This window comes from Kogia breviceps, chromosome 7, assembly GCF_026419965.1.
Source record: "Kogia breviceps isolate mKogBre1 chromosome 7, mKogBre1 haplotype 1, whole genome shotgun sequence".
In the NCBI taxonomy this organism is placed as follows: Eukaryota; Metazoa; Chordata; class Mammalia; order Artiodactyla; family Physeteridae; genus Kogia; species Kogia breviceps.
The window spans coordinates 68,547,256-68,619,344 of record NC_081316.1 but is presented as its reverse complement, the minus strand read 5'-3'; the positions used below and the strand labels follow the sequence as shown (position 1 = coordinate 68,619,344).

The 72,089-nt window shown below is 35.4% G+C and overlaps 1 pseudogene; it reads right to left on the bottom strand.

Moving 5' to 3' along the window:
* Nucleotides 1–15,739: 15,739 nt before the first annotated feature.
* On the bottom strand, nucleotides 15,740–51,541 carry LOC131760314 (caspase-13-like; annotated as a pseudogene).
* Between the last annotated feature and the right edge of the window lie 20,548 nt (nucleotides 51,542–72,089).

Genomic DNA, 72,089 nt, shown 5'->3' with positions numbered 1-72,089 from the left:
AGCATATATATGAGTCTTGTTTTTGTATCCATTCAACAAGCCTGTGTCTTTTTGTTGGAGCATTTAATCCATTCACTTAAGATAATTATTGATATGTATGTCCCTATTACCATTTTCTTAATTGTTTTGGGTTTGTTTTTGTAGGTCCTTTTCTTCTCTTGTGTTTCCCACTTAGAGAAGTTCCTTTAACGTTTGCTGTAGATCTGGTTTGGTGGTGCTGAATTCTCTTAGCTGAATGAGATCCTTGCCGGGTAGAGTAATCTTGGTTGCAGGTTCTTCCCTTTCATCAGTTTAAATATGTCATGCCACTCCCTTCTGGCTTGTAGAGTTTCTGCTGTGAAATCAACTGTTAACCTTATGGTAGTTCCCTTGTATGTTATTTGTCATTTTTCCCTTGTGCTTTCAATAATTTTTCTTTGTTTTTAATTTTTGCCAATTTGATTACTATGTGTCTTGGCATGTTTCCCATTGGGCTTATCCTGTATGGGACTCTCTGTGCTTCCTGGACTTGATTGGCTATTTCCTTTCCCATGTTAGGGAAGTGAAATTTTCGACTATATTCACTTCAAATATTTTCTCCAGTCCTTTATCTCTCTCTTCTCCTTCTGGGATGGCTGTGATGTGAACGTTGGTGCATTTAATGTTGTCCCAGAGGTCTCTTAGGCTGTCTTCATTTCTTTTCATTCTTTTTTCCTAATTCTGTTTCACAGCAGTGAATTCCACCATTCTGTTTTCCAGGTCATTTATCCGTTCTTCTGCCTTAGTTATTCTGCTATTGACTACTTCTAGTGTAATTTTCATTTCAGTTATTGTATTGTTCATCTCTGTTTGTTTGTTCTTTAATTCTTCTAGGTCTTTGTTAAACATTTCTTGCATCTTCTCAATCTTTGCCTCCATTATTTTTCCACGGTCCTGGATCATCTTCACTATCTTTATTCTGAATCCTTTTTCTGGAAGGTTGCCTATCTCCTCTTCATTTAGTTGTTTTTCTGGGGGTTTATCTTGTTCCTTCATCTGGTACATAGCCTTCTGCCTTTTCATCTTGTCTCTCTTTCTGTGAATGTGCTTTTTTTCCCACAGGCTGCAAGATTGTATTTCTTCTTGCTTCTGTTCTCTACCCTCTGGTGGATGAGGTTATCTATGAGGCTTGTACAAGTTTCCTAATGGGACAGACTGGTGGTGGGTAAAGCTGGTTGTTACTCTGGTGAGCAGAGCTCAGTAAAAATTTAATCCACTTGTCTGCTGATAGGTGGGGCTGGGTTCACTCCCTGTTGATTGTTTGACCTGAGGTGACCCAACACTGGAGCCAACCTGGCATCTTTGGTGGGGCTAGTGGCAGAGTATGGGAGGGCTCACTCCAAGGAGTACTTCCCAAAACATCTGCTGCCAGTGTTCTTGTCCTCACAGTGAGACACAGTCACCCCCCACCTCTGCAAGACACCCTCCAACACTAGCATATAGGTCTGGTTCAGTCTCCTATGGGATCACTGCTTCTTCCCCTGGGTCCTGATGTACACACTACTTTGTGTGTGCTCTCCAAGAGTGGAGTCTCTGTTTCCTGCAGTCCTGCAATCAAATACCACTAGCCTTCAAAATCTGATTCTTAAGAATTCCTCCTCCCATTGCAGAACCCCTAGGTTGGGAAACCTGACATGGAGCTCAGAACCTTCACTCCGGTGGGTGGACTTATGTGGTATAAGTGTTCTCCAGTTTGTGAGTCATCCACCCAGCAGTTATGGTATTTGATTTTATTGTGATTGTGCCCCTCCTACCATCTCATTGAGACTTCTCCTTTGTCTTTGGATGTGGGTTGTCTTTTTTGGTGAGTTCTGTGTCTTACTGTCGATGATTATTCAGCAGTTATTTGTGATTCTGGTGTTCTCGCAAGAGGGAATGAGAGCATGTCCTTCTCTTAGCCATTCTTAATAATAGGTACATTTCACATTGGTGTAATTATTGGTGTGATAATTACTCAAGTCTCAATTTCCCTGCCTGTGAAATGTCTGTCTTGGAGAAGTTGTTGGATTAAATTTAATGCTTGAAACCCAATATCACTTGTTGAATAGTGGACATCTATTAGTGTAATTATTGCCTTTACATAATTCTTCAAATATCTGTAATGCTAGTAGAAAATGAGAAGGACCATAAGACAAAGCTTTTCATAAGAGAAAAACAGTATATTTCTTCAAGGAGTTCAAAAGTGTGAAAAACTGCATCTGTTTCAAGGGTGGAGGAGGTTGTTATGAATAGACATGGAGATTATATTGATTAAAACAAACAAAAAATTAAGGCATAAATAATATTACATAAATTTCATAAGCAATGTGGTATGTAATACTAATTTGCACTATGAATTTGAGGAGATAATTATCACAACATGCCATAGCCCTCTAGCCCACCTGATTTGAATGCTTTTATGGTGGAGATTTCCTTGCATGTGGCTAGTTTCCCACATCAAGCCACTGTGCATCAGGTTTTTTTCTATTTTGCTGTCTGGAGATTTTCACCAAAGTACTGAGGGTTGCTCAGCTGTGAGCATGTACACCCAGAATTTGGGTGTAAGTAAAGGCATGCCCCTGGCAAACTTCAACTTATGGAGAGCAATAGTCAGTTTATATATATCTCCAATTTCCTGTGTTCTCAGAAGGTAGATTCTACAGGATCCCAGAGGATCCCCAAGGAATATTGAAATTGGTTGCTCAGAATACTTATGAATTCATTAATTCAACTTTTTCAGGTGATTTTCTCCCTTTCATCTCCCTTTCCCACTCTGCTTCCAGGGGCATCCAAACTGAAAAAATATCTTTATCACCATCATCATCATCATCATCATCATCATCATCATCATTATCATCACGCTTGTTGTTGTTAACATCATCTTAACTGAGAACTTTCTGTGTGGAAAGAACCATGCTTAATTTCCTACATATTCATCTAATGTAATTCTTACTACACTAACATTGGTAATATTATCTCTCCTCTGGGTTAAAAAGCTGTAGCTAAGGTTAATTACACATATAATCACACATCTTATAACAAGTTAGATTTGAATGCATATCTAAATTAGTTTAGCTCCCTGAAACCAATCTAAACAGAGTACTAGGTTCATTTTGTTTTAATAGCCTCTGCATCAATCTTTTTACCTTAGTTTTAAAGCCTGAAACTATGTTCCTGATGTGTCTTACCAGACTTATTCCCCATGATATGTATTCAATAACTTTAGGTAAAGCAAGCCACTAAATAATCCCTCAAGTATTCATCTTGTCAGCTTGGTCAGACTACAAGCTTTCTATTTTTTGAGTTTTGTTTTGTTTTTGTCTGAGGGATGTCTACATATCCCTCAGTTATTCTTTCACTACTCTTTGAAGGGATCATTAAATGACAGGTAAACTACATGTGGCATGAACGTGTAGACTTATTTTCCATAGATACGTGGAACTGGAGATAACACAGAGAGGAATACATAAAACAGTATGGAAAAATCACTGTAAAAATTAAGACTATTTCAGCTGTCTAAATTTCTTCACTTAGGTCTGCATATTGCATGGCCACCTACTCTTTCCATTTATTGATATATTTAAGTCTGGGAATTGGTGACTTCAACTCATAAAAGGTGTCTAGAAAACTATGTCCTTGAGATTGAGGGGTAGAAAGCAAGAAAAATCTTCCTCCCATGGACTTTGTTAGTGGAATCATCTGGGTCCAGTAAAGAAGTAATCCCAGGTATTCTAGTGATTTCTTCACCCATACTTGTTCTTTCACAGAGCGAATTGCATTTATTGCTAGTAGTCACTGAAGAAAATCAAGAAAATGTCATTCTAACATTTTTTTTTAATCTTATAGCCTCCTTTCCTCTCCATCATTATACCCCACCTCTCCTTCTCTCTCTCACACACACACACAAAACACACACATTCATTCACAACACACTGCTCCCACCCACCCACAAATAGTGAAATCTATATTTTGTTTCTTCTTAAAAAAAAAAAAAAAAAAAAAAAAAAAAAAAAAAAAAAAAAAAAAAAATTTAGCTCAAAAGGCTTTGAAAACGGATTTAAAAATAAACCTCTTTTTTCAGCAATAAAATATTGTATTAAACATTCATCTCCAAGTTGCTCAGTAATTTAATAGCAAGATAAAGGCAGTAAGAATGTAAGGTCCCAAGAGGCACTGAATACATTGTTTGACTTTTACCAAGCTGTTAAGTACCATTGAGTCAAGTGAAAAACACTGGATGACAACAAGAAATTTGAAATTCTATGTCCCTTGTGCTAACGCAACATAGCACTCACTCAACAGTAGGCCTAGATGATGATCTTCAGTTTGTCTTTAAAATTAGGAACAGTTCCAGTTGCCCCATAATTGTAAGACAGTAATGTAGCAATATTGGAGTATTCACTAGACCCCTAATAGTTAAAGTCTGTGCTTATTCCAGAAATACTAGAATTACCTGTAGATCATAAAAAATGCAAAATCTCAGTCCTATGCAGACTTGCTGAATTTGAGTTTGCATTGTAATAAGATCACCAGGCAACCACCTTAAACGTATTTAAGTATAGAATGCATTTAAGTTTGGAAATACTGCTCTAAATGTTTCTTCCCACTGAAACTCTCTGAGCTACTACAAGATATAAACACAAGAAAAGTTACCACAGCAACCCAAGGTTCTGAGTAGGCAGCAAAAATTTAAACTGAAATCATATCTTGAAAAGATATCAAAGTTACTGCATTTGGATTCAGTTGAAGTACAGCTTACTCGTTAAAGAAAATTAATAGTAAATGAATCTTAAATGAACAAATCCTTTGCTTTACTCTCAAAATAAGTTCCACTTACCTACTTTCTCATTGACAATCTAGTGTATTTCCCATTAACGAACTCAAAAAACAAAGTTAATTATTTTTAGAATTTATTGGGATACAACAAGAAATAACAAACGTGGAGGACTGTCAAATTTTGTTTTAGTCCAGAAGGCTAGACTGTCTGACATTTTCTACAGGAAAAAAAAAAAAAAAAAAGAGAGGAGAACAGTTTGGCAAATGCTACCTTAAGCCATTTCCTGAAATAATAGTAGCCTTATCATGTCCACTGTTAGTCTCCAATCACCAAGTGTGTCTTTATTTGATCAAGAACGATAAGAAACTTCAGAGACATTGGTAGTGGTGTGCAGCAACATTACTCTCAAATGACTAGGAATGGTCAAAAAATTTGACGTGAGTGATAATGCATGTTCTGCTAGACTGATAATTTCTGTGACTGAGTGACTGATGAGTAAGAGTCAAATATTAGGTGGCTTAGTAATTGTGATACTGAGTTAATTTCATGACATCAATTTTAAGAGTGTTGGTAATTCAAAGTGTACTAAAATGTATGTAAGTTTCTTAGATGTAATGGCTACTATTGATATGAATAAATGAATAATTGACTGAACTTAACATACATATTCAAAAAATGATTTTCACTACAAAGAGGTTTGGCTTAGCATAAGAAGTTGAAGAAGTGTTTGAATAGTAATTTAGTGATGAGTTAGTATTTTAAGTACCTGTGTTCTGCACTGGGAGAACATCCTTGAATAGGGAAACAATCAGACCAGTGTCAAAATTAGATATATCCTAGGATACTTCACTATGATTTTAGGTCAGAGTCACTTAAAGCTACTTGTGCACTCAGTAATCTAAGACTTGGTTTCTCTATGGTTGACCAACTCTGTTAAATCAGGGCCTGCTCATTCTCATTGATAGACAATAATGTGAGTGGGTTTGTCACATGGCTATGTATGATTAAATAACTATTTGAATATAATGTCCTTTTCATTACAAAATTATCCTGCTTTATTCTTTTAAACAGATGTCAGGAGAACACACACAGGCAAAAAGCAGAATTTAAATGCTATGACCGCCATACCACTGGTGGTCCATTAGGAACCAATTTGCCATGAATTGCATCTTGTACTCTGGTCATTTATGTAAGTTGCTAACTGCAGCTATTGAGACCAGAAAGACTTTATGACATCTCTAGAAATCAGTTAAGAAGCCATAATACTCCAGGCAAGTGCAAAGTTAAGAAGAGCTATTGTACATTGAAATGGGTAAGAATTTCAAGGAAATGTCACATACCCCAAGCTGAGACACCTCAGTAAAATAGGAAGAAAATGCGCCCCTCATAAATCAGATTCTCTCCCAGATGTGAAATAGAAGAGTGGAACATATATCTAATGTTATGCCTTTTGGGGACACTCCCAAGGGACTGTTTTCTGTCTTATTTGACTTGGAGAACTGACAGGGAAACAGCATACTTTGGATGCTTGAGGGTCTTTGAGAATAAAGGAAAGTTCAGCACTGAAGAACCTGCAGTACTGCAGACAGACACCAAAGGGAGGAAGAGATTATGACCTTGAAAAAGAAACCAGTAGTCTCCTCTAACTGGGAAATTATATACATAAGCCCAAAGAAAACCCAACCACACAAGAGGTTGTGTGGCCCCTAGAGTTTCTAGTGAGGCTTATTGGTGAAGGTCTTCTCTTATCCAAACCCAACCCAGAAAAAGTGAGAGAAATGATCGTTTTTTCAAATGCCCAAATCCTGAGGGAAAGAAAATGATGCGTACAAAGAAACAAGGAAACGTGGCCCAATCAAAGGAACAAAATAAATCTCTATAAACTGACTCTAGAAAAAAGGAAATCTATAAATTACCTGATAAATAATTCAAAATAACTGTCTTAAAGAAACTCAAACACAGATTGAAAACTAAATAACATCAGGAAAATGATGTATGAATATAATGAGAATATCAACAGATAGAAACTATTAAAAATAACCAAACAAATTCTGAAGCTAAAGAATACAATAACTGAATAAAGAAATTCATTCAAGGGGTTTAACGGTAGACTTGAAAGAGAAGAAAGAATCAGCAAACTCAAAGATAAGTTATTTGAAATTCTCCAGTAACAGGAGCACAAAGTAAAAGGAAAAAGAAAAAGAAAAAATGAAGAAAGCCTAAGGTACTTATGAAAAATCATCAAGTAAACCAATATACACATTATGGGAGTAGCAGAAATGAGAAGTGAAGAGGCAGATAATCTACTTGAAGAAATGTGGCTGAAATTTTCCATATCTGAAGAAGGAAATGGACATCCAAATTCAAAAATTTCACTGGATTCTAACTAAGATGTGTCCAAAGAGACCCACACCAAAACACATTAGAATCAGATGATCAAAAGTCAAAAACAAGTAGAAGATCTTGAAAGCAGCATGATAAAATTGACTCATCATGTACCAGGGAGCTCCCATAAAATTATCAGTGGATTTCTCATCACAAACCTTACAGGCAAGAAGGTAGTAGAATGATATATTTAAAGTGCTGAAAGAAAAATAATTGTCAGACAAAAATGTCTTTCAAAAATGAGGGAAAAATAAAAACTTTCTCAGATAAACCAAAGATGAAGGAGCTCACCATTACTAGACCTGCTTTACAAGAAATGCTAAAGGATGACCTGGGAGACTGGTGTCATGATTTTTCTGTTAGCCTCCTGAAAATCAGAGGTCATTCTTCTCTGATACACCCCAATTTATTGAACTCTGAAAGAGCTTGACAGACTGTTTCCTTTGGGAACAAGAGGGCTGATACCCATCCTGAGCCCAATTTAATTCTTGGGTGATTCATAGGTTCAAATTCAGATAAGATTAGCATCCTAATAGCAGGAGGCCAGTAGAGTCCCAGATTCTTCCTGGCCTTTACCTTTTATCTCAGAAATGCTGTGAAAGGCTCTCTGAGTTCCTTCCTTTCTTCCTCCTATTCCTGCTTTCACTTCAAGGTTGTTCACACAAATCTTCACCAAGACTAATGAGGAATGTAGCCTTTTTGAAATTATTTCTTCCCCATGACTTCTCCTTTTAAACTGAGAAAGACTCACTGGTCATGGCTCCTTACATTCACCTTTGTTGTGCAGTTGATGGGAAGCAGGGTGGCCCTATTTTTTTAGGTAGGGTGTGTTCACAAATTGAGAAATAATGATTACACCTTCCTATATATATGTTTATCATTATGATTTCCTAAGAAATTTTAAATTATTGTCATTTCCCAAGGCATTTTTGGGTCACTGATCCTTGGATTGTAGCAGGCACTGTGCCCATAAGACATTTGCTTCATCATTCCTTGGGAAGTGAGAAGTAAGAATATAGATCAAATGAGAAAGCACATACAGTTAAATGTATGCAATTAAAAATCTTCAATTCACTGAGGTTTAAATAGAAGGTAAAACCAGAATATAAGGAAGTTTTGCCACCTAAATCAGGTACTAACACTTCTTTTGCTAAATTGTGGCTAAAATACACATAACATAAAATTTACCATCTTAACCAATTTTGTGTCCAGTTCAGGGACATTAAGTACATATATTCACACTGTTGTGTAACTATCATCACCATACATCTCCAGAACTCTTTTCATATTAGAAAACTGAAACTGCACCCATTATACAATAGCTCTTCATTTTCCTTTTCTACCAGCACCTGGCAACCACCATCCTACTTTCTGTTTATATGAATTTGACTACTTTAGCTAGTTCATATTAGTGGAATCATACTGTATTTTTGCTTTTATGACTGACATTTCACTCATCATAATATCCTCAAGGTTTATCCATGTTGTAGCATGTGTCAGAGTTTCCTTCCTTTTAAGGCTGAATAATATTACATTATTATTACAATATATATGTATGTAATAATATTACAATATTTTTGCAATATATATACATGTGTAATAATACATATATATATATATATATATATATATATACACACACAATTTGCTTATTCATTTATCCATCAATGGATACTTGAGCTGCTTCTACATTTTGGCTATTGTGAATAATCCTGCTATAAACATGGGTGTACAAATATCTGTTCAAGACTCTGCTTTCATTCTTGTGGATATATATACCCAGAAGTGAAATTGCCAGATCACAGTAAAGTTCTTTTTAAATTTTTTGAGGAAGAGTTACCTTGTTTTCTAAAGTGGCTACACCATTTTACTTTCCCACCAACAGTGCATGATGGTTCCAACTTCTCCACATTCTTGCCAATACTGTTATTTTCTAGCTCTTTGTTTGTTTTGTTAGTACACACCCTAATGTGTGTGAGATCGACTGAGACTTCTTGACCTCTTTCCATCATGCTTCATCCAAGCTCGGGAAGTCTCCAGCCACAGGAATGCTGTGTGTCCCTGTGAAGCCGTTTTGGTTTTAAAATGATAGTGTTTTCTTATCCAAGGCTCTTCCTCTTAAGTTGGCTCCATTTTAAGGGACAATGTCTGGCAGAGACTGAGGAAGCAGATTCTGAAGAAGCCATAATGGTTGAATTAACATTTTAATTGCTGACCTCAGGTAAAAACTTAACTATGCCTTGGTTTCCCCATCTGTCAAACAGGTTTCATTATAATTCCTATATTGTAGTGTTATTGCATATGAGTATTTAACAAGCCATTAAAATATCAATAGTACCTAGTTTAGGTGAAGTGCTCAAAAAATACTATTATGTGTGTTCATGTAACAACCCCATTCCTCTTATTAATTCATTCAACATAGGTATTCAACATGAATATATACTGAGAATTAATTCTGTGTGCTAGATGCTATTATACATGCTAATGATACATTAAAGCAATAACTAGACAAAAAATTCTGCCTTAACAGAATATGTGTTACAATGGGAGAGACAGAAATACTTACTAATTTCATACAAAATACTTTGTGTTGAGTAATACACATAAGGAGAAGAAAATAAATAAGGGGAACCAAAAATCTTTGGGAGTATTGAATTATATATTGAGGTGCCAGAAAAGGCTGCAACAAGAAAGTCACTGACCTTTATAGCACATGTAATTTGGTATCCCATAAATAAATTCCATGTGGCCAGCTGCTTTAACATATTTGGTGAAAACTGGAGTAAAATCTAGACACTAATACAGATGTTAGTCCTTAATACTTGGTAAATGTTTTAGCAATTAAAAATAAAGAAAACAAAATTTGGGACTTCCCTGGTGGTTCAGTGGTTAAGACTTCACCTTCCAATGCAGAGGTGCAAGATAGATCACTGGTTGGGGAGCTAAGATCTCACATGTCTTGTGGCCAAGAAAACCCATAAAACAGAAGCAATATTGTAACAAATTCAATAAAGACTTTAAAAATGGTCCACATCAAAAAAAAAAAAAAAAAAAGGAAAAAAGTTCTTAGAAGGTTTGAGGAATCACATTTTTCACTAGTAGCTTATATGTGTGCCATGATTTAATATAGACATAAAATCTTGGCCAGGTGCCACAATTTAAGTACCAGTGGACCAAGGAATACACCAATTGAATGAGGCAGGTTGGAGTGGGGAGATCTGTGTCCCCCTGGTGAGGCTAGTCTTCTCTGAAGGACCAACATTCCTCAGACCTAGCTGACCTTGCCTAGGAGAATGAAGATAAAGTTTAACTTACATATGTGTATTCTGTATCTCTAATTAATTTTTTTTTCAACTGATATATTATTGCTTTAAAATACTGTGCAGATTAAACAGAGCCTGCCTTTGGTTCACATTTAACCTGCAGGCCATTTATTTGTCTTCTGTGCTCTTGGCAAAGAATTCCATTTATTTTCTTGTAAATAGGATCCTCTGTCTTAGCAATGTGTAGTAGAAATTTTGGGCCTTTTTAACCTATGGCTTTCTTAAAGTTTTTTTTTTTTTTTTCTTTCCCTTCCCACTTTCCCATCCAAGCTTGTAGGAGGCACTGTGTCCTCTTGCCATAGGGAATATTTGTGTCAAGGAAGAAATTAGAAATGACCAGAAAAACACTGGGATCTAGAGAAAGAAAAGAGACAAGACAAAAAAAGAGTGGGAATGTCACTGTGGAAAACACAGAGAGAAAAATATCGTCTTCATAAAAATAGAGTTTCCTTCTCATGGACTGGGAGTAGAGGTAGAAGTGTTTGAGTTTCCCAGCCATTCAGGACAACACACCACTCTGTGGCAGCACCCTGAGGTGGTGTCCTGAGCACAACCAATGGCCAAATCATACTTTTAAGAACAAAAATGTATGTACCAGGATTCCCAAACTCAGCCCTGGTTTTCAGTTTTCTGGAATCCCAGCAGAGAGCTACTAGATATGAGAGTCCATTACTGGCTTTAAAAAGGAAAATGTCATTGATTACAATGTTTGAATGGAAAAATAGGATTTTCTTTTCTCATTTTTCTGGAGACCACTCAAGCATATGTACATCTAACAAGACTCCAAGAAGAAGATGGGGCTCCTATAATGACTAACATTGGAAATTATCCACCACCCTATTTGGATAGGGATTTGGATTCAGAAGAGAATTCGGATTCAGATATAATGATAATAAAATAAATGAATGAGGGACAAAATAATACATAGTGTTTTTTGTTTGTTTGCTTTGCGATATGTAGGCCTCTCACTGTTGTGGCCTCTCCCATTGCGGAGCACAGGTTCAGGATGCGCAGGCTCAGCGGCCATGGCTCACGGGTCTAGCTGCTCTGCGGTATGTGGGATCTTCCTGGACTGGGGCACGAACCTGTGTCCCCTGCATTGGCAGGCAGACTCTCAACCACTGCGCCAACAGGTAGGCCAAAAGTAATGTTTTAAATGACAAGTAATGACTTGAAAATTTAAATCCAGGCCCACTACAGATTTCTATACTTTGATTTACTGCTGACAATTCAGATTTGTGATGATAATAATAGTGTGGATGTAGAGGATAGATGTGACTTAGGAGTCAAAAAGTCCCTAGATGAGATATCTACCTGTGTTATTTATAGCTCTCTGGGACACCCAAGTTTTTATCTACTGTTCCTCTGTCTATTCTTAGGTATAGACAGCCTAGAGTAGATCTAGTGAATAAATCTTAGTGGGAACACTAATCAATTCTAAGATTTCATTCTTTTTCCAGAAACTCTAACCTCTCCCAAATTTGGATCAAATCATCCTTGATTCAAGTACACTCTATAGTTGTGTGATGTTGAATGAGCTTGTTAACCTAAGCTTCAGTTGCCTAATATGTACAATTATCTTAACTGTATCATTTCTATTATCTAGATTTGTTTTGGCAATTTAGTATAATAGGTATAACATCATTGGCTGGTCGCAAATGAAAGTGATTGCTGTCATATTAGCAATAGTCTTGACAGAGAGTATCCTGGTAGCTTACATTTCTTTTTAAAGTACTTATCAATTCTTGATATCCCTTATTTAATTCTCTTTTTTAAGTTCCCCTTTTAAGACAAAACGTATCTCTGTTTTAGGAAGAAGAATAATAGGTATCAATGGTTCAGAGATTTGCCCAGTGCAAGGGACCCTCTCACTCAATACTGGCTCTGTGTGGTTTGCTGCTTGCTCCTCATCCTAGCACTGTGGTAGGAAATATGGAAAACATCAGCTGGTGAGATAAGATTCAGACCCCACCCTTTTTTTGTTGTTATATACCTTGCTTTATTTTCATTTTACCATACATGGTGAATTTCATATTATAATGAAAGCTTTTGTCCTGTCCACTTGCCTTTGGAACTTTACTTCTTCTTGCCTTCAAAGGAATTTTAGTTACAAATATTCACACCTTTTTATATGTCATATTTGTTGATTATTTTCTATTAACAATTACTTTATTTTTGCCATATATTAATTCTTAGCTTTGAATGATTTTTTTTTTTTTTTTTTGAATGAAAGATTTTTCTCTTTTTTGGCTTCACTACGTAGCTTGTGGGATCTTAGTTCCCTGACCAGGGATCGAACCTGGGTCAATCAGTTAAAGCGCTGAGTCTTAACCACTGTACCACCAGGGAATTCCCTGAATGACAAAGTCTTTAAATTCTATAGTGCTTTACAATTTTCAAAAGTTTCACAGGCATGATTTTGTATAATCCGATAATAACCCTTTTTTCCTCCTACCTCTATATTGCTCCTCTTTATTTTCTCTCCCAACTGGTAACCACTAGTTTGTTCTCTATGTCTATGAGTCTGCTTCTTTTTTTGGTTTTATTTACTAGTTTGTTGTATTTTTTAGATTCCACATTTAAGTGATACCATACAGTACTTTTCTTCCACTTTCTGACTTATTTAACCTAGTAAAATGCCCATCCATGTTGCTGCAAATGGCAAAATTTCATTCTTTTTAATGACTGAGTAGTATTCATTGTGTATGTATATATATATATATATACACATATATATATATATAAAATACCACAACTTCTTTATCCATTCATCTGTTGATGGACACACTTAGGTTGCTTCCATACTTTGGCAATAGTACATAATGTTGCTATGAACATTAGGGTGCATGTATCTTGTGGAATTAGTGTTTTAATTTCTTTCAGATATATATCCAGGAGTGGAATTTCTGGGTCATATGGTAGTTCTATTTTTAGTTTTTTGACAAAGCTCTATACTGTTTTCCACAGTGGCTTCACCAATTTACATCCCCACCAACAGTGTACAATAGTTCCTTTTTCTCCACATCCTCACCAACATTAGTTATTTGTTTTCTTTTTGATGAGCCATTCTGACAGGTGTGAGGTGATATCTCATTGTTTTATTTTATTTGCAATTCCCAGATTATTAGTGATGTTGAGCATCTTTTCATGTGCTTTTTGGCCATCTGTATTTCCTCTTTGAAAAAATGTCTATCCATTTTTTCTGCCCATTTTCTAATTTTTTCTTATGTGGTCTGTGAATTTTGGGTCCTGTGCTATGGATTTGTATTTATCTCTTTTTCTGTCCTTTGACTTTATCATACCTATATCTTTACATCTAAAGTGTGTTTATTTTAGAGAGAATCATGTTTTACTTTAAAAAAAAAACTGGTCTAACAGTCTGTGTCTTTTATTCAAAGTGCATAGCTAAATTATAATTAATTATATTTAAATTAAAAATTTAATTATATTTAAATTATATATATTTTTATATTTAAATATTTTTATATTTAAATTTAATGGTTCTGTTTAAACCTAACATTATGCTGGCTATTTTCTATTTGTTTCATCAGTTCTTTTTTTCTAACTACTTTTGGATTAGTACTGTATTTCTTTTTAACACTTATTTTCTCTCTTTTCTTATTAGTTATACCATTACCTTTTAGAAGCTGCTATAGGTTTTACAATATGCACCTTTAATTTATTATATTGTTATTCCATTTCACTCACACACCCCTTGCGTTATTGTTATCATACATTTTATTTATTAATATGGTATAAACCCCACAATACACCATATTTTTTACTTTAAACAATTATATTTTAAAGAAAGATTTTAATGAAGATAAAAAGCCTTTAATAGGGGCTTGTCATTATGCAAATCTAAATCTCCTTCTGGTCCCATTTTTTCTTGCACTTGAAGAACTTCTTTTATTTATTTTCATTTTTATTTCACTTACTCTAGTTCTGGTTTGTTAGCTCTCTTCTTTTGCTTGGTTTCATAAGTTTATTCACCTTTATTTCTGAAAGATATTTTTGCTGGAAATAGTGGTCTAGGCTGTCTTTTTTTTTTTTTTTTTAGTACTTTAAACATGCCATTTCACTGTACTCTGTGTAATAATATTTCTGACAAGAAATTTGCAGTCATTTTGCCTTTGTTCCTCTAAAACTAATTTGTTCTTTTCTGTGACTTAAAAATAATCTTATCATGGATTTTCAGCAATTTATGATGTGTTTTGCTGTTGATTTTTATGTATTTATCCTGCTAAGGATTCATTGAGTTTCTTGGTTTTGAGAGTTCATAATATTGATCAATTTTGAAAAAATACTGGCCATTTTTTAAACATATTTGTTGTACTACTGTGCCTCTCCTTCTAGGGATCCATTTACATGAATATTTGTTAGATTGCTTGTTATTGTCCCACAGATTACTGAGACTCTGTGTCTGTGTAGTTGTTGTTTATCTAAGGTATAATTTAAATACTTTCTATTGGTAAGCCTCAAGTTCACTTTTTTTCCTACAGTTTTTATTATGCAGTTAACTAAACCCATTGAATTTTTCACTTCAGATATTATTTGTATTGTCTCTTCAAATTCAATTGGTATTTTTAAAAATATATCTTAAATTTAAATATATTTATAATTATGGTCATAATTTTCTTAATATCACTAAGCCAAATTTTAATATTCTTTTGAATACTTTCTTAATTTCACCTTCTTTTGGTGTATTTATTTTGAATAATATTTAATTTTTAAATTTATAATTTTAATAATATTTTAATTTTTTGTTGTATTGAATAAAATTATGATGATTCTTTAAATTTATAGTAATTTTGGAATGTTGCCAGACAGACATTGTAAATATTATATTTTTGTATGTTTGGATTTAAATAATTTTACTTAGAGTGTTGACCCTTATTTTGGAAGGCACTTAGGTTTATTTGTGGATCACTTTTATTATTTCAAATATTGGTTTTATGCAAGAAATTTTGTCCTGTGTATAGTTGCAGGAATAATTTTAGGGTTTACCTTATTATTTTTTCTACTCTTAGAAAAAGCATTCCTGCATTTCCCACTGTTCAGTACATAAAAACAACTCTTCAAATGTTTTGCCATAGCCAAAAGACAGTTTTCTTTTTGATAAATATTACAAAAAGGCAATAATAAAACAATAAATACAAAATATTATAAATCCATTTGGGCACAACTGTCACTACTCAGTCCCCTACTCTAGTCAATTTCCTGATTTGCTAACATCTTCTGTAGGTGCTTACTAATTCTAATTGCCTGGAAAGCAGTAAAAATATCTGATTATAGTTTGTCTTTCAAGTGAGGGCATCTGAGCTTTATCACCTGATTCTTCAAATGATCTTTGTACCTGAAAATAAGAAGAACGTTTTGGGTCCTGCTCCTTGCACAGAAACAACCCTTGCACCATTGACCTATATGATGATTGGGATTGAGGATATTTGGAGAGATGTGAAGGAAGAAGAGCTGTAACCAGCTTAAAATGGAATCAAACTCTTAATTATGCTGACAGTTCCACACTGACACCAATAATTTGAAACTCTAAATCAGAGCCTACCACTCAAATATTCAATATTCAGATATGACCTTCAAATACATTTCCACTGAAACCAAGACCCCAGTGTTATGGGCTGAATTATGTTTCCCCCAAATCCATGTGTTGAAACCAATGATCCCTAGTGCCTCAGATTATGACTATATTTGGAGATAAGGCCACTAAATACATGGTAAAGTTAAATTTAAAATGAAGCTGTTAGGGTGGGCACTAATCTAACCTGACTGAAATTCTTATAGAGGTTATTTTGACACACAACTTATGTGCAGAAAGGGACATTTATGTGAGGACACAACAAGAAGGTGGCCATCTGTAAGACAAAGAGCCCCCAGAAGAAAGAAAACGTGCTGACATCTTGATCCTGGACTTCTGGCCTCCAGAACTGTGAAAAATTCATTTCTGTTGTTTAAGCCCCCAGGCTTTAGTAGTTTGTTATAGCAACCCCAACAAATTAATATGTCCATCAACCTCAACTATCCAATTAACTTTGCTTCTGATCCCCAGATTTTTAAAAAAGGGAGCTTTATTGAAGTAGGTTGACACAAAAATAAACTGCACAAATTTAAAGTGCACAGTCTCTTAAGTTTTGACATAAGTGTATACTGTTAAGCCACTGGAACTTCCCTGGCAGTCCACTGGTTAAAACTTCACCTTCCAATGCAGGGGCTGCAGGTTCAATCCCTGGTCGGGAAGCTAAGGTCCCACATGCTAAAACAGAAGCAATATTGTAACAAATTCAATAAAGACTTTAAAAATATGGTCCACATCAAAAAACTCTTAAAAAAAAAGCATCACCACAATTAATATAATAAACATTATCTATCAATCAATCACCTTCAAAAATTTTCTCATGACATTTTATAATCCCTCCCTCTCCAACTCCCTCATTCCCAAGCAAGTAATGATGTGCTTTCTGTCAGTATAAGTTAGCTTGTATTTTCTAGAAATTCATATAAGTAAAATCATACAGTAGGTATAATTCCTTTTATCTGAATTTTTCACTCAGCATAATTATTTTGAGATTCATCCATGAAGTTATATGCATCAATACTTTATTCCTTTTTATTGTTGTGTAGTCCACTATATGTATGCACTATCAAATATTTATTTGTCCTTTCAACTCCTGGTGGACATTTAACTTGTTTCCAGTTTTGAGGTATTACAAATATAGCTGTAATTAATAATCATGTTGATGTACTTGTATAACCTCGTACTTTCATCTTTCTTGGGTAAATATCTAGAGCAGGAATAATTGGCTCATGTGATGAGTGTATAAATTAACTATTTAAGAGCCTTTGACAATATTTTCTGAAGTGGATGTGTTATTTTACATTTCTGCTAACAGTGTACAAGAGTTTTAGTTCTCGTATAAACAAACCAATGTTTGGTGTGTTCAGTCTTTTAAATTTTATCCATTCTAAAATGTTTTCATTATTAATCATTTCAGTTTTAATTTGCTTTTTTCCTCATGGCATGCATATCTTTACAAGTACTAATTAGTTCTGAGGTTTTTTATTTTGTGTGTGTGAAGTGTCTGTCCAAATTTTCTGTAGTTGTTTTAGTATTTTTAATATTTGAGTATTGAAAGTTCTTTGTTTTCTATATTATTATTAATGAAAGCTTTATGTATTATAAAGCTGTATATATTATGAATAAAATTTATGTATTATGAATTACATAAAACTCAGATATTTTCTTCCAATCTATAATTGTCTCTTCAATTTTCTATGTCTTTAGAAGAGGAGACAACCTTATTTTTAATGAAGTCAAATTTATCATTTTTAATAGATCATGTTTTTGGTATCATAGATAATATTTGTACAACACATGGTCACATAATCCTCTCTGCTAATTTTCCTTCTAGAAGATTTATAATTACAGATTTTATACTTAGGTCTCAAATCCATTTAGGGTTAATTTTTGTACATTATTCTAATGTAAATAGAAATAACTTTTACATATGGATATCCAATTGTATGATTTGTTGAAAATACTCTCTTCTCCACTGAATTGCATTCATAATTTTGGCCCAAAATCAGTTGTCTATACATGTCTGAGTCTATTCCTAGACTCCAAATTGTTTCCACTGACATCAGTACTGCACCTCTGCTTATTAATTTTAAGATAATCCGGAAAATCAGGTACATTCTTCTTCATTACAATGTAGATTATTTGCATTTATATATTAGTTGTAGAAAAAAATAGCAACTTGTAAGTCTTTACTTACAATTGTTTTTTATTTTCCATTTTTTCTCCTTTGATTTATGTGTTATTTTGAAGTGCATTATTTACTTTCAAATATCTGGAGATTTTCTAGCGACCTTCCTATATTTGATTTCCAATTTTGATTAGGGAATATATTCTGTATGACTGGAATCAATTTAAATGTATTGAGACATTTTATGGTCCCAAATATGGTTTATTTTGGTAAGTATTTTATGTGCACTTGAAAAGATTGTGTATCCTACTACTGTTGGTTAGAGTGCTCTGTACTTGCCAATTGGGTTAAGTTTTTCGATTATATTTTTAATATCTTCTCTATCTTCTTTGATATCTGTGCTCTTTTCTATCAATTATTGAGAGAAGAGTAAAAAAAAAACTTTGACTCTATCTGTGGGGTTATGTATTTTTCTTTGTGATTCTTCTCATTTTTGATTCTTATATAGTAAAAATGCTACTAAGTAAATGTGTAGAATTGTTATATACTCCCCATGAATTGAATCCATCATCCTTATGGTACTACACATTTTTATTTCTGCTATGAAATATACATTATCTGAATCTAATAATACATTCTAGTTTATTGTTGATTAATGTTAGCATGGTATATTTTTCATTAATTTTACTTTTAAACTATTTGTCTTATTATAGCTAAGGTGTGTTTGACATAGGGAGCATAATTGAGTTTATTTATCATGCAGTCTAACAACATTTGTGTATTTAGACCATTTACATTTAATGTAATTATTGACAAGGTTATGTTTAAATCTATCATCCAGTTATTTTAAAAAAATGTATTACCTATTCCTTTTAATCTTTCCATTTTTCTGCTTCTCTTAGATTGTGTATTGTTAGGATTTTATTTTATGTCTTTTGTAGGTTTATTAAATATAATACTTGGTCTTGTTCATTTAGTGGTCAATTTAGCATTTATAAATATTCAACTTTAAAGTATCATAGCCTCACCACAAGTGTTATTATTTTTATTTATTTATATAACATCTTTATTGGAGGATACTTGTTCTACTTGTGTGTTAGTTTCTGTTTTACAACAAAGTGAATCAGTTATACATATACATATGTTCCCATATATTTTCCCTCTCGCCTATCCCTCCATCAAACCCTCCCTATTCCACCGCTCTAGGTGGTCACAAAACCACCTAGCTGATTTCCCTGTGTCATGCGGATGCTTCCCACTAGCTATGCACCCTACGTTTGGTAGTGTATATATGTCCATGCCACTCTCTCTTTTCTTCACAGCTTACCCTTCCCCCTCGACATATCCTCAAGTCCATGCTCTAGTAGGTCTACAGTTTATTCCTGTCCTACCCCTAGGCTATTCATAACATTTTTTTTCTTAGATTCAATATATATGTGTTAGCATACAGTATTTGATTTTCTCCTTTTGACTTACTTCACTCTGTATGACAGACTCCAGATCCAACCACCTCACTGCAAATAACTCAATTTCGTTTCTTTTTATGGCTGAGAAATATTTCATTGTATATATGTGTCACATATTCTTTATCTAGTCATCTGTTGATGGACACTTAGGTTTCTTCCATGTCCTGACTATAGTAAATAGAGATGCACTGAACATTTTGGCACAAGACTCTTTTTGAATTATGGTTTTCTCAGGGTATATGCCCAGTAGTGGGATTGCTGGGTCATACGGTAGTTATATCAGTAGATTTTAAGGACCCTCCATACTGTTCTCCATAGGGGCTGTATCAATTTACATTCCCACTAGCAGTGCAAGAGTGTTCCCTTTTCTCCACACCCTTTCCAGCATTTATTGTTTCTAGATATTTTGATGATGGCCATTCTGACGGGTGTGAGATGATATCTCATTGAAGTTTTGATTTGCATTTCTCTAATGATTAATGATGTTGAGCATTCTTTCATGTGTTTGTTGGCAGTCTGTATATCTTCTTAGGAGAAATGTCTATTTAGTTCTTATGCCCATTTTTGGATTGAGTTATTTGGTTTTTTGTTATTGAGCTGCATGTGTGGCTTATAAATTTTGGAGATTAATCCTTTGTCAGTTGCTTCATTTGCAACTCTTTTCTCCCATTCTGAGGGTTGTCTTTTGGTCTTGTTTAGGGTATCCTTTGCTGAGCAAAAGATTTTAGGTTTCATTAGGTCTCATTTGTTTAATTTTGTTTTTATTTCCATTTCTCTAGGAGGTGAGTCAAAAAGGATCTTGCTGTGATTTATGTCATAGAGTGTTCAGCCTATGTTTTCCACTAAGAGTTTGATAGTGACTGCAGTTACATATAGGTCTTTAATGCATTTTCAGTTTATTTTTGTGTATGGTGTTAGGGAGTGTTCTAATTTCATACTTTTACATGTTCCTGTCCAGTTTTTCCAGCACCACTTATTGAAGAGGTTGTCTTTTCTCCACTGTATATTCTGGCCTCCTTTATCAAAGATAAGGTGACCATATGTGTGTGGGTTTATCTCTGGGCTTTCTATCTTGTTCCATTGATCTATATTTCTGTTTTTCTTCCAGTACCATACTGTCTTGATTACTGTAGCTTTGTAGTATAGTCTGAAGTCAAGGAGCTTGATTCCTCAAGCTCCATTTTTCATTCTTAAAATTGTTTGACTATTCGGGGTCTTTTGGATTTCCATACAAATTGTGAAACTTTTTGTTCTACTTCTGTAAAAAAATGCCAGTGGTAGTTTGATAGGGATAGCATTGAATCTGTAGATTGCTTTGGGTAGTAGAGTCATTTTCACAATGTTGATTCTTCCCATCCAAGAACATGGTATATCTCTCCATCTATTTGTGTCATCTTTAATTTCTTTCATCAGTATCTTATAATTTTCTGTATACAGGTCTTTTGTCTCCATAGGTAGGGTATTCCTAGATATTTTATTCTTTTTGTTGCAAAGGTAAGTGGGAGTTTTTTTCTTAATTTCACGCTCAGATTTTTCATCAATAGAGTAGAGGAATGCCAGAGATTTCTGTGCATTAATTTTGTATCCTTCTACTTTACCAAATTTATTGATTAGCTCTAGTAGTTTTCTGGTAGTATCTTTAGTATTCTCTATGTATAGTATCATGTCATCTGCAAACAGTGACAGCTTTACTTCTTTTTTGATTTGGATTCCTTTTATTTCTTTTTCTTCCCTGATTGCTGTGGCTAGAACTTCCAAAACTATGTTGAATAAGAGTGGTGAGACTGGGCAACCTTGTTTTCTTCCTGATCTTAGTGGAAATGGTTTCAGTTTTTCAGCATTGAGGACCATGTTGGCTGTGGGTTTGTCATATATGGCCTTTATTATGTTGAGGAAAGTTCCCTCTATGACTACTTTCGGCAAGGTTTTTATCATGATGGGTGCTGAATTTTTTCAAAAGCCTTTTCTGCATCTATTGAGATGATCAAATGGTTTTTCTCATTCAGTTTGTTGATATGGTGTATCACATTGATTGATTCGCATATATTGAATGATCCTTGAATTCGTGGAGTAAACCCCACTTGATCATGGTGTATGATCCTTTTAATGTGCTGTCGGATTCTGTTTGCTAATATTTTGTTGAGGATTTTTGCATCTATGTTCATCAGTGATATTGGCCTGTAGTTTTCTTTCTTTGTGACCTCTGTCTGGTTTTGGTATCAGGGTAATGGTGGCCTCATAGAATGAGTTTGGGAATGTTCCCCCCTCTGCTATCTTTTGGAAGAGTTTGAGAATGATAGGTGTTAGGTCTTCTCTAAATATTTGATAGAATTCACCTGTGAAGCCATCTGGTCCTGTGCTTTTGTTTATTGGAAGATTTTTAATCACAGTTTCAATTTCAGTGCTTGTGATTGGTCTGTTTATATTTACTGTTTCTTCCTGGTTACTTCTCAGAAGATTGTGCATTTCTAAGAATTTATCCATTTTTTCCAGGTTGTCCATTTTATTGACATACAGTTGCTTGTAGTAATCTCTAATAATCATTTGTATTTCTGCAGTGTCAGTTGTTACATCTCCTTTTTCATTTCTAATTCTATTGATTTGCGTCTTCTCCTTTTTTTTCTTGATGAGTCTGGCTAATGGTTTATCAATTTTATTTATCTTCTCAAAAAACCGGATTTTAGTTTTATTGATCTTTGCTATCAGTTCCTTCATTTCAGTTTCATTTATTTCTGCTCTGATCTTTATGATTTATTTCATTCTGCTAAATTTGCTTTTTTTGTTGTTCCTCTTTCTCTAATTGCTTTAGGTGCAAAGTTAGGTTGTTTATTTGAGATGTTTCCTGTTTTGTAAGGTAGGATTGTATTGCTATAAACTTCCCTCTTAGAACTGCTTGTGCTGCATCCCATAGATTTTGGGTCGTCGAGTCTCCATTGTCATTTGTTTCTAGGATTTTTTTTATTTCCTCTTTGATTTCTTCAGTGATCACTTCCTTATTAAGTAGTGTATTGTTTAGCCTCCATGTGTCTGTATTTTTTACAGATCTTTTCCTGTAATTGATATCTAGTCTCATAGTGTTGTGATCAGAAAACATACTTGATATGATTTCAATTGTCTTAAATCTACCAAGGCTAGATTTTTGACCCAAGATATGATCTATCCTGGAGAATGTTCTATGAGCAGTTGAGAAAAATGTGTATTCTGTTATTTTTGGATGGAATGTCCTATTTATATCAATTAAGTGCAATTGTTTAATGTGTCATTTAAAGCTTGTGTTTCCTTATTTATTTTCATTTTGGATGATCTGTCCATTGGTGACAGTGGGGTGTTAAAGTGCTCTACTATGATTGTGTTACTGTCGATTTCTCCTTTTATGGCTGTTAGTATTTGCCTTATGTACTGAGGTGCTCCTATCTTGGGTGCATAAATATTTACAATTTTTATATCTTCCTCATGAATCAATCTCTTGATCATTATGTAGTGCCCTTCTTTGTCCCTTGTAATAGTCTTTATTTTATAGTCTATTTTGTCTGATATGAGAACTGCTAATCTGGTTTCCTTCTGATTTCCATTGGCATTGGAATATCTTTTTCCATCCCCTCACTTTCAGTCTGTATGTGTCCCTAGGTCTGAAGTGGGTCTCTTGTACACAGCATATATATGGGTCTTGTTTTTGTATCCATTCAGCCAGTCAGTGTCTTTTGGTGGGAGCATTTAATCCATTTACATTTCAGGCAATTATCGATATGTATGTTCCTATTACCATTTACTTAATTATTTTGTGTTTGTTCTTATAGATCTTTTCGTTCTCTTGGGTTTCTTGCCTAGAGAAGTTCCTTTAGCATTTGTTGTAAAACTGGTTTGGTGCTGCTGAACTCTCTCAGCTTTCACTTGTCTGTAAAGATTTTAATTTCTCCATCAAATCTGAATGAGATCCTTGCTGGGTAGAGTAATCTTGGTTGTAGGTTTTTCTCCTTCATTACTTTAAATATGTCCTGCCACTCCCTTCTGTCTTGCAGAGTTTCTGCTGAAAGATCAGCTGTTAACCTTATTGGGATTCCCTTTTATGTTATTTGTTGTTTTTCCCTTGCTGCTTTTAATATATTTTCTTTGTACTTAATATTTGATAGTTTGATTGATATGTGTCTTGGCGTGTTTCTCCTTGGATTTATGCTGTATGGGACTCTCTGTGCTTCATCAACTTGATTAGCTATTTCCTTTCCTATTTTAGGGAAACTTTCAACTATAATCTCTTCAAATATTTTCTCAGTCCCTTTCTTTTTCTCTTCTTCTGGGACCCTTATAATTCAAATGTTGGCGTGTTTAATGTGTTCCAGACGTCTCTGAGACTGTCCTCAGTTCTTTTCTTTCTTTTTTCTTTATTCTGCTTTTCATTAGTTATTTCCACTATTTTATCTTCCAGTTCACTTATCCATTCTTCTTCCTTAGTTATTCTGCTCTTGATCCCATCTAGAATATTTTTAATTTCATTTATTGTGTTATTCATCGTTGCTTGCTTCCTCTTTATTTCATCTAGGTCCTTGTTAAATGTTTCTTGCACTTTGTCTATTCTATTTCCAGGATTTTGGATCATCTTTACTATCATTATTCTGAATTCTTTTTCAGGCAAACTGCCTATTTCCTCTTCATTTATTAGGTCTGGTGGGTTTTTACCTTGCTCCTTCATCTGCTTTGTGTTTTTCTGTCTTTTCATTTTTCTTATCTTACTGTGTTTGGGACTCCTTTTTGAAAGCTGCAGGTACATAGTTCCCATTGTTTTGGTGTCTGTCCCCAGTGGCTAAGGTTGGTTCAGTGGGTTGTGTAGGCTTCCTGTTGGAGGGGACTAGTGCCTGTGTTCTGGTGGATGAGGCTCGATCTTTTCTTTCTGGTGGGCAGGCCCATGTCTGATGGTGTGTTTTGTGGTGTCTGTAGTCTTATTATGATTTTAGGCAGTCTCTCTGCTAAAGGATGGGGCTGTGTTCCTGTCTTGCTAGTTGTTTGCCATAGGGTGTCCAGCACTGTAGCTTGCTGGTTGTTGAGTGAAGCTGGGTCTTCTGTTGAGATGGAGATCTCTGGGAGATTTTTGCTGTTTGATATTACATGGAGCTGGGAGGTCTGTTGTGGACCAGTATTCTGAATTTGGTTCTCCTACCTCAGAGACACAGACCTGATGCATGGCTAGAGCACCAAGAGCTTTTAAACATACAGCTCAGAATAAAAGGGAGAAAAAATAGAAAGGAAAGAAAAAAAGGAAGAATGGAAGGAAGGAAGAAAGGAAGGAAGGAAGGAAGGAAAGAAGGAAGGAAAAAAGGAAGGAAGGAAGGAAAGAAAGGAAGAAAAAATAAAATAAAATAAAGTAGGATAAAATAAAGTTATTAAAATAAAAAATAATTATTAAGACGAAAAAAATTTTAAAGTAAAAAAAACAGATGGTCAGAACCCTAGGACAAATGGTGAAAGCAAAGCTATACAGACAAAATCTCACACAGAAGCATACACACACACACACACACCAACAAAAATAGAAAAAGGGGAAAAAATAATATATCTTGGTCCTAAAGTCAACCTCCTCTATTTGGGTTGATTTGTTGTCTATTCTGGTATTCTACAGATGCAGGGTACATCAGGTTGATTGTGGAGCTTTAATCCACTGCTTCTGAAGCTGTTGGGAGAGATTTTCCTTTCTCTTCTTTGTTCGCACAGCTCCAGGGGTTCAGCTTTGTATTTGGCCCTGCCTCTGCGTGTAGGTTGCCTGAGGGCGTCTGCTTTTTGCTCAGACAGGATGGGGTTAAAGGCACAGCTGATTTGGGGCCTCTGGCTCACTCAGGCTGTGGGGACAGAGAGGTATGGATGCTGGGCAAGCCTGTGGTGGCAGAGGCCGGCGTGACGTTGCACCTCCCTGAGGCATACCATGTGTTCTTCCAGGAAAGTTGTCCCTGGATCCTGGGACCTTGGCAGTAGAGGGCTGCACAGGCTCCCGGTAGGGGAGGTATGGAGGGTGTCCTGTGCTCTCACATAGGCTTCTTGGTGGCAGCAGCAGCAGCCTTAGCGTCTCATACCCATCTCTGTTGTCCGCACTGATAGCTGCAGCTCACACCCATTTCTGGCTCTCCTTTAAGTGGCACGCTTAATCCCCTCTCCTCGCACACCAGGAAACAAAGAGGCAAGAGAAAGTCTCTTGTCTCTTCAGCAGCTCCACTCCCATCTCTGGAGCTCCTTTAAGTGGTGCACTTAAACCCCTCTCCTCACGCACCAGGAAGCAAAGAGGGAAGAAACAGTCTCTTGCCTCTTCGGCAGCTCCAGACTTCTCCGGGACTCCCTCCCAGCTAGCTGTGGTGCACTAGCCCCTTCAGCCTGTGTTCATGCTGCCAACCCCAGTCCTCTCCCTGGGATCCAACCGAAGCCTGAGCCTCAGCTCCCAGCCCCCGCCCATCCAAGCAGGTGAGCAGAGAAGCCTCTCTGGCTGGTGAGTGATGGTCGGCACTGATCCTCTGCAGGAATCTCTCTGCTTTGCCCTCCACACCTTATTACTGTGCTCTCCTCCATAGCTCTGAAACTTCCCCCTCTGTCACCTGCGGTCTCCGCCCATGAAGGGACTTCTAGTGTGTGGAAACCTTTCCTCCTTCACAGCTCCCTTCTACTCGTGCAAGTCCCATCCCTATTCTTTTGTCTCTGTCGATTTTTTTGCCCTACCCAGGTACATGGGGAGTTTCTTGTCTTTTGGGAAGTCTGAGGTCTTCTGCCAGCATTCAGTGGGTGTTTTATAGGAGCAGTTCCACGTGTAGATATATTTCTGATGTATCTGTGGGGAGGAAGTTCACCTCCATGTCTTACTCTTCCACCATCTTCTCTCTCCATATCCATGTTATTATTTTTGATTAAACAATCAATTTTCCTTTACTGAGTATATATATATATATATATATATATATATATATATATATATATATACCTACGTATATGTAGCTAGATAAATATCTGCCCATTTAGTTACTATTGCCAGTACGTTCATTCTTTTTTATAGATCTATATTTCCATAGAGCATCATTTGCCCTGTTGGTTGACTTCCATTAACAAGAGCACCCATCTTTAAGGCAGTGAAAATGGTGGAGTAGAAATGTCCTCAGCTCACCTCCTCTCATGATCACACAAGATGACAACTTTTGGAATACAGACCATCAATACAAAAGACTGGAGCCTACCAGGAAAGATCTACAACTAAAGTCATAAAGACATAACCACAATGAGAATGGTAAGAGGGGCACACCTGTGATATAACCAAATCCCATATGCCTCAGGTGGGTGATCCACAAAGTGGAGAATCATTATGTTGCACAGGTTCTCTCACAGGAATGAGAGTCAGGCTCCCTAGTCTGGGGATCTGGCACCGGGATGATGAGCTCCCACAACATTTGGCTCTGAAGGCCAGTGGGGTTTTATTGCAGGAGTCACACAAGACAGGGGGAAGTAGACACTTCACTCTTAAAGGTGGCACACAATATCTCTCATGAACCATGACCCTGGGGAAAAACAATAATTTGGTAGGAGCCTGCAAAAGACCTACCTGCTGGTCTGGAGAAGCTGGGTGTGGCTGCAACTCACACAGGGAACATAGACACTGGTAGCAGACACATTGAGGAACATTCAACCACATGAATTTTGACATACTGGTTCATTGCTGTCAAGATCTGGCTCCACTTAACAATCTATAGGCTTCAGTGCTGGGGCACTTAAGGTCAAATAACAAACTAGGTGGGGACACAGCCTCGCCCCTCAGCAGACAGTTTCCTAAAGACTTTCTGAGCCCAAAGCCACCTCTAAACATGCCCCTGGACATGGCCCTGCCCACCTGAGGCCTGAGACCTAGCTCTACCCTCCAGTGGGCAAGCACTGACCCCTCCTACCAAGAGACATGCACAAAGCTTTAGACCAACCTCACGCATGAAGGAACAGACACCAGAGACAAGAACATTATAATCCCACAATGCAGGCTAGAACCAACCCTAGGGCCAGCTGGGCCTGGTCCCTGCCTACTTGTAAGACAACACAACCTTCAGGACACCCTGGGCTCCATACCTAAGTGTGTCAGGAATGAGCCAACCCCCCACCCTCCACAATTATCTGAAATGAGCTCTGGGATCCATGGGCCCTGCAACTGGACTCCAGAACCAGCTTTACATGCCAGGAGTCTGACACTAACCGCAGGATTTGGCTTCTCCTGCCAGTGTGTAGGCAACAGCCTCAGAGTCTTTGGGATCTTGACTCCACCCACCAGTGAGTCAGCATCAGCCTTTTGGTCCCCTAGGGTTTTGCAGCCAGCCAGCTCATGACCAAACCCCACTAAATATTAGCCAGAAGTATCTGCACAAGGTATGGCCTGACATCCAACCAGACTAGGAGCCAACCAAGCCTACAAGACTGCCCATATAGTCAGCCTGCTACAACAGAAAGACCCATGCAGCCCTTTTAGGCAGAAACCATAGAGCATTTAGCTTGGATAATGAGAGGGGAGTGCACTGCTGGGACATATAGGATGTCTCCTACCAAGGGCTGCTTCTCCAAGGTCGAGAAATACAGCTAACTACCACATACATAAAAAATACAAGTAACAACTTAGACTAAAAGTGGCAGAGGACTATATTCCAGAGAAAGGACAAGATAAAACCTCAGAAAAAGAGCTAAGTGGAGATAGGCAATCTACCCAAGAAAGAGTTCAGAGTAATGATCATAAAGATGATTGAAGAACTTAGGAGGAAAATGAAAGCATAGAGCAAAAAGTTAGAAGTTTTTAACAAAGAGAAAATATAAAGAACAGCCAAACAGAGATGAAGAATATAATAATTGAAAAGAACAATACATTAGAAAGAATCAATAGTAGACTAAATGACACAGAAGAACAGATAAGTGAGCTGGAAGAGAGAGTAGTGGAAATCACTGCTATAAACAGAAAAGAAAAAGAATAAAAAGAAAGGAGGACAGTTTAAGAGACCTCTGGGGCAACATCAAGTGTACTAATATTTGCATTATAGGAGTCCCAGAAAGAGAAAAGAGAGAGAGAGAAAGGGCCTGAGAAAATATTTTAAAAGATAACAGCTGAAAACTTCCTTAACCTGGGAAAGGAAACAAGCACCCATGTCCAGGAAGCACAGAGAGTCCCACACAGGATTAACCCAGAGAGGAACACACCAAGACACATTGTAATCAAAATGGCAAAAAAAAAAAAAAAAAAAAAAAAAAAAAAAAAAAAAAAAATTAAAGATAAAGAGAGACTACTAAAAGTAGAAATAAAAAAGCAACAAATAATATACAAGGCAACTCCCATGAGGCTATCAGCTGATTTTTCAGCAGAAACTGCAGGCCAGAAGGGAGTGGCAGGATATACTTAAAGAGATGAAAGGGAAAAACCTACAGCCAAGAATACTCTACCCAGCAGGACTCTCATTCAGATTTTATGGAGAGATTTAAATTTTACAGACAAGCAAAAATTAAAATAATTCAGCACCACCAAACCAGCTTTACAGCAAATGTAAAAGGAACTTCTCTAGATGGACAAAACACACACACACAATTAGAGAAAAGCTCTCTGGTAAATACAAATGTACGAAATCATGCACACACAAAACTAGAGGGAGGTTAAAAGAAAAAGAAGTAATAAAAACATCTGTATCCACAATAAGCAGTTAAGGGAAACACAAACAAGTTAGATGTAAAATATGATATAAAAACAGTAATCTTGAAGGGAGGAGAGTACAAATGTTGGGTATTTAAAATGTATTTGAAATTAAGAGATCAGCAACTTAAAACAATCTTGTTTATATATAGAATGCTGTACAAAAACCTCCTGGTAACTGTAAAGCAAAAATCTATAATAGATATAGAGAAATTTTAAAAAAAGGAATCCAAATATAACACTAAAGGTAGTAATCAAATCACAAGAGAACAAAAGAAGAAAGAAAGAAAACTTATAAAAACAAATCCAAACAACTAAGATGTGATATATCTATATCTACATCTATATCTATATCTATATAAATGGAATATTATTCAGACATAAAGAAGAATTAAATGTCATTTGCAATAACATGGGTGGACCTAGAGATTATCATACTAAGTGAGGTCATTCAGACATAGAAAGACAAATATCATGTAATATCACTTATATGTGGAATCTAAAACAGTGATACAAATGAACTTATTTACAAACAGAAAAAGATTCACAGAAATAGAAAGCAAATTTATGGTTACCAAAGGGGAAAGGGGAAGGAGGGATAAATTAGGAGTTTCTGATTAAAATACACACTATTATACATAAGATAGATAAGCAAAAAGGACCTACTGTATAGCACAGGGAACTATATTCAATACCTTGTAATAGCCTATAATGGAAAAGAATCTGAAAAAGTAAATATATATATATATATATATATATATATATATATATATATATATATACACACACACACACTGAATATATACATATAGTATATATATACATATATATATATATAACTGAACACTTTGCTGTACTAACACAACAGTGTAAATCAATTATACTACAATTTAAAAAAATTCTTAAGTGCAAGTCTACTGTTGTAATATTTCTGATTTTGTATGGCTGAGAAAGTTTTTATTTCACTTGTTTTTGAAAAATATTTTTCTGTTTTTCTGGACTTAGAATTTTAGGATCACTTTTTTTTTCTTTTACTCCTATTTTCTAGCATGATGAATTGTTTCTGATAACCTGTTGCCATTCTTTACTTTGTTTTTCTGTATGTAGCATGTCTCTTTTTTCTCTTTACTTTTAGGGTTATCTTTTTATCAGTGGTTTAGAGAAATTAGACTAAGATGGGACTTGCTGTATTTTTTCATCTTTTAATACTTCAGGTATTTTTTTTTTTTTTAACATCTTTATTGGAGTATAATTGTTTTACAATAGTGTGTTAGTTTTCCCTCTACAACAAACTAAATCATCAGGTATTTTTGCCTGTTTTGAATCTGGGTTCATCATTTTCATTACATTTGAAGAATTGGAGACTAGTATTTCTTCAAATATTGTTTTGTTCCTTCCTCATCAGGACACCACTTAAACACACATTAGGGTTCTTATATTTGTCTCACTGATGTTTTGTTTGTTTTTTAATGTATTATTTTCTATTATTTTTCTCTATGATTCACCTTTTATAGTTTCTTCAAGTTCACCATATTTTTCTTCTACAATACTTAATCTTCTGTTAATCCCATCCAGTGTACTTTTTAGCTCACACATTCTAGGTTTCATATCTGAAAATATAAATTAGATATTTTAATAACTTCCATGACTCTACTTAAATATTTGAAGATATAGAATACTGTCACAATACCTGTTTACTTCCTTTTCTGTTAATCCTAATATTTGTGTCAGTTATGGATCAGTTTTGAGTGACTTATTATTTGGCAAATGGTGAGTTTTACTTTCCTGATTCTTTTCATACCTGACATTTTAAAATTAGATGTCATGTATTTTGAATTATATATTTTCAAGTGCTGAATATTTTTGTATGTATTCTTGTGCTTTGTTCTCAGATTCATTAAGTTACTTGAGAACAGTTTGATCTTTTTGGGTCTTGCTTTTAAGATCTGTTAGGAAGGACAGAATTATTTATTTCAGTGCTTTTTATACTCTACAACTTAGAAAAGACAATTATGAATAGTCTCTGCAGGCAAATTATGAGATTTTAAAAATCTGGCTGGTGGCAATATGCACTATTCCTGGCTCTGTATATGCACCATAGTATTGTTCCCTCTAATTCCATAGGATAGTTTTGTCTTGACTCAACTATTTTCCTCACACATGTACTGTACATTGTTAAATACTCAATGACGACCCTCTGAAGACCTCCAGAGTTCTCTACGTAGTTCTCTTCTCTTTGATAGTTTATTCTGTGAAATCCAGCTACATTTTTTTTCTCCCTGAATTCTCAGTTCTGTCTCTTAAGGGATTCAACCAGCTTCTGCCTTACTTCTGCCTCCTTGTGCTTTCACCTGGAAACTTCCTCCAGATAGTAAGTTGAGGTAATTGTAGGACTCATCCTTGTTTATTTCACATTTCTCAGAGATCAGTATCCTTCATTACCCGATGTTCTTTTCACTGAAAACTGTTGCTCATATTATATTTTGTTTGTTTTTGTTTGTTTGTTTTAGATAGGAGTATAAATCTAGTCTCTATTAGGCCATCTTAGCTGGAAGCAGAAGTCCCTTACTCCTAGATTTTAGCAATATTTTTTTACCTCAGGGTTTATGCACTGGGGACCTTAACCCTGGAGATTTTTTCCTTCAATCCCCATTGAAACCTGATTCTCTCAGTCTTCTGAGATTCTCATCCCAAATTCTTGTCCCTTAAGTCTTTACCTCAGATTCTTTTTCACTCATTACCCATTCCCTGTCATCTCTCTTCCATTGGCCAGTAAATAAATGTTATGCCAGTCAAAAACACACAAAAATGGCCCCATGCTACCAAAATTACAACTTACAGATGACCGCATCTGACAAAGAACTTTTTTTTGTATTCTTTCTTACAGAACCCCATTATTCCTTTCCCTAGAAGTTGGAAATTACATATTTTTTTAACAATGTGATATTTACTATTTGTACCTCCTATTAGATTATTAGCAGGAACTGCATCTGTCTTTTTTACTGCTTTATCTGCATCAGATAACTCTAGTTCTTACCTATAAAGGAAATAAATACGTATCAAAAATAAATTTTTATACAAAAGGTGTCCCACAATCAAATATTTAAGTAAATGCTGTTACATACCACATGCTATCTTCATAAATTATATTTTTCTCTACAATATTCTTTATCTCTTATAAGATTTTTAATATTTTGAATAGAGAAGTTCAACATGTATCAACTTTCTTTGTCTACCAGAGCTTAGTAATTTAGAATAATGTAAAAAGCAAGGTGTGTCACAGTGAGAATAATACTCTATCATTGGTATAAAATATGAGGGTGAGTTGTTATACACATTTGTTTTGGATTGTATGAATAAATGCACAGCATATTAGGTAATATGGTACTTACCATCACAAATATTTCTGTTAGATAACACCAAGAATATTTTTGAACATAATTTGAGTTGTGATATGAAAAGGGAACAACTTACACTTCTCCAGGAGATATTATCTGTGCATAAAGGAAATTATAAATCCTGTGTTACAAAATTTATCCCTTAAATAATGTCATAGATTGTGAATATCTCTAGACAGACTTAAGCAAGTAGGAAAAATAAAGACAGATTTCTGTGCTGGCTTTATATGTAAAGTAACATAGTGTACTTTGAACCATAGAAGACATCATGCAAGGATTATAGCATAGATGAGGGAATAGAGTTATATGGTTTAAAATGTAAAACTGATAGGTTTAAATTGGTACTAAAGATCATATTTTCTAGGAAATATTCTCTCAACTAATCTTGAACATTTTCTCAATTCAGAACAGCTACAAATTGATAGACCAGTTATTGAACTTACGTCTATCTGGCTCAGAAGATGATTCAAAACAACACCATTGATGCCCTCTTTAGATAACAGGCCAGCCAGCAGGTAACCCTGAGAGTGGTCTCTCTTAATTAATACTGGTTTGTCCAATTCCTAGAACAGTCACAGAGACTGATTTTCTAATCCCGTTGCGGAGCAGAGGCTCCAGACACGCAGGCCCAGTGGCCATGGCTCACGGGCCCAGCCACTCCATGGCATGTGGGATCTTCCCGGACCGGGGCATGAGCCCGTGTCCCCTGCATCGGCAGGTGGATTCTCAACCACTAGCGCCACCAGGGAAGCCCTATTCTGTTTTTTTAGTAGCTCATTCCTGGACACAAAAGTCTACATGTTTCTGACTTTGGAATTGTCCAAGATTCTAAATAATATAGTCTCTCTATTGTTTGTGTTGGTTTAGCTAAAATGGTCTTAACTTCAGAGTTAAACTGACTTGAATTCAAATCTGGAAAAATACTACCAGTGTTTATTCAGGCAATTTATATGATTTTTGTGAACTTGAAACTTCCTTATATAAGAATTAAATAACAGAGTTTATCTGACAGAAATGTCAGATAAAGATTACATAAGAATATACCTATATCTATCTATCTATCTATCTAATACATGAATACATATAAATGTATAGGTATAAAATAATTAGATAAATAAAATAATATATATAAAGAATAAGCTTTTGCTTCAGCATTTTAGAAATTCTGCCAGTTTTTGTCCAGACCTGGGAATTCTCTTCTCTCTATTATATTATCTTCTTTTTCAAATTATATCACCTTAAATGTGATGGTTTTTGGACCCTCTAAAACTCTAAACTTTTTTATCCCTAGTTTTCAATTTCACTTTACCAGAAGCTACTAATTATGATGATCTTTTAACAATATTTTATAGCTGTATTTCTTATTTTCCAAACTAGAAAGTATACTTTCTTAAAAGGTCACGTCATTTTTCTCTTTTAAAAATCTCCTCATCAGTAAAAACAATATTATTGTGCAAATTAGATTCACTGAACCAATACTGTTGTATGTCTAGTGACTGATCACTTACTCAGAGGATATAGAAGTCTGACATGTGTAGATGTAGAGGCAGAAAGAGACTAGGACCACTAGGACCTATAAAAAAGGCTTCAGAAACTTGGATGGGCTCTCTGTTCCTTTAAAAATGCCTTACAAAGACTTTTAGCCTATGTTCCTTCCTGGGATAATGAGCCAAGTCATGTAGGCAAGCAGGCCTTATCTCCATAAATCCTTGACTACAAATAAAAGATACATACATGGGCTTAAGGAGCAGAAAGCAACAAAAACCTTCTCCACATGAGTCTTGTGGCCCCCATCATTCTTCAGCTTTCTGGAGACTGTATGGAGCTGTCTGCTAATGCTGCTGAGAATCACTAATCCACAGCTCTCCACTGTTTGCTGAGGGGACACCATCCTGTTATTCACTGACAAACCCATTTTAAAAATTCTTTGACAAGCAAATATTGATAAATAGGACATCCTTTTATGAAGGTATTCCAATTAATTGTGTGCATGTGCACACACACACAGTATATAGGCGTAACACAACTGTATCTGTACTGACATCTAACAAGATGTAGATGAATAGCAACTACCTTCTGGACCTGGAGGTACCTATGGATCAGGGGCAGTAATGGTGTTAAAAATACCATTGACTATTCTTAAGTAAAGTGAGCAGTTTTTGGTTTAGTGATAGTACAATAACAACAGTGTAAATTCAAGGAAGGTAACATCTGCTCTATTCAAAAATAGACATAAGATACTAAAACAATCTTTTCATTCCCTTTTCTTTCCTATTGCTGCTCCTCTCTTCTAGGCTATTCCCCAAGTGATACAATCATATTAAAGTCTGAAGTAAAATATTTATGAGAGAATGCAATACCATAATAATTAGTTTTAAATGATGGAGAGAGTGTGAAGAAAAGGGAACCCTCTTGCACTGTTGGTGGGAATGTAAATCAATACAGCCACTATGGAGAACAGTTTGGAGGTTCCTTAAAAACTAAAATTAGAATTACCATATGATCCAGCAATCCCACTACTGGGCATATACCCAGAGAAAATCATAATTCAAACAGACACATGCACCCCAATGTTTATTGCAGCACTATTTACAATAGCCAGGTCATGGAAGCAACCTAAATGCCCATCAACAGATGAATGGATAAAGAAGATGTGGTACATATATACAATGGAATATTACTCAGCCATAAAAAGGAATGAAATTGAGTCATTTGTTGAGACATGGATGGATTTAGAGACTGTCATACAGAGTGAAGTAAGTCAGAAAGAGAAAAACAAATACCGTATATTAACACATGTATGTGGAACCTAGAAAAATGGTACAGATGAACCAGTTTGCAGGGCAGAAGTTGAGACTCAGATGTAGAAAACAAACGTATGGATACCAAGGGGGGAAAACCACGGTGGGGTGGGAATGGTGGTGTACTGAATTGGGAGATTGGGATTGAGATGTATACACTGAAGTGTATTAAATTGATGACTAATAAGAACCTGCAGTATAAACAAACAAACAAACAAAACAACTAATACTAAACTTTCTTTGGGTTATTTGTATGGAAATATGTTAAAATTAATGTTTCAGGCATTACATGAAATCTCTAAAAATGTTATATGTTCTGGTATAATGTTATAAGTCATGATTCTAGTTATTACTTTAAGATGTATATCTCAGAAATAACTAAATTTCCCCATCATTTGCATTATTATGACTCTTCATCAAATCTTTAATCATGGTCATTTTTAGGTCTTCTGTCTGTTACAGACAGTTCTGGGTGTACTCTGATGCTTTTGTAAAAATGTTCCTATAAAAGGGTTTCATCTTCAAGGAATTCATGGAAAAGACTCTGACAAGTACAGGTTTCTGGTAACTGACTATACTGCTGAACTGAATGAATAAGCATTTTCAGAACTGTAATGGAAAACTGATGTATTCATAAAACTGCTAACAAAAGATCAAGATAAAAAAATTAATTACATGGGATTGAGTGAACTGATGAGGATGATTATAATCTTTGTGACTTTCTGTTTGAATAAAAAAAATCCCACAAGGACTCAGAGGCAAAAAATATACAAATCAATTTTCACTGCAAAGTAAAAGAGCTGTTACAGTGGAGGATTACTGGACTGAATGTCAATATTATGACATTCTATGTGTGTGTTTCATGTTTGGTAATTACAATCATGGTTGTTTTTGTTGTGGTCATCAATTTACAATATTGGTGTCAGTTTATCTCTTGTAAAAATAAAATACTGTGTGTGTGTGAAAAAAATAATTTGGTTTTGATTTATTGAGGAGTACTTTACATACAGTAAAATTATCCCTTTTCAGGTGTACAGTTACTTAGTTTTTATAAATATATTAAGTCATGTAACTAGCATTACAATCAAGATACAGAATAACCCTTCCATCTTCAGCCCTTGACAATCATTCACTTGATTTTGTCCCTATACTTTTGCCTTTTTCTTAATGCCATATAAATGTAATCATATAATATGTAGAACTTGAGGTGTGGTTTTTCCATTTACTTAGCATTGTATTAAATTTTGTTCCCTCACTATCATGTGAAACACTTCTCAGTTAAGAAGTCATCAAATTTGATTAGCAAATGTTGAAATTAAAGCCATTTTATGGCACAATTTTAATAATTCTATGTAAAGATAATTTAGAGTTAACATTAATATCATCACTTGCTGTAATTCACTGAGAGTGGATGGCATTTATATTTAAGGTGTACAACAGTTTCTATTTGTCACCCCTATGTATTCTTTCCTAAAGATATCTATTTAGTATAATGGCACTAAAGTGAGGCACAAGGTCATTTTCACTAGATATAAAACATACAGTAAAACCTTGCACACACTCCCTGACCTCTGGATCCCATCAGAACTCATCACCTCTGCAGGTCTAGATGATGATGACCTTGGGTTTATCCTTAAGATAAGAGCAGTTTTGGTTGTTGAAAATTTGGAATATGGTGTCATAAGATAGCATATCTGGCTTTTCATCTCTATGCATAGTCCCACAGATTCTATCCAGGCTGCCATGAAACATGAACACCAAGAATGTGCTGTCTGAGGACCTAAGCTCTGAGTGGGTAGCAAATGTCTTTAGGACGAACTACATCGTCTGAAAGAGATCCTTTAAACATCAGATAATAATGTTCACACTTTCTAACAGTGATGCTTTGAGCAAGAGAAAGAATAAATATAAAGTGCCTGGCACTTTGCAGTGTCTGATACATAGAAGGAGCTCAGAGTGGCCATTGCTATTGCTATTTTGTTGTTGTTGCTGTTTGAATCATATTATTATAGTAATGCTGGCAAATTTACATGATATAACATTTTCATTTTAACCATGCATAAGTGTAAAATTCTGTGGCATTAAATACGTTCACAATGTTATATGACATCACCATTATCTATATGAACACTTTTTTATCATCTCCAAGAAAATCTCTCTACCCATTGAACAATAACTCCCACTTATCCCCTTCTCCCAAATTCTGGTAACCTCTGTTCTACTTTCTTTCCCTATGAATTTGCAAATTCTAAGTACACCATATAAGTGGAATGAAATAATTGTTGTCCTTCAGTGTCTAATTTATTTTAGTAAACATAATGTTTTAAGGCCCATTCATATTGTAGCATATATCAAAATTTCATTTCTTTTTATGGCTGAATAATATTCCATTGATATTTATACCATATGTTGTTTATCCATTCATTTGTTGATGAACGTTTGGATTATCTCTACCTTTTAGCTATTTGTGAATAATGCTGCTGTGAATATTGGTGTACAAATTTATATTAAAATTCCTGATTTCAATTCTTTTGAATATATATACCCAGAAATAGAATAAAACTTCTTAATTTTGATGAAGTCTAGTTTATCTATACATTTTTTCTTTTATTGCCTGTTCTGCTGACATGAAGTTGTCTCCAAATCCAATGTGAGGAAGATTTTCTCCAATGTTTTGAGCGTTTTACAGTTTTAGCTGTTAAATTTACTTTGATTCGTTTTTGAGTTAGTTTTATATATGGTATAAAGTAAGGGTCCATCTTCATTCTTTTGCATGTGGTTTATCCAGTTTTCCCAGTACCATTTGTTGAAATACTGTCCTTTCCACTTTGAGTAGTCTTGGCAGCACTCTTCTAGAAAATATTTCTGGTTTTTCTATTCTGTTCCATTGATCTATATCTGTGTCCTTATGTCAGTGCCATATTTTTTCAATTACTATAACATTATAGTACATTTTAAAGTTGGGAAGTATTAGTCCTCCAACTTTATTCTTTTTTTTTTTTTTTTTTTCAAGATTGCTTTGGCTATTTGGGGCCCCTTGCAATTCCATATGAATTTGAGGATTGGCTTTTCTATTTCTAAGAAGAAAAAGCCAGGGCTTCCCTGGTGGCACAGTGGTTGAGAGTCTGCCTGCCGATGCAGGGCACACGGGTTTGTGCCCCAGTCCGGGAAGATCCCACATGCCGTGGAGCAGCTGGGCCCGTGAGCCATGGCCGCTAAGCCTGCGCGTCTGGAGCCTGTGCTCCACAACGGGAGAAGCCACAACAGTGAGAGGCCCGCATAACGCAAAAAAAAAAAAAAAAAAAGAAAGAAAGAAAAAGAAAAAGCCTATTGGAATTCTGATAGGAATTGTATTGCTTCTGTAGATCATTTTGGGTAGTATTCATATCTTAACAGTATTAAGTCGTGAAGATGGGCTGTGTTTCCACTTACATAGACCTTCCTTAATTTCTATTAGCACTGTTTTGTAGTTTTAAGTATACAAGTCTTCATATCCTTGGTAGATTTATTCCTATGTATCTAATTATTTTCAGTGCTATTTTATAGGAAATTGTTTTCTTGATTTTCTTTTCATATGTTTATTGCTGGTGGACAGAAACAAACTAAATTGTGTGTTGGTCTTGTACACTGCAACTTTGCTGAATTTATTAGTTCTAGTAGATTTATTGTGAATTACTTAGCATTTCCTATATTTAGGAGATGTCATCTGTGAATGAAGATAATTTTACCTCTTCATTTTCAGTTTGGGAGTCTTTTATTTATTTTTCTGTTTGATAGCTCAAGCTAGAACTTCCATTACAATGTCGAATAACAACAGTGAAAACTGTACTCTTCTATTGTTCCTGAGCTCAGTGGGAAAGCTTCCATTATTTCATCATTGAGTATGATGTTCGCTGTGGGTTTTCTATAAACATACTTTATCATGCTGAGAAATTTCCTCTTTATTTCTAGTTTTCTGAAGAGTTTTTATCATGGAAGGATGTTAGATTTTGTCATATGTCATTTTCTGTATCAACTGAGATTACCATGTTTTCCCCATTCATTCCTTTAATATGGTGTATTATACTGATTTATTACTTTTATGTTGAAACACCCTTACTTCCCCAGGACAAATTGCCACTGGTCAAGATAAAGATCCTCTTAATATGCTGTTGGATTCTATTTAATAATGTTTTGTTAGGATTTTTACATCTATACTCACAAGGGATATTATTCTATAATTTTCTTATGATGACTTTATTTGGCTTTAGTATTAGAATAATTCTGATCTCATAAAATATGTTAGGGAGTATTCTTTCCTCTTCAATTGTTTTGAGAAAGATTGGTGTTAATTCTCCTTTAAATGTTTGGTGGAATTCACCAGTGAAGACATCTGGTCTGAGACTTTTCTTTGCTGTGAGGTTTTTCATTATTAATTTAATCTCCTTACTAGTGTAGGTTTATTCTGAATTTCTTTATCTTCATGATTAGGTTTTATTAGGTTGTATGTTTCTAAGAATTTTTCCATTTCATCTAAGTTATCCCATTTGTTGGTATACAGTTGTTCATAGTACTCTTCTATAATACTTCTTTTATCTTTGTAAGGACAGAATTAACATCCCCACTTTCATTTCTGATTTTATTTGAATATTCATTCTTTCTTTTTTCTGTCAGTTTAAAGCTTTGTCAATTTTGTTGATCTTTTCAAAGAACCAAGATTTTCATTGATTTTCTCCTTGCCTTTTTATTCGATTCAGTTATCACACTTTTCAGTTCCAAAATTTCTTTTTGATTCCTTTTTGTAATTTCTATCTTCATATTGATATCCTCATTTTGTACATATATGTTATTCTTGTCTTTGCGCATATTTTCCTTTAGCTTTTTTGTGCATTTTTAAAACAGTTGTTTAAATAATTTATCTAGTAACTCTGGGCTTCCTCAGGGATTTTTTTTTTCCATTTTTATTTTTGTCCTTTTTGAATAATTTGTGTTTCATTGTTTCTTCATGTGCCTTGTGATATTTTGTTAAAAACTGCATATTTGAATTTTATAAAGCAATGACATTGGAAATAAATTATTCTCTTACCCCAGGGTTTGCTGTTGTTGTTATTTATATTGTTGTTGTTATTATTGTTACTATTATTCATTATTACTGTTTTTGTTTAAATGTATCTCTGTACCAGAGATCAGCCTGATATCTTAAGGTCTCATCCATTATTTTTGATCCTGGGCACAAGTGGTGGCTTTATTTTTGAACACTGAAGAAATTCTCCACCTATTTCAGTCTACACTAACTTTCCCTCATATTTTCAGTTGTTTTTGAGTGTCCAGAAAATAATAAGTGCAGCTCCTTTAAGTCTCCTAGAAGCCATTTCAGTCCATGTGTATTGAAATAATGGTATCCAGTTTCTGCACCCACTGCTCAGCAATCCAAAGCAGGAATGCACAGTCAGAACACAAAACCCTGATATGTGGAGGACAAGGCTATTACTGCCCATTCTGGATCCAAGAAGTGGCACCGTAAATGCCTACTATGGGACTTGGGAGAGGGGTTAACCAATACTGCGCTCAGAGTTGAAATTGACTGAAATTAGCTGAAATTTACCAGCGAGGTGTTCTCTATACACTGCAAGTTTTCAAATAAACTCCAGAGTTCCAAAATAGTAACTTCAGAATGTTTCTGTCAGGAGGAGAGAGATAGATTCTGGCCACTTCCTACTTCACTACCTCCCTGATGTCATTCAGTTAGGCTGGTTATTTTTTACTTGCCATCCCAAGATCCATTATCTGCTCTTATCTTCCCTGTTTTGTGACTATGGATCATACCTATTGGAGTACTATTGTGAACAAATTTGAATTGTCGTTGGCCAATAGGATGCACTACCTGAGAAATGAAGGAAACTGGAGAGTAGTAGAAGACAGAAGTTAAGATATTCTATACTTCCACATACCTACATGGCCCAGTGTTAGCACAATTCTGCCAGTGGCTGTGTCCTCTATGACTGCAGTGCCTTCTGGATGAACCCCTTCCTCAGCTGTTACCGCATCACCACAGTCTGGAACAAAGTGTGTGTGTGTGTATAATTCCTAAGAAGAGTGAGCAGTTTTTGGTTTAATAATAATCAAATAACTACAATAATAATGACAATATTATGGCTGAAATAGATATACACATGGGCACACAAATATGTATGTGTCTGTATGTGTGTACATATATTTGTATATGTATGTATATACACTGCTCAAAGGAGGTATAGACAATTATAGACACCAGGTTTAACTTTTTAAAGTTTAAGAAAGCAAGCCCCAGGAAAGTAAATGAATGACCTCAAATTACAAAACTATTTAGTCATTAGAGCTATATGAGCATGTAGGTTTATATTTACTGCACAGGGGAGGGACTCTTACCCTTGCTGTGAGATTCTTTTCCACACGCACAGTGTAGCCTACATCCTCAAGCAGCTCTTTCACCTAAGTGATGTTAGAAATGGACCCATTGTGCCTAGAAAGTTGGATAAACTCTGGGTTACAGATGATGAGGACTAGTCCTCCTTCTCTCATATTGGATAAGTCTGCAGAATAAAGGCAAGTTAGATGTATTGTGTTTCTTCTTACATATCCACATCATAGTCAGAGTTACACTCTAAAAGATATGACAGCTACTTGTTTGTCTGTTAGCTTTTACCAGAATTATTTCTTCATTCTTCCCTACTAATGGATAGTAGAAGGATTTTCTGAAATGAAACAGAGTCAATGGGGAAAATATTCTAATTTAGAGCATGACACAAAGAGCAAAATGTCAGAGTGGTAAGCAAAAACAGACATAAGTTTTTTACTCAATGATTTTGTACAGTTTGCTAGAATATTTTCTCTCCTTGTTTCCCTCCTCTCTTCCATTTATTCAAAGCTTATCTAATATTCAATATTCATCTCAAATTTTTTGAACATTGAAGATATTCTCCACCTGTATCAGTCTACACTAACTTTCATGCCCCTTATAGGGACATTATTTTTAATACCTATATATTAAAAATATATATTTTAACATCTATATATAATGTATTGCATCATTATTATTTCATTATTGCATAACTAATATTTTTTGGAGTAAAATTGCTTTACAATGTTGTGTTAGTTTCTGCTGTACAATGAAGTGAGCCAGCTATATGTATACCCATATCCCCTCCCTCTTGGACCTCCCTCTCCCCTGCATCCCACCCTTCTAGGTCATCACAGAGCACCGAGCTGAGCTCCCTGTGCTATACAGCAAGTTCCCACTAGCTATCTATTTTACACATGGTAGTGTATTTATGTCAAACCTAATCTCCCAATTCATCCCACTCTCCCCCTCTATGTCCACCTGTCCATTCTCTACATCTACGTCTCTATTCCTGCCTTACAAATAGGTTCATTTGTACCATTTTCCTAGATTCCACACATATGCATGAAAATATTTACCTGTAATTGTGTTTTAACTTCTATAGTGCCTTAAGACATAATTAGAAAATATAACTTTCATAACCTTTGCATATTTTGTATCTACAGAAACTTCCACTTCACTTTACCCTCCATTTCATTCATTGATCATCTTATCCTTCCAGCCTCCTTTTTGTGTAGTTCCAGGAATTTTTCATGAGGACAAAAGCTTACATTTTCCTATGAGTTTTCTGCATTCTGACTCTGTTCTTCTGGCAAGAATTTCTGCAAGAGTTTTAAAAGACTTGGCATAGAGTTGTGATATCTAGTATATTGGCTCTCTCCTTCTCCCAATACCCTATATTACCCTAGAAACCATCACAGAGAAGGGGAATTATTCTCTTGAAAGAAAGAAGAAAACTATGTAAGAAAATATCTTAGCTTTTAAGAGTTATAGTTTTGTCCAAAATCTTGTTAACAGAGATGAATTGTCAGGCAAGAGACAGCTCCTTTGTCAGGAAAGTTATCTGATTTTGAGATCTACACACAAGATTCAGAAACGCATGCATGTGACTTGGTGAAGACTAGAAGGAAATGTGTCTATTAATAACCTATTGATCTACCTCAATTCTTGGAATTCACTAAGAATCTCCTTTAAGTCTAGTCTCTGATTCATAAGTATTATCTGGCTTGTCCCTGAGAATAAAAGGGGAAGTGACTTTTGCTTTGCATAGGTCCCTCCCTCTCTTCTCCCAGATTAAAAAAAAGATCTGGGTTCTTGCTTCAATTGAACAATGGAGGAAATGTTTTGTTTGTTTTGTTGTTGTAGCTGTTGTTTTCCTTTCCTTGCTTAATGGTGGAATAGGTGAGTGACAGGACAACATGAGACCTACTGTGGTGTTGGTGGCAGGATTGGGTAGAAGAAATGTCCTTGCTGAAGATCCAGAGCTCAGAACAAAGGTCAGTCTCCTGGAGCAAGTGTGTTGGTGATGATCAGGAAGCCAGGTTCCAGCTGGAGAATATTGATAATCATTTCTTCCCTGACTAGTCTTTAGCTTACTTCTGGGGGACATGACACCCAAAAGCTCCAAATGAGCTTCCAAAGAAGGGAACAGAACTGGACAGAACAGGTCTTTTGGCTTCACTTACTGTAATCCTAGAATAGAGTAATAAAACAATGAGATTAATGGTGTACTTGAAGCTGAGTCACAAATAACAGGATTCCCATATTTTATCAGTTTAGAGTCATTTGATAGAAAGACATGTTTGTTCAAGAATCACTATAGCTTAATAGTCATAAGGATGAACTTTGGAAGCAGGCTTGAATATTCTTTCTACAGTCTATTAGCAAAGTCAACTTAGATTTTGTAATGTCTCTGTTCTTCAGTTTCCTCAGTTGAAAAGAGAGGACAAAAATAGCTTCCTCATTAAATTTTTGTGAGCATTCAGTGAGTTAATATTGCTACATGAGAAATGCTTAGAGCAGTGCGTGTATATTTAGCTTTATTTTAGTGTTAACATCATCATTATTATCTAGCTACTACAAATATAATGTGGACTCAGAAAACAATGGAATCATAATTATATATTATATACACATGTGTAGTTCATATTGAATCACAAGGAAGCAATGTTCCCTACCTGACATTGCTCCTGCAGATTGAAGTGAGTTATTTAATCTAGAGTTCAGTACTGTCTTTGATTCCAGGGATTGTGAAACTGTCCTGGTGCTTTATCATAGCTCCCTTTTTGCTTTTTATCTCATTGTGATTTCATCTATTCCCATGATGTTAAACTGAGAACTCCCAACTGTATGTCTCCAATTCTTCTGATGTCTAGATTTATGTAATCCATAATCTTTTTAACATCTGCTCTTGGATACATAATAGGCATCTTAAGTTTAATGCATAAAACCTTTTGATATCTTCAATAATACTAGCTGATTTTATCTCATGTTTCTGCTTCTTAATAAATAACACTACTCTCCACTCATTTGCCCAAGTTGAAAACCTAGAGATCTTCTTTGACTCCACTATTTCTCTCATCCTCTACCAATTCCATCCTCCTCCAATATCCATTTTATTAGCATATCCTGTTAACTCTACCACCAAAATGCATCCTATTTATCAGTTCTTATCTTCTCACTGCTACCCTCCTATTCCCATAACCCATAGTCTCCCGTACAGATCATTGAAACAGCCTAAAAACTTAACCTCTCTATATCTATTCTTATCCTACTACTTTCCACTGTCCCAATAGTGACCAGAAAAGCCTTCTGCCTTCAGTTCAATGTCTTTCAGAACAAAGATCCTACAAAAATACCATTGTAAATATCCTCGAGTAAAACTTAGATCATAATCATAGACATCCATCAGACAATTTCACAGTCCCTTCTCTAAGGAGAAACAGGGTGTCAGAGATTTCTCTGTCTTCACAATTAAATTTGCCTCCTGAGCAATTATATTGGCACTGAATGAAACACTCCAGTGGCTTCTCACCTTACTTAAAGTGATATCCTTGTGACTCTAACATGCTATTTGAAGACCTATATTATCAAGTCCCTGGCTAAACTTTGACTTTATTTCATTCTTGCCTAGCAACATATATAATTTTCTGTGTGTTTCTCAAACACCCCATGCCTGTTATTGCCTTGAGACCTTTGTACTTATTGTCCTCTATATTTATGGTTTCATTTCCCTAGATCTTTGTAAGACTGGGTTTTATTATATCATTTGCATGACCTAACTGACCACTAATCTGGGTAGCCTTTCAATCATTTTCCATCCTAACCTATCCCCTTATCATATTTTGTTTATCTTTATAACTCTTTTCAACATCTGAAATGCTTTTTTTAACTTCTAATGGCCACTCCCTCCCCATGCCAGTCTAAAATCCATATGAGTCTTATTTTTAAGTTACATATGCCCAAGATGAAAAATACTGTTTGTTCGTAGTTACTAAAAATTTTTGTTGAGAAAAATGAACCTGCACCAGGTTAAGAGCTGTGGGCTTTGGCCTCAGGAAAGTGGGAACACCATGTGTTTTAAGTTATGGAAAGACATTCTATTGAGTTCCTTATTTTGTACCTGTTAAGCTGACTATTAACATTAATATTTAGTATCTTTCATGAAGGAAAAGCATTTGGGTAACTCACAGTGAAGACTTTGAAAAACATTTCTAAGATTTCTATTTGTAAAAAAAAAGAATGTAGGGAAAAGAATAACAATTTGTTTATGCAGAAGGAGTGGCATGTTTGTCCTATCTTTTTTGAAAAACATGAGTTGTATATTTTGGTGGAGGGTGGGAATGTTGCTAAAGAAATGGCTTAAAAACATATCTAAATCAACTAAGTAGAGAGGAGGGGAGGGGGAAAGTTCTACTTTCAAGAGACTTCATGGACAACAAGGGCCTACTGTCAGTGAACAAAGTAAAGTTCTTTGTCTTTTATTTACTTAGAGAGATTAGAATAAAGTCTTCCAAATTATTTCTGTAGGACTGAATTATTATTCTCTAATATCCTCTTCAAACAGAGAGTAAGATATGGTCTAAACATGAAGCAGAGACCTGGAAGGTTTTTCAAGGACAAAACAAAGGAGAACAGAGAGAGCAGACCAGCATGTCTGTCACACATGAATGGGTGCCTGAGGGTGAGTAAATATGGGGGTAAGAGCTCATGAGTCACTTATTAACTGGCAAGTGAATAAGAAATCAGATATTAGGTACAGAGATACAAGGGTCAGTTGAGACATCCCTTGAACAGAATTGAGGAATCTTACCTGAAGAAAATCCCAACTTGTAAACAAGGGTAGAATCTTTCTTGCAGATTTGGGAATAAATATTTGTCTAGCATAGGACACTGAGAATGACAAAGTCACTCAAGTTATGAGTCTCAGCCATAGTTGTAAAATTACCCTTTTTCCCTATTTTGATCTCATCTTGGTTCAGTACCTTTTTACTTAGTACGTCATCTGAGTTATTGTGTTCTCATATACTGAGTCAACAAATATTTTTATTTTCTCTGTTAGTCTTTTATCTGTTGGAAGCACAGAAATGTTGAGGCTTATAACCATCTTAAGAAATAACACTCTGTGACCTCAATAACTGATATTCTCTCTCTTCTATATTCCTTCTTTAATGGCTAGGAGTTCCAGGGAATGGCTTATTTACCATATCCAAGATCCCTTTCATTCTTTCTAAGCCTATAGATGCCCATGCCCGTAATTCTAACCCAACTAAGTCAAAACAATTCTGTGCTTACCCAAACCATTCTTCTTCTTCTGCTTTGGTGAGTTACCAGACAGAGCAGAAGGAGCTTCACCTGTGCTACTGCTTTGATGTATATGGATATGAAAATCAGAATCACTAATGATCACATTCATGTCATTTTAATTTATTTTATTTAGGGACAACAGCCCATGGTAATCCTGTCATGCAGATTCTGAACTTCAGTCATCTATGAACATTTGAGCATTCAGGAAGACCCACAAAAGAACTTCAAAAAGTGAGGTCACAAAATTTTCTAGCTTTTTTCCCTCTGAAATTCCAGGAAAGTCCAGCTGAGTACCCAACTTCTCATAACCTGAAGAATATAGGTCAAGGAAGAAGACTCCTTCCTTTCTCCTCTAGCTAAATATTGCTCACACAAACAATAGAGTCCAGTAAAAAAAAAAAAAAAAAAAAAAAAAAAAATAGTCAATATCATCCCCCAAATATCTCTCCTAAAGACACAACTTGATAAAACAAAATAAAACCAAACGTTACCAGCCTTTGTGGCTCTCTGTTTTTTTTTTTTTTTTTTTTTTTTTTTTGGCCATGCCATGAGCCATGTAAGATCTTAGTTCCCTGACAAGGGGTGGAACCTGTGCCCCCTGCAGTGGAAGAGCAGAGTCTTAACCACTGGACTGTCAGGGAAGTCCCATGTGGCTCTCTTCTTATGACTCAGAAAAAAAGCAAAGAAGGGCACATTCACATCTTGACACATAGCTATTGCACTGCACATGTGTGTGGCTATCTATCTATCTATCTATATATATATATATATATATATATATATATATTTTTTTTTTTTTTTAAATGAGACTCTGTTTTCATCTCTCAGGATTTCTTCTTATGAAACAAGGAGGTAGCATTCCATAGGCTGCCTTTCCATTTTTGTGATTCTTTCCTTTACCATGCAGAAGCTTTTCAGTTTGATGTAGTCCTATGCTATTATTTTGCCTTTGTTGTTTGTGCTTTTGGTGTCATATTCAAAAAGTCATTCGCAATACCCATGTTGAGAACATTTCTCCCTATGTATTCTCATAGGAGTTTTAGGTCTTACATTTAAGTCTATCCATTGTGAGTTAATTTTTGTGAGTGGTATAAGATAGGAAACCAATTTCATTATTTTGTACCTGAAAATACAGTTTTTCCAACACAATTTATTGGTGAGACTATCCTAATCTTATTGAGTATTCTTGACCCCTTGTCAAATATTGGTTGGCTGTATATGTATGGGTTTATTTCTGGGCTCTTGATTCTGTTACATTGGTCTATGTCTGTTTTTATGCCAGTTCCATACAGTTTGGTTTGTTATAGATTTGTAATATAGCTTGAAATCAGAATGTGTGATCCCTACAGCTTGGTTTTTCTCAAGTTTGTTTTTGCTACTTGGAGTTTCTTATTGTTCCATATGAATTAAAGGGGTTAATATCCAAAATATATGAGGAACTCATACAGCTCAATAGCAAAAACAAATTGTCTGATTAAGCAATGGCTAGAGGACCTAAATAGATAGTTTTTCCAAAGAAGACATACAAATGGCCAACAGGTACATGAAAAAGTGCTTAAAAACACTAATCATCAGGAGAATAAAAGTCAAAACCTCAATGAGATATCATCTCACATCTGCTGCAATGCCCATTATCAATATAACAAGAGATAACAAGTGTTGGCCAACATGTTGACAAAGGGAATCCTCATGCATTGTGGATGGGAATATAAATTAGTAGAGCCACTATGGAAAATGGTATGGAGGTCCCTCAAAAAATTAAAAATCAAACTACTGTGTGATTTATCAATCCCATTTCTGGGTATACATCTGAAGGAAATGAAACCACTATCTTGAAAAGCTGTCTTCATCCCCATGTTTATTACAATATTATTCACAACAGGCTGACATGGAAACAACCTAAGTGTCTATCTACAGTTAAATGGATAAGTAAAATGTAATATATATATATATATATATATATATATAATGATCTCACTTACATGTGGAATCTAAGAAAGCTGAACTCATAGAAACAAAGAATAGATTTTCGTTTCCAGGGGCTAGGGGTGGGGGAAATGAGGAGATGTTGATCAAATAGTAAAAATTTCCTGTTATAAGAAGAATAAGTCCTGGGGATTTAATGTATAGCATGATGGCTATGGTTAAAATACTGTATCAGGTACTTGAGAATTCTGAGAGTAGACCTTAAAATGTTTTCAACAACAACAGCAACAAATAAACCTATGTGAGTTGATGGATGTGTTAACTAAATGTACTGGGGTAATCATTTTGCAATATATATCAAATCACCACGTTGTACACCTTTACACAATATTTATTATACATCAATTATATATCAATAAACCTGGGGAGGTCGGCAAGAATGGCATAGTAGAATTAAGCATTGACCTGGGAGATTGCTAAGATGAAGATTAAATCAATCAGATTTATTGCAAGCTCCCAAGCTCATGTGCACCTCCTCACAGCTCTGGTTGGCCGGTTAGCCAGGCATCACAGATAGAAAGCAGACTCCAAGCAGCACCTACACAGACCCTTTGTGCTCTCATCGTCACCAAAACTGAAGTCTCTTATCTTCCAGAGGCTCCTTTTTACCTAAAAGAAGACTGACCTAAGTGATTTTTATGGCCAGTTTTAACAGGCTGTCATATCATATGGGGCCCCATGAAACAGTTCTGCTACTCATCTCCTCCACTCATACACATGTTCTGTTTATTATTAGAGATAAATTCCATACTGTCCTTTACTCCCATTTGCAACTTTAATAGAAGAGGGCGTAAAAATACTTTAAAATAATGTTTGTCTTTGTCCTCAGTCTTTATTTAGCAGAGAAACATCAAAACAACTATGAAAGCAACTTATAAGATCTTTAGAAAAGACTGGTACCCAGCACCCCAGTTGACTAGGAAGGCCTGTTATAATTTCCTCTATAGATGCGAACTGGTTCAGTGGTTCCACTTGTAACACAAAGTCAAATACAGTAATTTTCTGTCTGTTATTAATCACTTGCTTCTTATTAATTACAGCCCATGTACTTGAATGCCAAATTTCTGAATCAATAAATTAAGGACAGTAAGAGTGTAGTAAAAAGTCATTACTAAATGAATTATAAGATTCCTGTATCCCAACCTTAGTTTTTCTGCTTTCTAGTTCAATGACCATGAACAAGTAAGTTAAACTTTCTTAGTCTCATTTTCGTAACAACAAATAGAGGTATCTCATGTACCACAAATTCACGGAGTTTTTGTGAAGTTACTGAGATACTTTGCAGCTAACAATGCTTAACAAATAAAAAGACAAGACTCCCAGTTAAATAATGCCCCAAATATGTCATGGAGCATATTTATCTAAATATATGGGACTTATTTATAGTAAAAATACTATGTTATTTAACTGAAATTTAAATTTAACTATTGTCCAGTGTTTTATCTGGAAACCTTGTCAACATTTTGAGCCAGATAATTCTTTATTGTAAAGGGCTGTCTTGTACACTGTAAGATGCTCAGGAGCATTCTTTACTTCTATCCACTGGGTGCCAATAACACTCTCTCATTTGTGACAACCAAAAATGTCTTCAGATATTTCCAAATATCTCCACACAATCCTCTCTCCACACTGAGCCTCTCTAAATTTTGAGTTAGGTGTAAGGCCTCTGTTCTCTCGCTTACAATTTATATAACCTTGGGCTTAGTTTCAGTTGCTTTAACTATATGATGGGGATAACAATAATATAAAGTTTTTTTCTATTGTTATGTGGATTAAATGACAGAGTTTATTTAATGAACCCATATATAGTGATAGGTACTTACACATTTCAATTAGGTACTAATTTAATATACATGATGATCCTGTAAACTAGTCAATATTAAGTTCATTTTACAAATTAGAAAATCAAACTGAGGCACAGAGAAGTTAGACAACTTGCTCAAGGTCATACAGCAAGTAAGTGCAGAGCCAGAATTCAAACTCAGGTGGTCGGGTAGCAGAATCTAATTCTTCATTATGCCAGACTGCCTCTCAGAAATTGGGTGTGGATTACATGGCAGGCATCTGACACATAGTAAGAGATTAATAGATTATATTGGTTGCTAGGGTTAGATTTGTGTTATTCTCTTATACAACTGTGAGTTCAGGTGTTGTGCCATATTCTTTCTTTTGTACTTTTATACATAGTGTCCTTATAACTACCTTGTAAACTAGAGAGGGCAGGCAAGTAGCAGCATCTTTTTCTGATGAATAGTGAGCCTTCATACTTGCCGGAGAGATGGGATGACCCTGAATGAGAATCCAGTTTTTCTCATCCTTGGACCAGCTTTCTTTCATATCAAAAGTCACCTCCATCTTGAGCATTGTGTCAAGTCCTCTAAGAAGACGAGAAAGGTAATATCAAGGGAGACTGTTTTCAAAAGGCTTAAGACAGGCTGGAGGACAAAAATACAAGAGAAAAATATGTGACAATAGAAGAAAACAGAAAATCCCTAAATGGTAGGACAGCCTAAAAACCTACCTGTATTTAAGGGACACCTACTAAGTGTCATGCACTGTGGTGGATGCTTTATATACAATCAGGTATTATTCAGTCACAGTCCTGTGGAGAAATGTTAGTGCTGTATCATAATTATAGAGATGGATTAAAGCTCTAGTTTACAGCTCTTGTGGGAAGTCACATTGTTAATATCTGGTACAAATCAAATTTAAATTCACTCTTCCAGTTTTAAAACCTGAGCTATTTCATGTGCAAATACAAGAGAGCGAAGGACATTATATATCCACAGAGAAACGTAAAAGTTGAAAGCACAGAAATCAGAGTGACATAGATGGAAAATATGACATAGTTGGGGAAGAAAACCTATTTCCTTTTAAACAGAGAATGCTTGTTATAGAGCAAGGTAAAAAGAAAATTATGTAGGTTAATTGTTTTCTTTACAAAGGACTTACCACTAACTGATATTTTCTGTTGTTTATGTATTGTCTGTCTTTTTCTACTACAAAATGAGTCTCCTGGAAAGAATTACCTTTTCCATCTTCTTTGTTTTCTATGTCCACATCACCTAAAATAATGGTTTTGGTCTAGAGGGTAATCAGTATATATTGTAAAATATGAATGTTTTATAGAGTGAAAGGGAGAATAAATGTCAAACATAGCAAATTTGTGAATAAAAATGTTTTGAAAAATATCTGATAATGTAGGGCAGTTGATTTAAAATGGAAAATTCAACTTGAAGATAAATGTAGGAAAGATAAATATGAATTATTGAAATTAATCATAATGCATTCTATTTATTTTGATTCATTAAATACATATTTATAGAGTACATAATAAATGCCGGGCATCTAGGGAGGCAAAACAAGAATAAGATATTGCTCTTGTCAAATATTTTTTACTGACTATTGGGGAATACCAACATGTGGTATCATTGCTTTTACAAAATTAAAATATGCACATGTGCGGGGGAAATGCATGTGATCAATTGTTCCACTGTTAGGTGAACAAATTTGGAAAAAGCTTTTGTGTAAAATAAAAGTCCTGTACTATTTTAGTCTCATAAATTTAATCAGTGCTAGGACAATTCAATAATATCTTAGGCTCTATTAATCTTAATTCACTCAAAAATATGTACTGTGATCCTACTAAATATTATACACTGTTTTCAGTGAGAATACCATAAGTTATAGAATCCTGGCTTTATAAAACTTACATTCTAGTAGGAAGAAGACAGTTAATAAGTTCATGGAATCTTCAATTTTAATAAAATATATATTTCCTTGATATGTGAAAAGGGCCTAGAAGCCATAATACTCTAGTAACAATGATCACTTCTGGTGTAAAGATATAATTTCTAAATATTATTTATTACTAAAATGGATGAGGGATGCTTGGAAAAATATTGAATAGTTGATTCCAGGTCATAGGCAGGATATATACAAAATGAATGTGGGATGTCTACTTGAACCAGAAATCAAGGAATCTCTCATGGGGTCATGGGGTCATGCTAAAGAGACATAGGGAGCCAACTCCCACTGGCCAAACACGGAGCAATTTTTCCTTCATAAACGATGTCTTCAAATGATTAAAAAACATATGATGTATTTAAAAAAACAGTGTGCACCATTTTTTTTTTTATGGAGTAGGAGAAACAAAAACTCTTCACTGAAAGTTAAAATTGGTAGAATAGTTTTAATTATTCTGAAATTTGATAATTAAAAAGAAATTAATTAACTTTTATCTTCTTTTTCCATATGAATTGTATTTTAGGATAACCAAGTTATGCCTAGTACACAAGGGGAAATTCATACTAAGAATAATTCAGAAAGAGGTGGCATCAAGATGGAGGAGTAGGAGAATGCTGAGTTCACCTCCCTTCACCAATACATAAAAACTACAACTACATATAGAGAAACTAATGAAATAAAATTATCTTTAAAGCAGCAGAAGAAAATTTTTAAACATAAAATTGTCACTCTGCCCATTTGAGCAACTACCTCCTCGCCTTTAGTGTGCACTGTGCACCTTCATTATACACTAATTAAATCCCCTTAGAAGACATAGGAATGCCTACTCACCCCAAAAAATAAAAGAAAAAAAAAAAAAGCAATTAATTTCCTCCTGGGGCCAGAAAGTTAACTCCTTAGGAGGTAACATTTCTTTCTTAATCCTGTAGGAATCATGATAAACCACTACTTACCTTATTAGATTATATAAACTGTCAATATGTTACTTGGATATATAATCTTTTGTCTCAAAAACGTATATAACTGTGCCTTGACCTCTAACAGGTGGAACAGACCTCAGAGCTTTCTGAAAGACTGTCTTCCAGGTTATAATCCTTGTGTTGGCTTGCATAAAATTCTCCATTTCTTTCTTTGATTGACTATCTCTTAATTTTTATTGACACAACTGTCATTGAAAATGACCTGATGGCTAGCAGAACAGCTTTTCTACAACCAAGGTTGTACAGACAGAACCACATGGTGTCTGTAGGAGGGGAGGAGAAGCCATCTAGTTGGGACATATGTCCCTAGCAGGTGACCCAGAAGAACAGAGGGATATCACAGGCTTGGGGATCCTCTCTGTGGAGTGAAGAGTTTGAACCACATATGAGTCACCTGAGTCCTGGAGTCTAACACTGGGAAGACAAGCCCCCTTAGCTGGTTTGAAACCCAGTGGGGCTTACTGGAGGACTGTAAGTAACCAAGACTCTGCTCTTGAAGCAGCAGACTCTAAATCACCTGGTGCTCTGGCTGGCTTTCCAGGCCACCCCAGCGTACACTCCAGACTGCAACAAGATTCTGCTCCAGTCCCTCCTGCTCAGGCACTGCTCCCTGCTAGTTTGGTGGCTGTCATTGCCAATGAAAGTATGCAAACTTGGAGGGAACAGAGCTAGCTCAGTCCCCAGCCTTGTCTCTGACCAGGGCAGAGGCAGCCATTGTCAGCACATGCATTAGTGCATACACACAGGAGGAAGTGCAACCAGCTTCAGGCAGAGGATGCCATTACTGACTTACAAGTTCAAACTTGGGAAGGGGTGGAAGAAGCTCCATTGAAGAGATTACCATTGCAGGCACACATGTCCATGTGCACATGTGGGAAATGATAGAACCAGCTCAGTAGTTTGGATCCAGATCTCTGACACCAACCTAACCTCTATCAAAGGTGTGTATACCAGGGAAACAGTGAAACCAGCTCAGAAGTGCAGCCCCAAGCCTGTAGGCCTGGTCATGGCCTGAAACAAGGCAAAAATTGCCATCACACCCTGAGGAAACCCAACTCCTTTAGAGGTCCTCTTCTAGCACCTTGGGACCCATCTCCATGCCCCAGTAAACAAGTGAGCATAGGAGAAGCCGTGGCTTGCACCTGGCTCTATCCACAGCTCTTCCAAATCCTACCCACCATCCTCCAAAGATGTTGCTAGCACAACACAGGGAAAGATGCAGCCTATGCTCACTTCAGATTCAGCTATGCCACCAAACCATGAGGCACACATATACTGCATAGGGACACTCCATCACAAAGAAAAACCTTCAAGACTGGAATAAGTAACTGTTTCACCTAATTTCATAGAGACAGAGAAAGTTAAACAAAATGAGAAGACAGAGACATATGTTTCAAAAGAAAGAGCGGAAAAAAAACCCTAAAGATACAGAGATAAATAATTTACCTGATAAAGAGTTAAAAGCAATAATAATAAGAATGCTGGGCTTCCCTGGTGGCGCAGTGGTTGAGAATCCGCCTGCCGATGCAGGAGACACGGGTTCGTGCCCCGGTCCGGGAAGATCCCACATGCCGCGGAGCAACTAAGCCCGTGAGCCATGGCCGCTGAGCCTGTGCGTCCGGAGCCTGTGCTCCGCAACGGGAGAGGCCACAACAGTGAGAGGCCCGCATACCGCAAAAAAAAAAAAAAAAAAAAAAAAAAAAAAAAAAAAAAAGAATGCTAATTGAATTAGGGAAAAGAATAGACAAGCACAGTGAAAATTTAAGAAAGAACTAGAAAATATATAGAAGAACCAGTCAGAGCTGAAGAACACAATAACTAAAATGAAAAATAAAATACAAGAAAATAACAGCAGTTTTGATGATACAGATGGACTCATAAGAGATCTGGAAGATAAAATATTGGCAGTCACCCAATAAAAATATCAAAAAGAAAAAGAAATTATTTTAAAAGATAATAGTTTATGAGACCATTGGGATAACATCAAATATATTTACATTCACATTATAGCAGCCCCAGAAGGAGAAGAGAGAGAGAAGAGGGTTGAAAATGTATTTGATAGAATTATGGCTGAAAACTTCCTGAACCTGAAGAATGAAACCACTACCACTATACAAGTACAGGAAGCACACAGATTTCCATACAAGATGAACCAAAGGAGACCAACACCAAGACATATAATAATTAAAAAGACAAAAGTAAAAGTTAAAGAGAGAAATTTTAGAGACAACAAGAGAGAAACAAAGAATACCATGCAAGTGAACCTCTATAAGTCTATAAGGTGATTTTTCAGCAGAAGCTTTGCAGGCCTGAAGGGAGTCACATGATATATTTAAAGTGCTGAAAGGAAAAAAAATCTGCAGCTTATGATACACTACCAAGATAGATTATCATTAAGATTTAAAGGAAAGATAAAGAGTTTCTTAGAACAGCAAAAAATAATGGAGTTCATCAATACTAAACCAATTATACAAGAAATGTTAAAGAATCTTCTTCATGTGAAAAAGAAATAGTTACAACAATAAATAAGAAAATATAGGAATGGAAAAAGCTCACTGGTAAAGGCAAATATGTAGTAAAGACAGGGAATCAACGAGCTAAATAAGCTAGTACTAAAATTAAAAGAAAAAAATTGTAAAAATCAACAATAACTACAATAAACATTTAAGGGATAGATATGAAAAAGGATAATATGACATCAAAAATACAAAATGCAGTGGGGGAGTAAATATGTGGATTTTAAAAAATGTGTACAAAATTAAATAACTCCCAGTTTAAAATAAGTAGAGTTACAAATCAACATTTATGAACCCAGTGTAACCACAAATCAAAAACCTACAATATATACACAATATTTGGATGTAGTAACACAAACATAATACTAAAGAAAATCATAAAAATACAAGGGAATACACTAAAAGAAGAAGAGAAATACAGAAAAGAACTACATAAACAATCAGAAAACAACTAACAAAATTTCAGTAACTACATACCTATTAAAAACTACTTTAAAATGTCATGGAATAAATGCTCCAAACAAAAGACACAGTGTGGCTGACAAGATAAAAGGAAAAAAGAAACAAAACAAACAAAAACACTTCTATATACTGCCAACAAACCACTCACTTAAGAGCAAGGGACACACAGAGACTGAAAGTGAGGGAAGACGTTGAGATAAACTTCCTCCCCCAAAATACAACAAAAATACATGTGCATGTGGAAAACTCCTACAGAACACCTAGTGAACACTGGAAGAAGACCTCAGACTTTCCAAAAGGCAAGAAACTCCCCACGTACCTGGGTAGGTCAAGAGAAAAAAGGAAAAACAGAGACAAAAGAATAGGGATGTGACCTGCACCTCTGGGAGGGAGCTGTGAAGGAAGAAAAGTTTCCACACACTAGGAAACCCCTTCACTGGCAGATATTGGAGGTGGTGGGGGGGAAACTTCAGGGCCACAGAGGAGAGTGCAGCAACAGGGATGCAGCAGGCAAAGTGGAGAGATTCCTGCACAGAGAATCAGTGCTGACAGCACTCACAAGCCTGAGAGACTTGTCTGCTCACCCATTGGGGTGGATGGGGGCTGGAAGCTGAGGCTCATGATTCAGAGGTCAGATCTCAAGGAGAGGACTGGGGTTGGCTGCATGAACACAGCTGAAAAGAGGTAGTATGCCACAGTGAGCCAGGGGGGAGTCCAGGAAAAAGTTGGGAACTGCTTAAGAGGCAAGGGAACATTGTTTTGGGGTGTATGAGGAGAGAGGATTCAGAGCAACACCTAAACGAGCTACAGAGAATGGCGTGAGCCACGGCTACAATCATAGACATCAGAGATGGGCATGAGATGCTAGGGCTGCTGCTGCAGCCATCAAGAAGTCCGTGTGCAAGCACTGGTCACTATCCACACCTCCCTTTAAAGGAGCCTGTGCAGCCTGCCACTTCCAGGGTCCCATGATCCAGGGACAACTTCCCCGGGAGAACACATGGTGCTTCTCAGGCTGTTGCAATGTCATGCCGACCTCGGCCACCACAGACTCACCCCACATTCCATACCCTTCCCTTCCCCTGGCCTGAGTGAGACAGAGCCCCCTAATCAGCTACTATTTTAACCCCATCCTGTCTGGGTGAAGAAGAGATGCCCTCAGGCAACCTACATACAGACGTGACACCAAATCCAAGCTGAACACCAGGAGCTGTGCAAACAAAGAAGAGAAAGGGAAATTTCTCCCAGCAGCCTCACAAGCAGTGGATTAAATCTCCACAATCAACTTGATGTAACCTCCATCTGTGGAATACCTGAATAGACAATGAACCAACCCAAAATTGAGGCAATGGGCTTTGGGAGTAACTGTAGAATTGGGGTTTGCTTTCTGCTTGTAATTTGTTCCTAGTTTTAAGTTTATTTTAGTTTAGTACTTAGAGCTTATTATCTTTTGTAGATTTGTTTATTCATTGGGTTGATCTCTTCCTTTTATATATATATATATTTTTTTTTTCCTTTTTCACTTTTTGTGAGTGTGTATGTGTATATTTCATTGTGTGATTTTTGTCTGTATAGCTGTGCTTTTGCCATTTGTCTTAGAGTTATGTCGGTCCTTTTTTTTTTTTTTCTAATATACTTTTTAGCACTTGTATCACGGAAGCATTTTTTGTTTTGGTTTTTGTTTGGTTGTTCTCTTCTTTCTTTCTTTTTTAAAAATACTATTTAATTTTTTAAAATTTTAATAATATTTTTAGTTTAATAAATTTATTTCATTTTATTTGTTTTCTTTCTGTCTTTCCCTTTTTTCTCCCTTTTCTTCTGAGCCAAGTGCCTGACAGGGTCTTGGTGCTCTGGCCAGGTGTCAGGCATGAGCCTCTGAGGTGGGAGAGCTGAGTTCAGGATATTGATCCATCAGATACCTCCCAGCCTCATGTAATATCAAATGGCGAAAGCTCTCCCAGAGATCTCCATCTCAATGCTAAGATCCAGCTCCACTCAACAAGAACCAAACTACATTGTTGGACAACCTAGGCCAAACAACTAGCAAGACAGGAACACAAAACCGCTCATTAGCAGAGAGGCTGGCTAAAATCATAAGTTCACAGACACCCCAAAACACACCACCAGTTGTAGTCTTGCCCACCAGAAAGAAAAGATAAAATCTCATCCACCAGAACACAGACACAAGTCCCCTCCACTGGGAAGCCAACACAACCCACTGAAACAACCTTAACCACTGGGGGCAGATACAAAAACAATGGGAACTGTGAACCTGCAGCCTGCAAAAAGGAGGCCCCAAACACAGTAAGTTAAGCAAAATGAGAAGACACTGAAACACACAGCAGATGAAAGAGCAAGGCAAAAACAAACCAGACAAAAAAAATGAAGAGGAAACAGGCACTCTACCTAAAAAATAATTCAGAGTAATGATAGTAAAGATGATCCGAAATCTTGGAACTAGAATGGAGAAAATATAAGAAACGTTTAACAAGGACCTAGAAGAACTAACGAGCAAACAAACAATGATGACCAACACAATAAATGAAATTTAAAATTCTCTAGAAGGAATCAAGAGCAGAATAACTGAGGCAGAAAACGGATGGGTGGTCTGGAAGATAAAATAGTGGAAATCACTACCACAGAGCAGAATAAAGAAAAAAGAGTGAAAATAATTGAGGACAGTCTCAGAGACCCCTGGGACAACATTAAACGCACCAACATTCGAATTTTAGCAGTCCCAGAAGAAGAAGAGAGAAAAAAAGAAAGAGACAGAAAATATTTGAAGAGATTATAGTTGACAACTTCTCTAATATGGGGAAGGAAATAGTCAATCCAGTCCAGAAAGCACAGAGAGTCCCATACAGGATAAATCCGAGGAGAAACATGCCAAGACACATTTTAATCAAACTATCAAAAATGAAATACAAAGGAAAAATATTAAAAGCATCAAGGGAAAAGCAACAAATAACACACAAGGGAATCCCCATAAGGTTAACAGCAGATCTTTCAGCAGAAACTTTGCAAGCCAGAAGGGAGTGGCAAGACATAGTGATGAAAGGGGAAAACTTACAACCAAGATTAATCTAACAAGCAAGGATCTCATTCAGATTTGACAGAGACATTAAAATCTTTACAGACAATCAAAAGCTAAGAGAACTCAACATCACCAAACCAGCTTTACAAAAAATGCTAAAGGAACTTCCCTAAGCCAGAAACACAAGAGAAGGAAAAGACCTACAATAACAAGCCCCTGAATATTAAGAAAATGGTAATAGGAACATACATATCAATAACTACCTTAAATGTAAATGGATTAAATGCTCAAACCAAAAGACATAGACTAGCTGAATGTTTACAGAAACAAGACCTGTCTATATGCTGCCTACAAGAGACCAACTTCAGACCTATGGACACATATAGACTGAGAGTGACAGACTGAAAGTGAGGGGATGGAAAAAGTTATTCAATGAAAATGGAAATCAAAAGAAAGCTGGAATAACAATTCTAATATCAGAAAAAAATAGACTTGAAAATAAAGACTAGTACAAGAGACAAAGAAGGTAGCACATAAGGATCAACGGATCAATCCAGGAAGAAAATATAACAATTGTAAATATTTATGCACCCAACATAAGAGAACCTCAATACATAAGGCAAATGCTAACAGCCATAAAGGGGGAAATCGACAGTAACAAATTAATAGTAGGGGACTTTAACACACCACTTTCACCAATGGACAGATCATGCAAAATGAAAATATATAAGGAAACACAAACTTTAAATGATACATTAAACAAGATAGATGTAATTGATATTTATAGGACATTTCATCCAAAAACAACAGAATACACTTTCTTCTCAATTGCTCAAGGAACATTCTCCATGATAGATCATATCTTGGGTCATAAATCAAGCTTTGGTAAATTTAAGAAAATTGAAATCTTATCAAGTATCTTTTCCAACCACAACGCTATGAGACTAGATATCAATTACAGGAAAAAAATCTGTAAAACATACAAGCATATGGAGGATAAACAATACACTACTAAGCAACCAAGAGATCACTGGAGAAATCAAAGAGGAAATCAAAAAATACCTAGAAACAAATGACAATGAAAATACGATGACCCAAAACCTATGGGATGCAGCAAAAGCAGTTCTAAGAGGGAAGTTTATAAGAACACAATCCTACCTCAAGAAACTAGAAACATCTCAAATAAACAACATAACATTACAACTAAAGCAATTATAGAATAAAATATTCACAAAGTTAGCAGATGGAAAGAAACCATAAAAATTAGGTCAGAAATAAATGAAAAAGAAATGAAGGAAACGATAGCAAAGATCAATAAAATGAAAAGCTGGTTCTTTGAGAAGATAAACAAAACTGAATAACCATTAGCCAGACTCATCAAGAAAAAAAGGGAGAAGACTCAAGTAAATAGAATTAGAAATGAAAATGGAGATGTAACAACTGACACTGCAGAAATACAAAGGATCATGAGCAATTACTATAAGAAAGTATATACCAATAAAATGCACAAGCTGGAAGAAATGGACAAATTCTTAGAAAAACACAACCTCCTGAGACTGAACCAGGAAGAAATAGAAAATATAAACAGACCAATCACAAACACTGAAATTGAAACTGTGATTAAAAACCTTCCAACAAACAGAAGTCCAGGACCAGATGGTTTAACTGACAAATTCTATCAAACATTTAGAGAAGAGCTGAAACCTATCTTTCTCAAACTCTTCCAAAATATAGCAGAGGGAGGAACACTCCCAACAAACTCATTCTATGATGCCACCATCACCTTGATACCAAAACCAGACACATATCTCACAAGAAAAGAAAACTACAGACCAATATCACTGATGAACATAAATGAAAAACTCCTCAACAAAATACTAGTAAACAGAATCCAATAGCACATTAAAGGGATCATACACCATGATAAGTGGAGTTTATCCCAGGTATGCAAGGATACTTCAATATACGCAAGTCAATCAGTGTGATACAAAATATTAAATTGAAGGATAAAAACTATATGATCATCTCAATAGATGCAGAAAAAGCTTTTGACAATATTCAACACATATTTATTATAAAAACTCTCCAGAAAGTAGGCCTAGAGGGAACTTACCTCAACATAATAAAGGCCATATATGACAAACCCACAGCCAGCATCATTCTCAATGGAGAAAAATGAAACCATTTCCACTAAGATCAGGAACAAGACAAGGTTGCCCACTCTCATCACTATTATTCAACATAGTTTTGGAAGTTTTAGCCACAGCACTCAGAGAAGAAAAACAAATAAAAGGAATCCAAATGAGAAAAGAAATAAAACTGTCACTGTTTGCAGATGATATGATACTTTTCATAGAGAATCCTAAAGATGCTACCAGAAAACTACTTGAGCTAATCAATGAATTTGGTACAGTAGCAGGATACAGAATTAATGCACAGAAATCTCTGGTATTCCTATACACTAAAGATGAAAAATCTGAAAGATAAATTAAGGAGACACTCCCATTTACCATAGGAACAAAAAGAATAAAATACCTAGGAATAAACCTACCTAAGGAGAAAAATGACCTGTATGCAGAAAACTATGTGACATTGATGAAAGAAATTAAAGATGATAGAAACAAATGGAGAGATATACTATGTTCTTGGATTGGTGAATCACTATTGTGAAAATGACTATACTACCCAAATAAATCTACAGATTCAATGTAATTCCTATCAAACTGCCAATGGCATCTTTCACAGAAGCAGAACAAAAATTTCACAATTTGTGTGGAAATACAAAAAAACCCTGAATAGCCAAAGCAATCTTAAGAATGAAAAATGGAGCTGAAGATATCAGACTCCCTGACTTCAGACTATACCACAAAGCTACAGTAATCAAGACAGTATGGTACAGGCACAAAAACAGAAATATAGATCTATGGAACAGGATAGAAATCCCAGAGATAAACCCACACACATATGGTCACCTTATCTTTGGTAAAGGAAGCAAGAATATCCAATGGAGAAAAGTCACCCTCTTCAAAAAGTGGTTCTGGGAAAGCTGGACATCTACATGTAAAAGAATGAAATTTGAACACTCCCTAACACCATACACAAAAATAAACTCAAAATGGATTAAAGACCTAAATAATAACATAAAAAAGGAACCACAATGAGATGTGTAGGAGAGGCAGATTTGCATAATTCCTATATCCCCAGGAGAGTGACACACAAATATAGAAAAATTACATTGCAGAGCTTCTCCAAATAGAGTGAGAGTTCTGAGCCCCACTTTGGGGTAACCAGTCTGGGGGTCCTGCCTTTGGAAGATGAACCCCCAGAGCATTTGTCTTTGAAGACAAGCAGATCTTACTTTTGCAAGTCCCAAAGAGCTGGGGGAAATAGAGATTTCACTCTTAAAGGATGCACACAAAATCTCACACACTCTAGGGCCCAGAGCAGGAGCAGTAATCTGAGAAGAGCCTGGGTCAGAACTATATGTTGATCTTCAAGAGGCATCTGGAAAGGCAGGAGGCAACTGCAGCTCACTGTGTATACAGAGACATTGGCAGCAGTCATTTTTGGAAACTCCTTCTACCATGTGAACACTGGAGCTCACAAGCCATTACACAAGCCATTGTGTAATCCTCCCTCTAACTCATTAACAGCAAGATCTGGCCCCATCCAATGGCCTGTAGGTGACAATGCTAGAATGCTTCAGCACAAGAAATTAACTGGACAGGAACACAACCCCATTCCATCATCAAGCAGGTTTATTTAAGCCTCCCAGAGCCAACAGTAGCCTCTAGGCACAGACCTGCCTACCAGGGGGCCCATGACATAGCTCCACCCACCATTGGGCAGGCACCAGTCTCAGAATCCCCTGAGCCCCAGGCCCAGCTCTCCAGGAAGCCTGCTATGGCTTCTGAATGAGCCTTACCAAACAGGGACAAACAATAGACTCAAGAAAACCACAAATCCTCAGGCTGCCAACTCAGCCTGACATTTAGCAGGCCAGACCCTGCCTTGGGAATATTTGGGCACTTGCTCTGACAGCTAGTAGGGACACAATCTTCAGGACACCCCAGACCATGTACACTGTACTGTTAAAGGCAAACATATAGTAAAGGTAGGAATCATCCACACAAAGCTAGTAGAACGGTTAAAAAAAAAAAGTAAGAAAATCATTGATATTCACAATAAGAAATTAAGGTATACACAAAACAATTAGATGTATAATATGTTATCAAAAACAGTAATCATCAGTGGAGGAGAGTATAAATGCAGGGCTGTAAAAATGCATTAGAAAGTAAGAGAACAGCAACTTAAAACAACCACATATATATGTATAGATTGCTATATAAAAACCTCATAATTACCACAAACCAATAATCTATAATAGATACCCACACAAAAATGAAACATGAATCCAAACATAACACAACACACAGTCATCAAATCACAAGATTAGAAAACAAAAAAAAGAAAGGAACAAAAAATAGGTATGATAACAACCCTCAAACAATTATCAAAATGATAGTAAAAACATACATATCAAAAATTACCTTAAATGTAAATGGACCAAATGATCCAATCAAAAGATATAAAGTGGCTGAATGGTTACAAAAATATCCATATACATGCTGCCTACAAGAGAGTCACTTCAGATCTAAAAACATACACAGACTGAGAGTGAAGGGATGGAAAAGGATATTTCATGCAAATAGAAATCAAAAGAAAGCTGGGTAGCAGTACTTATACCAGACAAAATAAACATTAAAGTGAAGACTGTTACAAGAGACAAAGGAGGGCATTATATAATGATCAAGGGATCAATCCAAGAAGATGATAGAACAATTATAAATATATATACAGCAAACAAGGGAGCACCAAAGTACATAAAGCAAATATTAAGAGACATAAAGGGAGAAACTGATAGTAACACAATAATAGCAGTGGACTTTAACACTCCACTTACATGAATAGACAGATCATCCATACAGAAATTCAATAAGAAAACAGGAACATCAGATGACATATTAAATGAGATAGATTTAATAGATATATACAAAATATTCTATCCAAAAGCACTAGAATACATATTTTTATCAAGTGCACATAGAACATTCTGCATGATAGATCACATGCTAGGCCACAAAATAATCCTTGATAAATGTAAGAAAATTGAAATCATATCAAGCAACTTTTCAACCACAACGCTATAAGACTAAAAGTCAACTATGAGAAAAAAATTCCAAAAACATAAACACATGGAGGCTAAACAATATGCGAGTAAATTATCAATAGATCACTGAAAAAAAAATGAAAGAGGAAATTTAAAAATACATAGGGAGAAATGAAAACGGAGAGAAGACAATCCAAAATCTATGGGGCACAGAAAAGCAGTGTGTCCTTTAAGAGGGAAGTTTATAGCAAGATAAGCTTACCTCAGGAAACAAGAAAAGTCTCAAATAAATGACCTAACCTTACACCTAAATGAACTAGAATAAAACAATACCTAAGGTTAGTAGAAGAAAATAAATTATAAAGATCTGAGCAGAAATAAATGAAAAGGAGATTAGAAAACAATAGAAATGATCAATGAAACTGAGTTGGTCATTTGAAACGATAAACAAAATAGATAAACATTTAGCCAGAAGCATGAAGAAAAAAAGAGAGGGAGCTCACATCAATAAAATCAGAAATTAAAAAGAAGTTTCATCTGACACCACACAAATTCAAGATATCTTAAGAGACTAATATGAACAATTATATGTCAATAAAATGGACAACCTAGAATAAATGGACAAATTTTTAGAAATGTACAATCTCCCAAGACTTAACCCGGGAAAAATAGAAAATATGAACAGATCAGTTACCAGTAATGAAATTGAATCAGTAATTTCAAAACTCACAACAAAGTCTAGGACCAGATGGCTTCACAGTTCAATTCTACCAAACAATTAGAGATAAATTAACACCTGTCCTTCTCAAACTATTCCAAAATATTGCAGAGGAAGAAATGCTTCCAAATTCATCCTACAAGGTCATCATCACCCTGATACCAAAACCAAACAAAGATATCACTAAAAGAAAAATCACAGGCCAATATCTCTGTTGAACATAGATGCAAAAATCCTCAACAAATTATTAGCAAACCAAATCCAACAATACAATAAAAGGATCATACACCATAATCAAGTGGGATTTATCCCAGCAATGTAAGAATTTTTCAATATCCACAAATGAATCTATGTGATACATCACATTAACAAATTGAAGAATAAAAATTATATGATCAACTCAATAAATACTGAAAAAGCTTTATACAAAGTTCAATATCCATTTATGATAAACCTCTCTGTAAAGGGGATATAGAGGGAACACACATCAACATAATAAAGACCATGTATGAGAAGCCCACAGCTAATACCATATTCAATGGTGAAAAGTTGAAAGCATTTCTTCTAAGATCAGAGAAAAGACAAGGATGTCCACTCTTGCCACTTTTAATCAACATGGTATTTGAAGTCCTAGCCACAGCAATTAGACAAGAAAAAGAAATAAAAAAGAATCCAAATTGGAAAGTAAGAAGTAATCTTTCACTGTTTGTAGATGACATGATACTATACATAGAAAACTGTAAAGACAGCACCATAAAACTACTAGAGTTCACCAATGAATTTGGTAAAGTTATAGGAAACATAATTAATATTCATAAATCTTTTACATTTCTGTTCACAAACAATGAACTATCAGAAACAAATTAAGAAAACAATCACATTTACCATCACAACAAAAATAATAAAATACCTAGGAATAAACATACCTGAGGAGGTAAAAGGCCTATACTGGAAAAACTACAAGACAGAAATGAAAGAAATCAAAGAGGACATGGACAAATGGGAAAGTATATCATTGTCATGGATTGGAACAATCAATATTGTTAAAATGACCATACTACCCAAGGCAATCTTAAGATTCAGTGCAATCCCTTTCAAAATACTAAGGGCATTTTTCACATAAGTAGAACAAATCAGTTTAAAATTTGTGGGAAAACACAAAACACACTGAAGAGCCAAAGCAATATTGAGAAAGAAGAACTGAGTTAGAGGAATCCTGCTCTCTGACTGCATACTGTACTATGAAGATACAGTAATCAAAATAGTATGGTACTGGTACAAAAACAGACACAGTGATCTTAGAACAAATAGAGAGCCCAGAAATAAACCCACATACTTATGCTCAATTAATTTACAACAGAAGAGACAAGACTATACAATGAAGAGACCATCTCTTCAAAAAATAGTATTTGGAATACCACTCAGCCACATGTAAAAGAATGAAATTAGAACATTTTCTCATATACAGAAAGAAACTCAAAATGGACTAAGGATCTAAATGTAAGATTGGAAACCATAAAACTTCCTGAAGAAAACATAGGCAAAACACTCTTTGATATAATCATAGCATATTTATTTATTTTTTAAAAAAAATTTTTATTGAAGTATAGTTGATTTACAATGTTGTGCAGATCTCTGCTGTACAGGAAACTGACTCAGTTTTACACATATATACATTTTTAATATTCTTTTCTATTATGATTTAACACAGGATTTTGAATATAGTTCCCTGTGCTATACATTAGGACCTTGTTGTTCATCCATTTGATATATAATAGTTTGCATCTACCATCCCCAAACACCCAGTCTATCCCTTTCCCTTCCACCCCACCCCTTGGCAACAAGTCTATTCCCTATGTCTATGAGTCTGTTTCTGTCTTGTGGATAGGTTTATTTGTGCCATATTTGAGTTTCCACATATAAGTGATATCATATGGTATTTGTCTTTCTATTTCTGACTTACTTCACATAGTATGATAATCTCTAGTTGCATCCGTGTTACTGCAAATGGCATTATTTCATTCTTTTTTATGGCTGAGTAATATTCTATTGTATATGTGTACCTCATCTGCTTTATCCATTCATCTGTTGATGGACATTTAGGTTGTTTCCATGTTTTGGCTATTGTGAATAGTGCTGCTATAAACATAGGGATACATGTTTCTTTCTGAATTATACATTTGTCTGGGTATATTCCCTGGAAAGGGATTGCTAATCATATGGTGATTCTATTTTTAATTTTTTGAGGAACTTCCATAATCTTTTCCATAGTGGCTCGACCAACTTACATTCCCACCCACAGTGTAGGAGGGTTCCCTTTTCTACACACCCTCACCAGCATTTATTTGTAGAATTTCTAATGATGACTATCTGACTGGTGTGTGGTGGTACCTCATCGTAGTTTTGATTTTCATTTCTCTAATTATTAGTGATGTTAAGCATCTTTTCATGTGCCTATTGGCCATCTGTATGTCCTCTTTGGAGAAATCCATATTAAGATCTTCTGCCCATCTTTTGATTGGGTTGTTTGTTTTTTTCTTGTTGAGTTGTATAAGCTGTTTGTATATTTTGGAGATTAAGCCCTTGTCTGTCACATCATTTGCAAATATTTTCCCCCATTCTTTAGGTTTTCTTTTTCTTTTCTTTTCTTTTTTTTTAATGGTTTTCTTTGCTGTGCAAAAGCTTGTAAGTTTGATCAGGTCCCATTTGTTTATTTTAGTTTTTATTTCTGTTGCCTTGGGAGATTGACCTAAGAAAACATTGGTAAAATTTATTTCAGAGAATGTTTGCCTATATTCTGTTCTAGGAGTTTTATGGTGTCATGTTTTATAATTCAAAAAGCCAACATGCACCCCACTGTTCATAGCAGCATTATTTACAATTGCCAAGATATGGAAGCAAGTGATGAATGGATAAAGTAGATGTGGTGTATATGTACAATAGAATACTACTTAGCCATAAAAAAAAAAAAAAAAAAAAAAACTATCCAGGAAGAAAATCAACGTGGAAACAATGTCCTTAAATGATATATTATACTAGTTGGAATTAACAGATATTATTAAAGGACATTTCATTAAAAAATAACAGGATACACATTATTTTAAAGTGCACATAGAACACTATCCAGGATAGATCACATGATAGGGCATGAAACAAGTCTCAACAAATTTAAGAGAATAGACATTATATCAACCATCTTTTCCAACCACCATGATATGAAACTAGAAATTGCTATAGAAAGAAAAATGTAAAAACCACAAACATATGGATATTAAACAAATGCTACTAAAAACCCAATGTGTCATTAATAGATCAGAAAATAACTTGAGAGAAATAAAAATAAAAACACAACTTTCCAAAATCTATGGCACCCAGAAAAGATAGTTCTAAGCGTGAGTTTATAATAATATGGGGCTAACTCAAGAAACAAGAAAATTCTCAAGTAAACAACCTAACCAACCATTTAATGGAATAGAAAAGAAAAACAAACAAAGCCCAAAGTCAGCAGAAGTATGGAAATGTTAAAAATAAGAGCAGAAATAAATAATACATAGATAAAATATTGAAAGGATCATTGAAACCAAGAGATGATGTTTGGAAAGATAAACAAAATCGAGAAGACCTTTGCCAGGCTTATTAAGAAAAAAAGAGAGAGGACCAAAATAAACATAGTAATAAATGAAAGAGAAGTTACAGCTTATATCACAAAAATACAAACAATCATAGAATATTACAGAGAGTTATATGATAAAAATTGGACAGCCTAGAAGAATGGATAAATTTATGGAAACATACAATATTCCAAGACTGAATCTGGTGGAAATAGATAATCTGAACAGACCGATTACTAGTATTGAAATTGATTCAGTAATCAAAATTCTCAAAAAAAATGTCCAGAAAAGAACATTCACAGTGGAATTTTACTACACATATAAAGAAGGGTTAATACCTATCTTTTTTTTTTTTTTTGTGGTACACTGGCCTCTCACTGTTGTGGCCTTTCCAATTGCTGAGCACAGGCTCTGGATGCACAGGCTCAGCGGCCATGGCTCACGGGCCTAACTGCTCCATGGCATGTGGAATCTTCCCAGACCGGAGCACGAACCCATGCCCCCTGCATCGGCAATCGGACTCTCAACCACTGCACCACCAGGGAAACCCCCTATCCTTTTTAAACTTTTCAAAATTTGATAAGGAGAGAACACTCCCAAACTCATTCTATGAGATCAGAATTATTCTGATAACAAATCTAGACAAAGACACTACAAAAAATATGACAGTATTTTTGATGATTTAGGTATAAAACTCATCAACAAAATATTAGCAAATCAAATTTAAAAATAAAAATAAATGTGATCATATATTATCAAGCAGGATTTATTCCAGGTATGAAAATATGGTTCAATATTCACAAATGTGATACACCACATTAACAAACAGAACAATAAAAATCACATAATCATCTCAAAGGCAGAGTAAAAAGCATTTGCCAGAGTTCAATGAAAACTCAACAAAGTTGGTATAGAGCACACATATCTCAACATAATAAAGGCGATTTATGACAAACCCACAGCTAACATGATAATCAATGGTGAAAAGCTGAAAGCTTTCCTTCTAAGATCAGGAACAAGACAAGGATGTGTGCTCTTGTCAATTCTACTTAATATAGCATTGGAAGTCCTAGTCTCAGCAATCAGACAAGACATCAAAATAAATGCAGACAAATTGGAAGGAATTGAATTTAAATCATCACTATTTACAGATGATATGATACTATATAGAGAAAACCCTAAGTCTCCACCAAAAAGGCTATTAGAACTAATAAGTGAATTCAGTAAAGTTGCAAGGCAAGATTAATATATGGAAATCTGTTTCTTTTCTATACACTAATAATGGACAAGCAGAAAGAGAAAGCAAGAAAATATTTCAATTTACAATTGCATGAAAAAGAATAAAATGTCTAGGAATAAATTTAACTAAGGAGGTGAAAGTCCTATACTCTAAAAAACAAGACATTGATGAAGAAAATTGAAGATGATACAAATAAATGGAATGATAGCTCATGTTCATGCATTGGAAAAATTGATAGTTTTAAAATGTCCATACAAATCAAAGCAATCTACATATTTAATGAGTCCTTATGAAAATACCATGACGTATTTCACAGAACTAGAGCAAATAATCCTAAAATTTGTGTGGAACCACAAAAGACCCTGAATAGCCAAAGCCAAAGCAATCTTGAGAAAAAAAAGGCAAAGCCAGAGGTAACAAGCCCCCAGACTTCAGATTATATTACAAAGTTACAGTAATCAAAACAGTTTAGGACTTCCCTGTTGGCGCAGTGGTTAAGAATCTGCATGCCAATGCAGAGTACATGGGTTCGAGCCCTGGTCTGTGAAGATCCCACATGCTGGAGGAACTAAGCCTGTGCACCTGAGCTCTAGAGCCCATGAGCCACAGCTACTGAAGCCTGCATACCTAGACCTTGTGCTCCACAACAAGAGAAGCCACCGCAATGAGAAGCCCACACACCACAATGAAGACTAGCCCCAGCTAGCTGCAACTAGAGAAAGCCTGCATGCAGAAACAAAGACCCAATACAGCCAAAACAATAAACACATTAATTTATTTAAAACAAAAGAATTTAGTACTGGAACAAATACTGACACATAGATCAATGGAACAGAATACAGAGCACAGAAACAAATGTACACACACATAGTCAATTAATTTATGACAAAGGAGGCAAAATTATACTTTCTCCTCTATAAGTGATGTGGAAAAAACTGGACAGCTGTATGTAAAATAATTGAAAACATTTTTTCATAATGTATACTAAAATAAACAAACAAACAAAAAAGATTAAAGATCTAAACATAAGAACAGAAACCATAAAACTCCTAGAAGAAGACACAGGCAGTATACTCTTTGACATAAGACTCAGCAATATATTTTTTTAATGTCTCCTCAGGCAAGAATATAAAATAAAAAATAAACAAAGGGGACCTGATTAAAATTAAAAGTTTCTTCACAGTAAAGGAAACCATCAAAAAAAGAATAGTCATCCTACTGAATGGGGCAAGATATCTGCAAATGATATGTCTGATAAGGGGTTAATATACAAGATATATAGATATCATACAATTCAAACTCAAAAAACAGATAATCCAAAAAAAAATGGGTAGAAGTCCTGAATTGGAATTTTTCCAATGAAGGCATACAGATGGAAAATGAACACAGGAAAGATGTTCAACATCACTAATCAGCTGGGAAATT